Source organism: Peromyscus eremicus, chromosome X (genome assembly GCF_949786415.1).
Source record: "Peromyscus eremicus chromosome X, PerEre_H2_v1, whole genome shotgun sequence".
Classification (NCBI taxonomy): Eukaryota; Metazoa; Chordata; class Mammalia; order Rodentia; family Cricetidae; genus Peromyscus; species Peromyscus eremicus.
In genome coordinates this window covers 116,493,680-116,565,768 of record NC_081439.1, presented here as the reverse complement: position 1 = coordinate 116,565,768, position 72,089 = coordinate 116,493,680, and the positions used below count along the sequence as shown (strand labels likewise).

At 42.5% G+C, this 72,089-nt stretch overlaps 1 protein-coding gene across 2 annotated transcripts; it reads right to left on the bottom strand.

Annotated features, from left to right (window-relative positions):
* Positions 1-28,059: 28,059 nt before the first annotated feature.
* Positions 28,060-38,275, bottom strand: Zic3 (Zic family member 3). 2 transcript variants are annotated; one of them, XM_059251309.1, is made up of 3 exons: positions 37,219-38,275; positions 35,943-36,106; positions 28,060-28,209 (listed from the first exon to the last, which is right to left on the bottom strand). In XM_059251309.1, exons 1-3 carry the CDS (start codon positions 38,273-38,275, stop codon positions 28,060-28,062), a joined length of 1,371 nt encoding a protein of 456 aa, XP_059107292.1. The 2 variants fall into 2 exon arrangements, with proteins under 2 accessions (XP_059107292.1, XP_059107291.1); XM_059251308.1 differs by lacking the exon at positions 28,060-28,209 and adding an exon at positions 34,943-35,122.
* Positions 38,276-72,089: the final 33,814 nt, after the last annotated feature.

The following is a 72,089-nucleotide window of genomic DNA, read 5'->3' as shown; positions in this document are numbered from 1 at the left end:
TGTTTCTCAAGACCAAGTTAACCTCTTGAGTCTTAGAACTACTCTTCATTAAACTCTTAAAACATGGGCAGGTCCCATACTAAGCCCTATAGAGATGTAAAGTGAAGGTTCCTAATTTCAACACACTCTCCAAAGTAATTTAAGGAAAATTTTGGCCAGAGTCTCAGAATCATAAGAAAAGTATTTGGTACAAAACATCAAAGTAACTAAAGAGTTGCCTTAACCACCCACTGTCCGGTATATAAACAAGTGAGCTGCAGCTGAGATATGAGGTATGGAAGAAATGGAGTTCAAGAAAAGTAGCAATGCTGGGGAATTTCCTCTGCTGTGTATGTGAGATGCACCAAAGTCCAGGATCTGATATAAATGTTAAACATGCTTAGATCTCTCTCTCCCTCCCCCTTCTCTTTCTCTCTTGATCTCACCATTTAAGTCCAGATGGCCTGGAACTCACTATGTAGACCAGGCTAGCCTCAGCCTCACAGAGATCTGCCTGCCTCCACCTCCCAAGTACTGGGATTAAAGATCAATGCTACCACACCCAGGCTTTTAGATACTATCTATTAAAATTGTGGTGTGGGGAATGACCTACACAAATGATTAAAAATCTCTTCCAGAATTTTATTGTTCCAAGACTCCTAAGCAAAACAAAGACCAGCAAATACTGATTTAGAGCACCATCAGTGATTCATTAAACAACTTTGAAACTCTCTAATTGTGGAGAGGGGTGCCAGACTGTGCCTCTGAAAAAGCTGTGGAAATCCCTTGAAAATGCTGCAACATGATATGCCATGTTTTGTTGATACTCATGGGAGACCTGCCCTTTCCTAAACAGAAATTGACGGGAGTGGATTGGGGGATGAGGATAGAGGGAGGGTGGGGAAGAGGGATTGGGAGGAGAGAAGGGAAGGAAAACTGCGGCTGGGAAATAAATAAATAAATAAACAAACAAACAAATAAATAAATAAAGTAGCTCTTTTTCAAAATGATGTCCTTATAGTTATAAACATTAAGTAGTAATGTTGCTCTTTTTTTAAATTATATTTTATTTATTTTATGTGCATGGATGTTGTGTCTGCATGCATGTCTGTGTACCACGTGCATGGCTGGTGCCTCCAGAGGTAATAAGAGGGTATCAAATTCCCTGAAACTGGAGTTATAAATAGTTGAACTATTGTGTAGGTGCTGGGAATCGAACGTGGATCTTCTGGAAGAGCAACCAGAGTTGTTAACAGCTGAGTCATCTCTCCAGCCTCCCAAATACCATCACTCTTAAAGAAACAAGTATGGGCAAAAATCTCAACATAAAACCAGGCAAATATTGAGAGAGAAAAAAATTACAGTGGATATTGAAGTCTTTCTAGGTCATTTCCTTCTAGGGCAGTAATCCAATGATGTGAGCGACCTGCTTTCTGTTGTAAGTACTTCATTTCACTTTTATTTTATGGTCACATGCTTATATGTTCTAAAGACATATGATCAAATCCAAATCCTAATAGAAGCAGAGCTTATATTCTTCCTAAAACACCTCCAGAAACTCATTATACAGTGAGCTCAATTTGATATTCAAGCCCTGCACAATGTGGACACGTGAAGGAAATGAGAACACTTGATCCCTGGCAATGAAAGAAGAATTTTGAGAATGGGATGTGAAAAACCTGTGGCAGGAGAGAATAAGCCAAGTGTGTTAACTAGACCAGATTTTTGTGGCATCAACTATTTCTGGAAATAAATGGATCACTGGCTGAGTCATAGACATTTTTAACATACCTCATTAAATGAAGACTTTCAGAGGAGAAGCGTTTTTGTAAGAGAATTTAATGCCAAGACTCAAATGGGTACATGCCCGATCAAATACTAAAAGTTGACATATTTTTCACCATTTTTGTTAGTTGAGTCACTCGATAAGAATATCTTTGTTTCCATATGCCTGAATTATGTTAGAATTTTGTAGCTTAAGAAAACTGCTAATACATAGCAGCTGCCCAAAGTTAATTATAGTGGTGTTTCTTGAACCCAGTGAGGAATGCTATACAGCTTGTTTTCCAGGATTAAGATTTGGATGTATACAGTTGTTACAGTCTGAAACTTTTCACATAAAATCTGAGCTTTAGGGGACTTGTGTATATATATGTTAAATTTCTTTAAAATTGCTGCTTATAATTCTAGACTATAGCACCCTAAAAGTCAAAATTCTTTTTTAAATGACTCCAATTTATGGAAGAGTGGAGAAGAGCGTTTATACCATACTGATGAAGTACTGCATGTTGATAATCTTATGATCAGTCATTTTCCATTCTTATTTGTTGAGCTTTCTTCTGACTTTCTTTATTCTTTCTTTTTTTGTGAGATGGGATCTTGCTATGTAGCCCAGACTAGCCTAGTTTTGTAACTCAGAATGGTCTCAAACTCATGGCAATCCTATTGCTTCAGCCTCTGGTGTGCTGGGATTGCAGCTGGGATTGCAGCTGGGAGGTATTATGCCTGTGAGAAATTTATTTTCATTCGCCATTACGATATAATACGAAATTGAAGGGACTTTCCTAGGAATAATTTTAATCACTGGAGCTTTCCGGTAGCAGAAGTAGGAGGGTATTGAGTTCAAGACCAGCTTGGGTGACATAGCAAGTTCCAGGTCAACCTGGGCTATTCACATGCCTGAAAATACATACAAGATACAACAACAATAAATGATAATATTTTGTTTTATTTTTTCAAGACGGTTTCACTGTGTAGTCCTAGGTGTCCTGGAACTAACCTTGTAGACCAGGCTGGCCTCGAACTCAGGAGATCTGCCTGTCTCTGCCTCCTAGTGCTGGGATCAAAGGTGTATGCCACCACCACCCAGCAATAACAATTTTTTTAAGTGGATGTCATAAAATCTGTTCATAAAATATTTTAGGATGTTAACAGTGTGCTATTACAGTAACTCACAGTGTAAATATCATTTGGTCATTCACAATACAAACCACAGTATTTCTCAAAGAAATGCAATAAGCAAGCTGGTCACTGGTTCTGATTTTGTAACTCAGAATTTCTTCAAACAGCATTTCTAGGGTGTCTCTTTTTCAGTAACCACTCATAGCAATGACACTTAGCTTTCTAGTTTATTTCATGATGGAAGATTTATATAGGTTGCAAACTCTTTCTCTTGACTTCCACCCTGGAGCCGATACAGATGCTGTAATGTGATCTGGTTTTACAAAGAGTTCTGGGAGTCCAGAATGAGCATGATGAGGGATCCTTAGAAACAGAACAAGTGGGTGGATCCCCAAATCAAGATGAGGAGTAGAGTTGAATCTAGAGGCACCTAAGCTAAAGGAAGAATAGCTAGGAGTAAGGATTTGTAACACGAATTGCTAGACAGTATTATTAATAAAAACCCGGAGCCAGATATTGGGGTAAAAAACTGAGAGATCAAAGGAATAGGAAAAGCCACAGCAAGCCTCACCTTACACATGCCTCAGTCTCCAAAGAGACTTACTTCCTATATACCCACTCCTATATGCCTTTCTGTCCCTGCCATCTCATTTCCTTTCTCCACCCAGCTACATCACTTCCTGTCTGTCTGTACAGACCTCCAGACCTTTATGATTAGTGCTGGGATTAAAGGCATGTGTCACCATGCCTGGCTCTGTTCCCAGTGTGGTCTTAAACTCACAGAGATTTGGGTGGATCTCTGCCTCCCGAATGCTAGAATAAAGGCATGTGCTACCATTGCCTGACTTCTATGTTTAATATAGTGGCTCGCTTTTTCCTCTGATCCTCAGATAAGCCTTATTGGGGTACACAGATAAAATATCACCACGTTTCCACTTTTCTTTGTCTAATATTAAAAGAAGTTGCCAGGCAGTGGTGGTGCACACCTTTAATCCCAGCACTCAGGAAGCAGAGCCAGGTGGATCTCTGTGAGTTTGAGGCTAGCCTGGTCTATAGAGTGAGATCCAGGACAGGCACCAAAACTGCACAGAGAAACCCTGTCTTGGAAAAAAAAGTTATAACTAATATAAGAAAAACTATATACAATAAGCACAATAACTATATACAATATATACAAACAATAAATACATCAACAATGTCTAGTCCATTTGCATTTGACAAATTCAGAGAAAATATTCCATTATCTATCCTATTTTGGTGAGTACAAAATGTGCCTAATTCACTTTCTATCCTAACTTGTATTACCAACCGAAAACTTATCTTTTGATGTTTTTCAAACTTACATACTTTACAGCTCTTTAGTGAGTTTCTCTTCTGAATTTCTTAACAAGGAAAACTATAACTATGTAATCTTCAACTCCCTCAGAGACCCGAGAAGGAAATAATATTACCTAGTAAAACAGGAAGTGCAAACAGGCAACTTCCAAAAAATGTGAGTTATGACAGAAACAGCCAGCTGCCTGGACAGTCACCCAAGGTTTCTCTGCAATGTTGGGGCATCATCTTCGGCCTACAGGCTTAGCACATCTGACAGACTCATCTGTGAAGCAAGATTTTCTAAAAATATTCCCAGTTATACTTTTCATTCTCTCCGACATTTGCCAGGAAGATGTTATCTGATCCTGGCATCACCATAGGATGGCAAACAGTAAAAGCAGTACTAGTCAGAGGATGCACTCAAACTCAGTGGTCAAAGGAAAGCCATACCTATGGTAAATGGGCATCCCTTTGCATCTAAATCTCATTGTGATCACTAACAATTCAAGGAAAAAGCAGTTCCCAGTGTAGACTTATAGGGAGGTTTCCTGAAGGTCATTATCACTGGGAGGGATAGGCCCAGCAAACAAGAAAAGCTCAAATTACAAACCCAGCGGTCCTTTATTTTGAGATAAAGGCCTCAGAATGACTTCTGGGTAAGACAGAGCAGAATTTGCTCTGGTGAATTTGACCTGGTGAGGAAGAGTCAGTATAAGAAAGAGTAGACTCTAGGGTTGGGGATTTAGCTTAGTGGTAGAGTGCTTGCCTAGCAAGGCCTTGAGTTCAGTCCTCAGCTCTGGAAAAAAAAAAGAGAAAGAATAGACTCTATTCTTCGGTAAAGAATTGAAGCCCTTTGGAAATAAAAGGTGTCCAAACAAACAAACAAGCAAAAAGGACTAGTGATGCACCAAAAAGAAGCCAAGCCAAGATTAATCCTTTCTTTGAATTTTTATTGAGTATTATATTAATAATACAAATGTATAAGGTGCTACATGATCATGTAATACTTACATATATGTATATGTATATATATATATATACAGTATGTAGTAATCAAATTATATTAGGGTGGTTAATGTTTCCATATCCTTAAACATTATTTTGTAATATCCAGCTAGTGTACAATAATGATTTTATATATATATACATATATATATATATATATATATATATATATGAGCTACATTGCGATATTTCAACTTCTGTGGCAGATACAAATGAATCCCAAAATGAAATGCTGTGTGAGAAATCCTCTCACTGCCATTGTGCCTGTGGTCCCACAGGGCTGCAGTAGAGGTCTCTAGCACATCTGCAGTTGGGGAATATTTGTTACATGATAGGGAACAAATACCAATTATCTCCTCACTTCTTTTTGAAAACACATTTTATGTATTTATTGGACATGTGGGAGGGGTGCACACATGCCATAGCTCTAGTATGGGAGTCAGGGGTCAGTTCTTTTCTTCCACCATGCGTGTCCTGGGGATTAAACTTGGGTCCCCAGGCTTGTAAGTATCTTTACTGGCTAAGTCATCTCACCAGCCCAAAGGAAAGTTGGATTTGTTCAATTCATTTTTGTAATGCTGGGGCTTGAACCTTGGACTTCATACATACTAGGCAAGCACCCTGCCACTGAGGTACATCTTTACCTCCTCTCCCCACTTCTTGCATACAGTGATGATATTTAATTATTTTTATTTACTTTATTTATTTATTTACTTATTTATTTAGGACAGAGCCTCACTGCATAGCTCTGGCTGTCCTGAACTGGACATGTAGACCAGGCTGACCTCAAACTCACAGAGATCCATCTGCTCTGCCTCTTGAGTGTTGGGATTAAAGGCATGTGCCACCACCACAAACACTCATCTCTTTAGTTAAGTTCTATTAGTTGACTTCTAAAATACCTTCCTACCAACACGAGGCAGATTTTAAGCAATTCAGTATGGTTAGGAATGCAAAGAAAAGGGCTCATATCTTTCTTTGGACCCATAAAGGATGGGTTGAGACAGAATCTCTATTAGATATTGTTGAGAATGACCTTGACTCCTAATCCTCTTGCCTTTATGTTCCAAGTGCTGGTATCAGTCTATAGCACCATAACACATTCGAACCCAATATTTATTTGAATCCTTACTAATTTGAAGACCTTGTGCAAATTACTTAAGTTGCCTGAAGTGGCCTTTCTTCATAACCTACCTCCTGAAGCTATTGTTCATTTAAAAACTGTTTTATGATAATAATAGAATGTTAATTATAGCTAATAATGGGTTTCATTGTGATGTGTTTATACATGTATATGATGTATTTCAATTACATTGACATCTTCCTTACTGCATCTTGTCTCCCTTCCACTCCCTTCCTCTTTCTCACTAGCTCCCTTTACTTTCATTTCCTTCTGTGTGTAGGTGACCCAGTAACTTTTACTAGAATTAGTTATAGGAGCATGGATGAAGGTTTGTTCACAGGAGCATTGACACCTCACCAGTTGTTACTTACACTACTGAAGAAAATATATATTAATCATTAACTGTGTAAAAATACTCAGAGAGAGGTAGGGCTCCTTGAGCACCTCCAGTGACAGGATGTTGACAGAGTTTGTGGAGATGTCCTGTCGATAATCATAGCAGCATAAGATCAAGGGTACATCAGCTATTCCATGCCCAGAAGTTCGCTTTCCACACCACTCCCTGTTCTACCTCTGTCTTTTACATTCTTTCTACCCTCTCTTTCGTGATATTCCCTGAGCCACTGACAGGTGTCCTATTTATGACTAGATATTCAAAAGACATTTATTCTCATCATATTTTGACCAGCTATGAGTTTCTGCAGTCACCGTTGGCCACTTCAATGGCCAAAGCTAATGGAAACATTAATCTATAGGCATAAATATAGCTATTTATCAGGTAATTTGATAGCAACATCATGTCAACCTAGCAAAACAACGGCAGTGGCATCCTCATCATAGGTACCAAAAGTGAATTTACTCCTTAGCAAGCCTTAAATCTAATGAGAAAGCAGTTGTGTTGGCTATTACCATAACAGAATTGTCACTGTTAACATCAATGAGCACATTTTTTTCTGGCCCAACAGCAGTACTGTACCCAAGGTCCACAGCTGGCAAGACAGTTGATAACAATCTTCCCTAGCAGAATGTAAAGTACCTTCTGGCACTATGAGGGCTAGCCAGCAAGGAAGAAGATTTCAGCTAAGTGGAATAATGCAGTGCTGGGGGATTGAACCCAAGGTTTCAGCAATCAAGGGACTCTATCAAGTAAGCTACGCATTACATAAACTAGGTAAAATAAAGGAAATAGCTCACTTAAACTCAGAGGTGGTTTGAATATAACTTGTAATTTTTAAAAACTAAATGAATATTTATTAAAAGAATGATAGGCTAATATTTATTTATTTAATTTCTGAGGCAAGGTCTCCTTACACAGCCCAAACTGGCCTGGACCTCACCAGCTCTGCCCACTCAGCCTCCTTGGTGATGAGATTATAGGCATGCTCCTCCACTCATGATTACTTCTTTCATCATTATTATTAATTTAAAAGATGAATTGAAGGACAATGATAATGATAAATTTAAATTTTGTTGAACTTTTATGTTATAGTGAAAGAAGAAAATAATATATACTGCTTATTCATCCCAAGATTCCTAGCTGGCATATCTATATTAAAAAAAGACAGATTAACATGGGGAAAATATGACAGATTTATTTCAATTTCTTAAATACCCACCAGGGAGAAAAATGCCTTCATTTGACATGTAACATGTGTTTGGGGAATATCATGAGTTACATCAAACTATAATAACCATACAAGCCAGACTGCCATTTGGCAGTTGGCAGAGAGGAATTGGGTAACCACCGTGAAGTGGTTATTTCCAATCAGCCATGCATCCATGGATGGTTTGTGAACCATGGTTAATTTAATATCCACACATGCTTATTAGAAGTATTCAGCCTCTTGCTATAATCAACTTGTTTATATATTTACAAGTAATGACTTTCTGGTTATTTTAATTAAGAAACCCTTCATTCATTAGGATCTGCTGACTAATATAATCCTTTCCAATGATGCAAACTGGTATTTATTGCGGTTGTAGGAAGAGCAGGTTGACAAATTGCCACAGACATCCAGGAAGAGGTCTTGATTAATTTGTTCCTGGAAGAATTAAATCAGATAAACATGTTGGGGAAAATTTTTACAATATATGTTAAATGCTGCTAAACTCTATATATCCTTTGACCTAGCAATTTCTTTTCTAGGAATTTATTCTACAATAGTTGCCTAAGTATATTTTATTGAAGCATTGGTTGTAACAAGATATTTTTGGGAGCAACATAAAGAAATATGAGTTCAGCCGGGTAGTAGTGGGTCATGCCTTTAATCCTAGCACCCAGAAAGCAGAGGCAGGTGGATCTCTGTGACTTCAAGGCCAGCCTGGTCTACAGAGCAGGTTCCAGAACAACCAGGTCTGTACAGAAAAACCCTGTCTTAAAAAGAAAAGAAAAGTGCAGCATTGAAATGCTGATGATGAAATAAGCATTATAGCTATCTAATGGATGGCTACATAGCTGTGAAGAATAATGAGAAAAAAACTACACAGAATTGCACTGAAAGATATCTGGAGTATAATTTTTCAGGTAAATTATGAGCCCATGTATATCATACTTTCATTAGGATTAAAACAAAAACACCAACATCTTTATAACAAATTGCAGAAAGTTAATCTAGAACAGACACAGCCTCTTTTTTTGTTTGTTTGTTTGCTTGGTTGGAGTTTTTTTTTCCTGGTTTTTCGAGACAGGGTTTCTCTGTGTAGCTTTTGGAGTCTGTCCTGGCTCTCGCTCTGTAGACCAAGCTGGCCTCAAACTCACAGAGATCCGCCTGGCTCTGCCTCCCGAGTGCTGGGATTAAACGTGTGAGCCACCACCGCCTGCCTCAGACATGGCCTCTTGCAGAAAGGGCTGCAGGGGAGGGAGAGTCCCTTTGGGAATTGGCCATTGGTAGGTTGGCCATGCTTCAGTGGTTGGCCCCACCCCCATGTGCATATTGGCAGTATGGACTGGACTCAGTGGGTTATATTTTTTAAAAAGAAAGGGCATGAAGTTGAGAAGGAGATGTGTTGGGGAGACCTAGGGAGAATTAGAGGGGTAATGTGATAGATATAGGCAAGATATATTGTAACATGTATAAAGTTTTCTACAAATAAGTTTTTGAAAAGAAAGTAGAGTGGAAGTCTTGTCCCAGGTCCATAAGTAGTTTTTTGTTGTTGTTGTTGTTTATTTGTTTTGTTTGTTTGTTTTCAGAGACAGGGTCTCACCATGTAACTCTGGCTGTCCTGGAACTCAGTATGTAGACCAAGCTGGCCTACAACTACCAGAGATCTGCCTATCTCTGCCTCCGGAGTGCTGGGATTAAAGGCATGCAACACCACACCTGGTCTATACTCAGTTATTTTGACAACCAAATTTCTAGTCAATCTTAAAAATATCATTTCAGCAACAAGGAAGTTCCTTGGTTATGCTCAAAAATCTTCCTTTTCGCTTACTCACCTTGTTCCCCAGAACCTGTCAGCCAGTACTGTCGTTTCTCCCTCTCTCTACTGTTTTTCGTTGTTACACACACACACACACACACACACACACACACACACACACACACACACACACCTTTTCTTTTTTTTATTAAATATTTTTATTTTATAATTAATTTAATTTTACATATCAGCCACGAATTCCCCTGTCCTCCCTCCTCCTACCACCCAGCCTTCCCCCCCACCCCCACCCCCCCAATCCCACCTCCTCCAAAGCAAGGTCTCCCCTAGGGATTTAACCCAGCCTGGTAGATTCAGTTGAGGCTGGTCCAGTTCCCTCCTCCCTACACCCAGGCTGAGCAAAGTGTCCCTGCATAGGCCCCAGGTTCCAAAAAGCCAGCCCATGCACCAAGGACAGGTCCCGGTCCCACTGCCTGGGAGCCTCCTAAGTAGTTCAAGCTAGTCGACTGTCTCACTTATCCAGAGGGCCTGATCCAGTTCCATGGGGGCTCCTCAGCTATTGATTCACAGTTCATGTGTTTCCCCTAGTTTGACTATTTGAAAGAGAGCTTAGGGGAGTGGGAGGTCCCAGCTGGATCAGGAATAGAGTGGGAGAACAAGGAAAGACACACACACCTTTTCATTTCCATTTTTTGTGCAGTTCTAGGGTTGGAAGCCAGGGCACTGTGCACAGAAGACTAGTGCTCCAGGTCTGACTTGTGACTTAGTCAGTCCTGTGACTTTCTGTGCCTGCTATTACAGATGCTTTTGAGCTGCCTACCCTTCAGTTGCCTCCTACTTAACCTCTCATCCTTCAGTTTCTCTTCCTGGCCAGCCCCCTTCCTCTGTCCTGGGCGATCTTCCTAATCCTCAGCAGTCTGCATACACCAAGTATTCAGTACTTTGAGTATTGCACTCTGTGGAAGCCAGGCTGGTCAGGCGTCTTCCTTCTCATGGCCTGTGCCGGTCCACAGTTGCACACATAGATCGCTTCCAGGCCCCTACATGGTGAAAGCTGACTTTTTTTGCCATAAGAGTCCCCATCCTTGAGAACTCACTAAATTTTTACAGCTTTCAGTAACCTCTTCATCATCAAACTCCTCCAAATACTTATTTGTCAGTTTCTTTTTTGTCAGAGTCCTTTTAGAGCCATGCATGTGTGCTCCTTGGGATGTGTAGAAGCTCCCCAAGAATGGCCACCACACTTCTGATGCTGATGGCTTACACAGTGCGAATTGCCTTGGGCTTTGCCAGCCTGTGAATCCAACAGGGTGACATATCTATACTCTCTGACATCTGTCCTCATTTGCTATTGTGGGATCCTGTCATGCAAAGTACTCCTCAAGTATTTCTGGGAGGCACCAAGCAGCACCTCACCAATACCCAAGCTCTACGCTCCCCCTCCCCACAGCTCAGGTCTGCTACCATACACCATTTCTTTCCTCATTTCCTGCTCTCACCCCCTGCCAGGGACCAATGCCCCCCACTGGGCACCACTGCCGCTTCCACTGGATACCACCGTGTTCACTAGGCACTAGCCTCCTGCAGACACCACTACAATTATATTTCTCTGTGCTTGCCACACTGCTGTGAACCTAACAGTCTCTCACAGACATTAGCTGTTGAATGAAGGATGATATTCACTAGGCCATGCTTTGATTTGCTTTTTCAGTGATGGAGATAGGTTGCACTGATTTATCCTCACGCTCTCTCCAGCATCCTTGGGACTGACACAGACATGTGTGAAGTGGTTTTTCAGGACTCGGGGGTCCACTGTCTAGAGCTGTTGAGTAAAGTAATCCTAGCATCCTTAGTTGCCAGCCCAAATCAATGAGTCCTGCTCTGATGTGTTTTGATCCTTTTATGGAAACTTCCTACCTCTGGGTCTTCAAAGTTCAAATCCAAGTAGGAGCGGCTCTCAAATTTCACGGAAGTTCAACTCACACCTCTAACAAAGTTGCTTTGTGCCCATCTGCTAGGCCAAAGAGAGCGCTCCCCAACGCAGTTCTCACAAGAAGAGGACTGAGGACATAAAACAATCAGGGAACCGCTTTCCCGTGAGGAGTGGCAGGGAAATGCAGCTAGGAATGAATGGACAGATGAGCTGACAGAGAAGGCGGACAAAGCATGATCAGAAGGCACTTTATTAGTGTTTGTTTCCTATGCTGGCACTTCAGATTACCATTCAAATGGTCCCCAAAGGCTTTGAAGTTAACAGCCCCTAGGAAGGAGCAGTATTCACACTTGGGGTTCCAATCCACTAGACCCAAGGTCAAGTAAACCTGGTGGTGAGAAAGGCTTGCAGCAGGGGCTCAAATGGTAGGAAACCGATCCTGAGTTTCTTTTAATGTATCTGAAAGAACACTCTAATAAAGTAAAGGCAAAAAAAGGTAGTCCTGCATGATATTTGATAGCCTTAGTAAAAGAAACACTTCAAATCATACAAAGTAAGTTAGAAACTTACTGTGACATCTACACATTGATATAACGTGGTATATGTAAGAAAAAACTTGATAGGCTAAAATACTTGACACTTCAGTAGCAGATATAACTTAAGTTTCTAAACAATAGTGTCAAATTTTTTCAATCTGTACTTTCATATAAACTTTTTTTTTTTAGTTTCTAGAAAGGACATAGTCTATCATGTGTCTTACTCAAGAAAATGCCATAAATAATTCTGTATTCACACAAAGGGGAGATGTGGAGTGCTTGTTTATCTAATACTTTTATTCCCCATACAGCATAAAGCATGTGAATCCCACTTAGATGGAAGCAGTTTCATAGCACTATTTAGTCATATATACACTACAGTGTTGAAAATCAAGCCAAGGGCTAGCACATGTAGGGATATGATAGTTTTAAAAAGGTTTATATAGAACAAATACGTTTGTTAATTATATGTCAATCCACTGGAGTTGTTGATGGACAAGTATTACATAATGTGCAGAAACTGGACTCCCATATATGAATGGTGGGAGTGAAGGCCCCAGTTTTAAGCCAGGCATACTTTAATCCCAGCACTCTGGAGGCAGAGGGAGGTGGATCTCTGTGAGTTCAAGGCCAACTTAGTCTACGGAGAGAGTTCCAGGACAGCCAGGAGTACACAAAGAGACCCTGTCTTAGAAGAGAGAGAGAGAGAGAGAGAGAGAGAGAGAGAGAGAGAGAGAGAGAGAGAGAGAGTCCCAGTTCTCTCCTTCAGCCTTTATATGGGTGAGAAATCAGGTCATCAACCAAACCAAGCTAGTGGGAACTCATGAACTTTAGACCAACAGCTGTGGAGCCTCCTTGGGACTGGACTGGGCCCTCAGCATAAGCAAGATAGTTGTATAGCTTGATCTGCTTAAGCTCCCCCCAGGGGGGGCGGGCAGTAGGATCAGAATCCATCCCTGGTGCATGAACTGGCTTCTTAGAGCCCACTGTTGTGGGACACCTTGCAAGGCCTTGATGCAGGGGGAGGGGCTTGGACCTGCCTCTACTGAATGTACTAGGCTCTGCTGACTCCTCATGGGAGGCCATACCTTGTTGGAAGAGGGAATGGGGGATGAGTTAGCAGGGGAAGGTTGGAGGGGAGGGTGGATGACAGAGAGGGGGATCTGTGGTTGGTATGTAAAATGGATAAAGAATTTGTTAAGAATGAATAAATAGAATAGAATAGAAATCAGAAAAAAAAAACCTCAGGTCATCATGCTTCTACAAGAGCCTTGACCCACTGAGCCGTCATGTCAGCCTTCTTACTTATTTATTCACTTATTTATTGATTTATTTGGTTTTTTGAGACAGGGTTTTTCTGTATAACATTCCTGGATGTCCTGGAACTCGCTTTGTAGACCAGGCTGGCCTTGAACTCACAGAGAGTCGCCTGCCTCTGCCTCCCAAGTGCTGGGATAAAAGATGTATGCCACCACCGCACAGCTTCAGCCTTATTTCTATTTGTTTAAATCCCATTTGAGACCATGGAAGTATATAGAATGCATGGCTGCTCATTTTCTTGATTCCTTTTGGCTTATAAAATTAATGCTTGCCAAGCATGGTGGCACATACCTTTAATCCTAGCACTTGGAAGGCAGAGGCAGGTGGATCTCTATGAGTTCGAGGCCAGCCTGGTCTATAAAGTGAGTTCCAGGACAGCCAGGGCTACACAGTGAGACCATGTCTTGAAAAAAAATTTTTTAAAAACCATTTCCTTTAGTTCCTAGATCTTCATTTTGAAGACTCCCTGTCATATAGTACTTTGATTAAATAACTTCATTGAGCCAAGCATGGTGCCTCACACCTATAATTTCAACACTAGGAAAGTTGAGGCAGGAGGATCACTGACAGTTTAAGTCAGAATGGGCTACAGAGTGAGTTCCAGGCTAGCAGGTTACAGAGTGACATTCTGTCTCAAGGGGAGGTCAAAATCATTGTTCTCCTCTTGTCACTCATTCTAAGAGGGTCACCACCTATGATTCTTGTGATGGAGGAAGAAGAGATATTGTTTTTCTCTGTGACATAAAATTTGAGGAAGCTTACTTCTGATGGCACCCTTATTTCCTCTTAAAGAGAATGTAGTCTTCTCCCAGCTTCCTTCAGCGCAGTGCTGGGAATAGTACATAGATAGGGATAGTACTCTACCACTGAGTCATACTGGCCTAGGTCTACACATTTTGGGAGGCTACTACAGATTGAACTAGGGTAAGAACTCTGTCACTAAGCTACATCCTTAGGCCTCCAGTGTCTAATTTTATAAAATGCTCGGAGAGTACCATAATAGCAACTGAGGTAGTATCTTAGAACTTCATGTTCATAATTTGCAATCCACAATTTCCTGGCAGTATTCTCGTGGTAGGTACCAGTTTAAAAGCTATGACAAGAGTAATCTTTAGGAATCCCCATACTGAGATTGTAAATACAGTTCCCTGTGGCTTCAGAATAAGCAGAAAGTCCTCTCTTCCTGCCCATCAAAGGACAGTCGGCCTGCTTTCCCATCTGAAAGATTTACACTGTGATTCTCCACTTCCTTCTGAGGGAAATCCCCCTTTGAGTCTCCAGATAACATTGAGACAAACACAAAATCAAATCACAAGAGTCCACAGTCTGTTTCCCAAAAGCTGACTTATTTAATCTTCTACGATACCAAGCGAGACGATCTCTCATGGAGTCTAGCCAGCACCAAGCCAGACCCAGCTTAGTTCCTTGTCAGTCTTGCTTCCATCTTAAGGCTCACCTCTTCTTCTCTCAACAAGAAGGCTATTTGGAGAAAATCCATGCACCAAAAGGCACCATCATCTCCCAGATCCAAACTTCTGCTATCCATAGCAAAAGGAGGTACTGCGTGTAAACCGGTTTTTTGTTTTTGTTTTTGTTTTTTAATTTTTCGAGACAGGGTTTCTCTGTGTAAGTCTTAGCTGTCCTGGAACTTGATTTGTAGACCAGGCTGGACTTGAACTCACAGAGATCATCCTGCCTCTGCCTCCCAAGTGCTGGGATCAAAGGCATGCACCACCACCACTCGGCCTAAACCCATTTTGACATCACTAAACACATTGACTAGCTGTTTGCTTCTGAACAAAGACCAAGGAATTTTATTCCAAAAGAAACTCATTGAGGCAAATCCCCACCTCCTCTACCTCAAGCAGGACCTGCTTCTCTGAATATGTCCCTTTCAGAGCCTGTCTAATCCTATCCAGTTCATCTGGGCATAGTGCTATAGTCCTGTAAGGGATGCCAGCATTAGAAAGTTGAGTCAGGATGGTAAGTTCAAGGTCATGCCCTGCTATGAAGTGAGTTCAGGACTATATGAGAATTTGTAACTAAAACCAGAACTAAACAAACTACAAAAACTGCCCTCTTCAAGTCCCTCCTCCTAGAAGCTTTGGCCCACCACCCTTGACCACCAGACAGCTCCTTCCAGTGACACACAACAGATGTTCTCTACAGTGCTCAGACAGGGACAGCCTGGAAACTCCTTTTGTGTGACTGCCGTGAACTTTGATGAGCTTCTCTCGGGCCCTCCAGAACTAGCTCCTGCTGTGCTTGTCACCCAACAAGTCACCAATGAGTGATTGATAGAAATAATCTAAAATACCCTGCTGCTCCCAACAATGTGAAGTTTCTATCATTTGTTCCATCCTCACAACATCCCAGTAGGTGTCAGCATTATCTCCTTTACATGGATGAGGAGACTGAGATTCAGAAAGATAAATGACTTCTCTGAGGCCACAAGACTAGCTTATCCCAAAACAACACAATGACTCCCAAGGGACTGTTATTTCAGACCACTTCCGAAGGGTTTTTGACTGGAACATAGGATATGTGGAAAAGTATATGCTAAAAATATGGTGGGGCCTATATGAGAAAGACCTTACATAGCAAGCTCTGAAAGGCATACATAATTCAGTAAGCAACGGAGAGTTTCTGGAGGCTGTTGAGCACAAAAGTGACACGAACAGTGTTGGGTGTTAGAAAGAGTCATCTAACCTTGGGATGGAAAGCAGGAGTAGAGGTAACCTGAAGGGGAGAGCCCCAGAGCAAGCAAAGACAGTAATGATCGGTGAGAAACAGTGCTTGGAATTTGACAGAATGAGATGAAGATGCAGGAAGGAAACCCCGAGGAAGAATGCAAGCAATATGCTCCTAAATCAGCTTCCAGAGCCAAAGCGCAGGAAAGGGTGACCTTCTACTAAATGACCCCACTTTGGCTTGGCATCCCTTGCTCTCTTTCTCATTTCTTCAAAGTCTGTCTCTTTTCTCCCCTTGTGTTGTTAAGCTAGGGCCACCTTACACAGGACTTATCTGCTGAGTGTCCTGTTCTGTTTTCTTTTCTAAAAGTTAGACAGAGGATTGTTCCTGCTTGGAGCAGAATCACAATATTACATCTTCAGGACTGAAACAGAGTAAAGCATGGTTCTTCCTGGTTCAGGCTTCAGATTAAATAAAGCCTCTGGCAAAAATATTGAAATTTAAGGGCATAGGTGTACCTTAGTGGTCGAGTGCTTTCTTATCATGTGCATGGCCTTGGGTCTCATTCCCCTCTGTACTAAAAAAAAAAAAAAAAATGAAGCTACAAGTAGATACGACAAAGCATGAATCATGGATCACTCTGTGGGAGTCTAAGGAATGAATCAAGACCCAGTGCACCAACTAAGCACTCACTGTAGCACTGAGCCACAGCCTCAGCACCAGGAATCATTTTTTTTTTTAATTTAGCAAGTTACAGAGATGTCAGAAATATTTAACCTAGAAGTTCAAATGTAAAGAAAAGTAATTGTATTTTTTGAGGTCTCACTGTGTAGCCCCGGATGGGCTGAAACTTGCTACGCTATGCAGACCACTAGACTGACCTTAATCTCATGGAGATTCACCTATCTCTGCCTCCCAAGTGCTAGGATTAAAGGCATTTTTTTCTTAAGACCTCATCACTAATTTAAAACTGTCTACACACCTAAATTAATTTGTTTGAAACCTGGTTTTTGTTGTCTCCTATTTACTTACTCTTCACTCTCCTCCAGCTGGATTGCTCTAGAATTCTATTGATTATTTTTATTTTTATATCTACAGAAGTATGGTTAGATAATACTCATACAAATTTTATCCTGTGACTCCCCGCCCAATAACAAAGACTCACATCAAATGTCTCTCAATAGCTTCAGATATTTGGTCCCTTGAGATAATATTCCAATAAGACATTAAACACATTGTGAGGGTATGGAAACCACAAGAAAGCAGTAGGACTTTATTAATCCAGGATTGAATATGTGCTTTTCCACCGAGGGAAGGAAATGCAAGCATTTAAAAGAGCATGTGCTCTATTCACTTCTTTAATACTCAGAAATCCAAGGAAGCGTCTTCATTTATAATCATTATAGGTCTGACTCTCCACCCTGCCCCACCAACTCTCAAGACAGTCTTTCCTATTTCAGCAGTAGAAGGATTAAGACCCAAAATGTTTACATTGCAAGAAGTTTTCCTGTCTTAATGCATTCTGGAAGCCCTACTGTACTGTGCCTGTATTTGGTGTGCATATTATAATCAAAGCCATGTGTGAAGATTTGTATTTCAAACATGTTGTACTCCAATATGTTCTGAGTTATAGCCTTTGAAAATACAGTATAGCTTCAACACAAAGCTAACTGAAAGGCTAATCTCTCCGTTGTTACACATTAATTAGTGAAACCTGTCATTGAAACTTTTTTTGTGATAGAAAGTATCAGGTCTTTCATCTTACTTTTAAGCACCATTCTGAAAACAGCAGAGAAGGAACTGAAAAGACAAAAAGGAAATTGAATTTTATGGAACAATAAGGAGAGTCTTTAAAAATCTAGGGAAGTTCACAAACAACCAATGAAATCTACTGGGAGGCAGCTCCACTACAGGGGTCCCTTTACAGTATTAGCAATCACCTACCTTCCTCATAGTCTCTAGAATCCAAAGATCAAGACTTCCCTGCACACAGGAGGCAGAGGCAGAGGATGATGAGTTCGAAGCCAGTCTGGGCTCCATAATAAGCTCCAACCCAGCTGGTACTCTACAACAGGCTGTCTCAATATCAGCAACAAAGAGAATAAAAACAAGCTAAAACCTTTTTGTGAAATGTTTAGTTAAAAAAACAACAACAATGGATGTCTTAAAAATCAATATTAAACACGGGACAATGGGAAGATTTATAGAATTAGATTAAAACTCAGGAACAAGCTAAACTAAAACTAAACATGTTACCAGTCAAGCCGTTTCTATTAGATGTGCTGGATTTACCAAACTTGCCATTTAAGTAAATAATATACTCAAAGAGTTCTCCGGAAATGGCAACTTTTTTCAAGAGCTAAAAAACCAAAAGCCACAGACTAAAATAGGGCTTTCTGATTTTGTACAGTTCTTTTTTGCAAACAGTATTTGTGTAAGCATTATCGTACTTTGTCCTCAAGATAGAAGAGGCTTGATGGGAACTAACCCATTTAGAGGAAATCTGCCTGTTTTGAGAGCAGGAGGCAAAAATGCATACACAAAGTCAAGAACATGTTTTTTCTTTGGGGGAGTGAAAATGATTACTTAATGCTAAAACAAAACAAAATGGAAGCCAAGGATACTGTTTCTTTACAGTGAGGAGTCGAGAAATAATTGGTTGCTGCTAAAATGCTTTTCCTTGCTCTTTTATTAGACTCTAAGTTGGACAGGTTTGGTCTGTTTACTGGTTTATTTTGCATGTGCTTTGGAAACCCAAGCTTTAAACTAAGATAAGAGAGAGCTTTATTCCCCAGTACTGGGAAGTGTGCTTGTGTGGGAGCGGGGAGTTCACAAAGCAAAATAGGCAAAGGGGATAGGGGTACGGGTCTCAAAAAAGAAGATACTGCCTTACAAATACTCTGACTCTGTTTTCTGTGCTGGAAACCCCGAGCCTCTCACCTGCATACTCTACCAGTGAGCACAGTGCCAGCCACAAAAGCCCAGCTTTACAGACCAGTTAGAATACATGGAAATCCCTTCTTTATCTCCACCTGCACTTAAAAGCTACACCAGAAACCCAGTACCAAGCACAGTCTACTTTAACTGAGTTGATAGAGCTTTGGATAATCGCATTTATGATTTTTCTACACAAGTATATACTATATATTCAACATCGCCTCACCTCACCCCTGTTGATCTCTACTTTCTCTTTTTTCCTCCCATTTCCACCCTGATTTCTTTCTGTTTTGATGCTGGCAATTAAACTCAGGGCCTTATGTATGCTAAGCACACACGTTCTAGCACTAATAAATAGCACTGAGCCTCACAGACGAACCTCCCCATACCCCTCCCACGCCCTCTAATTTAAAATTCTCATTGGCCCCACCTAATCCAAGGAAATCTGGAAAGAGATCCACCTTTACCCCTTTGAGAGAGCCGAAGAGTATGTGCCTGTGACATGGACAGTTGATTTATCCAACATTGCAATTATTATGATATCATCATCTGATTACACCACAAGTCAACGTTAAAAGAAGAGAAAAATAGACTTTCTGAAGAGTTAATCCAGAAGCCCCAACTATCTCTGTTTTATGGAGAAATAAATGGTGGGTTTAAAATAAGCTAAAACTGTAGAAGGAAATTTTGGAACCTAACTGCTTATTAGACAGAACTGGCTGTATTGAAACGATTTAGTGGAATATACTTTATTGCTCAGCAAATGTGCATGAGCTAAGGGTTTCTTCTTGCTGAGTTCAAACAGGTTACCTCTTTAATATAATGGGAAAACAAACATTCAGGACCCATAATGCTAAACATTATTTTTAGAATTAGATTTTCCTTCCAGCTAACACTTTTGGAACGTCTATTTAACAGAACTACAGAGAAAGTGAAAGAATTACTGTTCCTTCTCTTTATAGGAAAGCAATGGCATTCTTTTCTGAACTGTTAGAAATCTTCTGACAGCACAGTATTTATAATGTAACCATTTTAATATGTCATGATCATTGATACAGAAACCTGAGAGGAGATGTTGGGCTTAAGGAATAGGAAAAGATCAGAAATACAAATAGGCTTGGGCTTTGCTTCTAAGTTAAATGTTAAATCAAACAAACAGCCGCTGAGGGATCTAGAATCTACTTCTTGTTTGTAGTTACCAATTTGTTCCTAAATCTATATCTATGTGTCTCCAACTGGTTGTCCAATCTTATTTGCAAAATTAAGAGAATTGAAACAGTTATACACGATAGAAAAAATCCACCTCAAACAAAAATTCAGGGTTTTCTTGATTGGCTATGTCATTTGGATGTACTGAATATTTTTCCAATTACTGAGGATGGAACCCAGATATGCTAAACAAACTCTCTACCACTGAGCTACATCTCCAACCCCAGATGTATTGAGTCTTTAAGCATCGATGATGAATAAGTAGATATGTTGGCAATAAATGGATTCATGAGTTTTGATGGCTGTTGTATCATTCCCTATAAAATGGTATTTTTAAAATGTACATATATAATAGATTCACCTGGGACAATTATATAAATGGAAGAATCTTAGGCCTTGTCACTGAGCAATTTAATTTCATTTATTTAAGTTCTATCTGAGAAAATTTGATATAGGTGACAAGAACTCACAAATAAGGCTAACCCAGAGTCATAATTCTGTGGAAATATCTAATAAAAAATAATTGCAACTAAGGTACACAATATATGCCATGGAAACAAACATTTCTGTTATTAACTCATTGAACTCATTTATTGGAGGGTTGTGCCAAGACAGTCACATAACAGTACAAACTTTAAATTTTCTTTAACATCTATCTATATCATTTCCCTGTCTCTTAGTCCATTTTGTCCATATGAACACAGTTGTCTCTCGATACAACATTACAACATCTAGTTAACCTAATGAATTAATCCAGTTTAAATACTCACGATAATTTCATGATTAATATTTTCTGATATGACTGACATTTTGGCTTTGATTAGCTACAACTATCTTGTGGGTTTTAACTGTCTAATGGACGTACTGGAAATGTTCTGGAAGACTTCCTTGAGAACTTTCCTCAAAGCTTAAAGCAGTTCCTGAGATGGTCCTTAGATTGTGCCTTGAATATAACCTTTTACAAGAAAAAAGCCCATGGCACACACAAGAATTAGGCTTACAGACTACAATAAGCTTGAGGCCAAAGCTCAAACTGAGAATCAATGAGACACCTCACTTTTTGCATTCTAGGTAATTTTTAAGTCAGCCATAGCCGGAGACAGTGACATGCTCCTGCAGTCAATCTTAGCACTCAGTCCACTAAGGTGGGAGGAAGACATGCCCCCAAGGATTTCAAGACCAAGTCTGAGCAATGCTGTAAGGCAAACACAAGGGTCAGATGTAGGCATTTGAATCCCTCAACATACTTGTACCACAGCAGTTTGATTTCTCCAGCACTAAGGAACTTAGTTTTGCCATCTGCCTTACTTAAGACATCCCCTTTCCTGATTCAACTACAACTCAGTTTTGAACAACAGACTATTCTTCAAACCTAAACCAATGTTCATGTGTGCATCTACAAAATACACAAAATATACAAAATATATAAATATACAAAAATATACAAAATGTTCATGTGTGCATTTACAAAATACCACAAGTAAGCTGGGTGGTGGTGGCACACACCTTTAATCCCAGCACTTGGGAGGCAGAGCCAGGCCCATCTCTGAGTTCGAGGCCAGCCTGGTCTACAGAGAGAGTTCCAGAACAGCCAGGGCTGCACAGAGAAGCCCTGTCTCAAAAACCAATAAAAATAATAATAGTAATAATAAAATCAAGTGTACAATTACATTTTCAGAATAGATTTAATAAAATACCTAGTATATATCAAGATTTGGCATTTTTCAATGATCATTTATTTTGTGACTTAATATTTGTTCAAAAGAAAATGATTTAGAATTACTTTCTAATTCAAAGATGTTTCCAGACTTTATTTTCTTTTTAAAAGATAGAAGTTGGCATCCAGATGGAAGTAGATTCAGAGACCCACAGCCAAGCACTGGGCTGAGCTCTGGGAGTCCTGTTGAAGAGAGGGAGGATGGATTGTACGTGTGTGTGTGTGTGTGTGTGTGTGTGTGTGTGTGTGTGTGTGTGTGTGAATGCCATGACAGAGGAACCCACAGAAACAGCTGACCTGAACTTGTGGGAGGGAGCTCATGGACTCTGGACCAACAGCTAGGGAGCCTGTATGGGACCAACCTAGGCCCTCTGCATGTGGGTGACAGTTGTGTAGTTTGGTCTGTTTGTAGGTCTCCTAGCAGTGGGATCAGGACCTGTACCTGGCACTTGAGTTGGCTTTGGGGAACCTATTCCCCTTGCTGGGTTGCCTCACCTAGCCTTGATGCAGGGGGAGGAGCTTGGTCCTGCCTCTACTTGGTGAGCCAAGCTTTGTTGATGCCCATGGGAGGTCTGCCCCTTTCTGAACAAAGAAGGAGGAGGAGTGGATGGGGGGGGGTAAAAAGGAGGTGGAGATAGAAGGAAAAGAAGGAAGGGAAACTGCTATTAGGATGTAAAATAAATGAAAAAATTTAATTAATTAAAAAAAGATGGAAGTTGGTTCTTGTCCCCAATTCTGATACTGAAATAATACCTTCCAACTATTTCCTAATGCAAAATGATTACACTTTTTTTTTTTTTTTTGGTTTTTTGAGATAGGGTTTCTCTGTGTTGTTTTGGTGTCTGTCCTGGATCTCGCTCTGTAGATCAGGCTGGCCTCGAACTCAGAGATTCGCCTGGCTCTGCCTCCCGAGTGCTGGGATTAAAGGCGTGTGCCACCACTGCCCGGCATGATTACACTTTTAATGGCAGCATTGGAGTTTAAATTTGACGTTCTGACAGCAATATTATGCAATTAGTCAATATGCAATTAAAGGGAATCACATACATGCAACCCAGATATATGCAAATCAGAGATTAAGACTTCCTTGTTTTTATTCCTATAAGGAAATTATGCAGTTAAAACATGGCACACTAAAGAATGAATTGCATCCATATTTACGAGATGGATCACGTAATTTTTCATTTCACCAGTTCAGAGACCAAAGCTTCAGGTCTGAAGCTTTACATCACCGTGAAAGCAATGTAGCTTCAAGAATCCACAGCAAGGACAACAAAAATGATGTCCTTAACATTTTTCCTAATTTAGCATTTCTTTTGTGTCATTCCCCCCATATACTAAACTTCTTTTACATCATTGTTTTATCAGAAAGTCTTATGAGAGTGTTTCTATAATATTAAATGTAGTGCCTTGGGCATAAAGATCATCCTTCAGTGTTGAACATCTTAACATTCAATGGAAGAGATTTCATTTCCTATCCCTGAGATAACATCAAATCAAGCTCAAAAATCATGGGGGCTCAGAAATGATCAAGGAATGGATGTCTGATAGATCGGATGAACAGATGCTGTGCCAGAATAAAAGACAAATGTTCAAGTGCATAATGGTTTTGAAAAGATTGCTTTATCAAACATGTCATTTGTTTGAAGGACCTGCATTGTTGGCATCAGATGTGGGATATCAGCTTGTTAGCAAAGTGAAACATGATGGCAGGCAGCTTGATACTGACAACTGATGAGTCCATCGAAATCACTAATGTTGCTCAACTGAGTGTTTTCATTTCGTATAGCATTGGTCCAAAGTTAACTAATCCCTTCTGGTTAGGGCTATCACCAAAGCCAACTGCATGTCAGGTGTCACTGTGGCAAAACAGTTTTTGTTAAAGATAGTGAGATCTCCAAAGAAACAATATCTTTTGGCCAGCAAATTACATTCTCTCTCGGTAATCTCTTACAGAGATATGAATGTGCGAGACAAGAGTGAGTAGCCTTTCCGTGTGAGTTCGCAGCGAATGACACCGGTGGCAGTTTGCAAACGAATTTTATGCTTGGGTTGATATCAGGGTGTCATAATGCACGTATTTATGTTTTGCTGCAAATAACCATCAATTATTTTTGCCTCAAATATTTACAGAGGTAACTATTACCAACAACATTTCACCATTTTACCAGTGAAGTTTCTAAAGACCTGACTTGTAAGAAAGGATTTAACTATTTTTTTCCTAAGAAAAGTACAACAAAAAACAACAGGAGTTAAAACCTTTTCAGGCTTTGAGGGCATGTTCTTCTGCCTTTCTCTTCTAATGGGGAAACACAGTGCTGACTGGCCAGATCTTCTCTCCTACCCAGCCATTGGAGACGCTACAGCAATGAAGAAAATACAGACATATTATTTTGAAATTAGGCATTTAACACCTTGCTGATACTCAATAACAACTAACCGTGACTCAAAATAAGTTCTATATGGCTGATGCCCCTGTTGAATAAATGGGGTAAATATGAGTCAGGAGGAAAGAGATGAAGAAAAGTGATAAAAGACATAATGAAGAAAGACACAGCCAGGTGTGGTGGCACAGGCTTGTGGTCTTAGCAGTTTGAGGCCAGCACAGTATATGAGAGACTCTCTTAAAACATGCAGTTCAGCCCTTCTGAGATCTCCAAGTCTTTAAAACACATGGAAGGGGAAAAAACACTTCCTAGTTTGAGAGTTCATCTGTAGAAAGCTATGTATTGGTGGTGGTGTTTGGTTTCATGACATGAAAAGATCTAACTGAAGAAATAGTAATCATACTGTAGCAGAGCATTTCTACACTTTTTAAAGTTAAGGCTTTCTTGTTTTGATTTGCTTTGTTTTCAGGCAGGGCAGTCAAGGCTGCCTCTCAAATTCGTGGTTTTTCTGCCTTAGACTCCTGAGTGCTAGGATTACAGACATAGGTCACCCTGTCATACCTGGATCAAGACTCCGTTTTTCCTATGGAGCTGGAGATGCCCCACCCCCACCCCACCTCCACCCCATAAATGAATGCATTATAACATAATGAAACCAGAAGAATAACTATAAAGTAATAAGACCAGAGGCTATTATTTGTTTTGTTTAGATTTTTTTCATCTCATATGAAACAACAGTCACCTCAGGAGTCCATAAAGTTATTCTAACAACACTGACATTGGTCAACACATTTCAGGACATCTTGAGAATTGCTTTCAGTGATAGCTTCCAAGCTCCACAGAAAAATAAGTCTCATTACCCTATAGTCACACTCGCATAATACTAACATAAATTTAGCAGGGGAAAACTGAATAATTTAAGACATAAGATCTAATCTTTTTTTACATGTGAGTGTAGACTACTATTGAATTTTAATGTCAGCATCAAGTTGTGGACGAGAGTAAAAATTTGATCCAATTTAAATATTATGTTTACAAGTTTGAAGTACTCAACTCTAGTTCTTAATCAAAGAATAAGTGTGTTCATTGGAACACAATGAACCAATAGGCATCTAATAACATAAACTTTGTGTTTAAATAGTCATGGCTATGTTCATAAACCTACATGCTTGATCTAGTGATTACATTTATGAAGTTTGGCATTTCTTAGATGTCCCCAGCCTCCATCTAAATATGTATTGATTTGTTCACCACTATAAACTCTGATTCATTTTTAATAAAATAGTTCATATTATTAATAACAGAAAACTGCCTCAAAGAAACAAAATAGTAACAACCTGCAAATGGAAAAGAAAAGAGCTAACATTTGCTCAGAGACAAGGTCTTTATAGACACTTGTTGTTTGTTTAGTCCTTAGAAGAATGCTGGGATATATTATTATTACCGTACAGCTGGCTCATACACAACCTTGTAGTTTACTTTTCCAAGAGTTTTTCAAGACTGGGTTTCTCTGTGTAGCCCTGGCTGTCCTGGAATTTGCCATGTAGACCAGGCTGGCCTCAAACTCAAGTGCTGGGATTAAAGGCGTGTGCCACCACCGCGTGGCTTCAAAAGTTTTTTTTTTTTCAACAACACCATTATAATTCTTTACTGCCTATTTCAAAATGTAGTTTTTGTTCTTAAAAACAAGCACAGAACAAAATTCTAACCAACATTGTTATAAACTTTATTATGTAAACTTTGTAATATAAAGGATAAAAAGCAAAAATCAAACTTCCTTGACTGGTTTCGTTCTTTCTTTCTCTCCTTCTTCAAAAAAGAGGTTTCATTTCTTCCAGGTTGGCCTCCAACTCTCTTTATGTAGTTGAGAACAACCTTGTAAATATGAAGGTTTGATTCTCTGGTTTCTACACCTCCAGTGCTAGAACTATAAGCATGCACTACCATGCCTAGTTCATGTGGTGTTTGGGATTAAATACAGTTTCCTGCAAGCACCCTACCAACTGAGCCGTATCCTCACCTCTTTCTCCTACTCTTTATTTATTTATTTATTTTTTGAGACAGAGTCTCTCTGTGTAACAGCTCTGGCTGTCCTGGAACTCATTCTATAGACCAGGCTGGCCTTGAATTCAGAAATCCACCTGCCTCCAGTATGCTGAGATTAAAGGTATGTGCTATTACCCACTACACTATTTCTTCTGCTCCTGATGTAATACACAACAGAACAGAAATCAGAGAGAGATGAGGTACTACGCAAAATTTACAATAGTATCAGTGAGATCCCAATAGCAGTATACTCATGTCGTAATTTTAGGTATTTCACCAAAGCATAATCATAACAAATATAAACAGATTACATTAGATTAAATTGGATTACAGATAGCAAATTGAAAAATAATGAATCAAGTATGTGGTGTTTGGAGAACCTTTCAAGTGTCTTCATCTTTCTAACAATTACTTAACAATAATTTACAACTAATTAATAATAAACCTGTTTTTTACACACTTGTGTCCCATGATTCTGTAACTGTCCTAATCAATAATTGCCAGATTGTCCCAAAGATCAGGATGAAGTCTTTAGGAAAATACACTTGTGCTATTAGAAAATGTCTCCTTTGTGTAATGGTATTTGCTCCGCCCATGACCTTGGGCTATAGGGCTTGAAGAAGGTATCCCTTAGGGAGGGAAAAGGGCTCAGCAGTTAAGCTCACTGACTTGAAGTTCCAGAGTACCCAGGTTCAGTTCCCAGCCCCTCTACCCCCTACAATACAACGGCAGGAAGCACCGCCCCCTTCAGGCCCCATAGCCCAAGGTCATGGGAGGAGCAAATACCACTACACCTCAGGACTGTCACAGATACCTTTTACCTTTGGTGGTTACCTTCAGCTATGTCTCCTTTTCTTCCTCACTCCAACAGTGTTATGTAGATGTTCTTCATTCCTCTGAACTCCTGTCTCTCTTTCTTCTACTAACTGCCGTTAATCCTTGCTTCTGAATTCCTCTCTGACCTCCCTCTACCCCCAGCAACTGGCCTTGAGCCCTGGAGTAGAGGGAACTGAGAGCTCAAAACACTTGGTTTGGGTTTGTTCCATGTTTCTCAAGTTGACTGGTTAGTGAAAAGCCAGTTATCACATGGAAATGTGAATAGAATATAAATTGCCCCTATTCAACAGGTTAATCAAAGTTATTTAGGGGTTATGGTTGTTACTGTAATAAAACAATAATCACAAAAATAATTGAAATGGTTTTATTAAGTTAAACAACAATTATAAGGATGCTGGATATTGGTTTTTGAACACGAACATTATGAAATTAACAAAACAAGTACTCACCGTTTCTAGTTAAACTTGGGCTCATACATTTGAAGGAGATTTGCAACAGTGCACGACATGGTGTCTACTGACTTCTGAACTTCACCACCATCTTCCCATGTCAAAATCCTAAATTGGAGAGGGAGCTCCTTTTGCTTTTTTCATTCCCAAATGATTGCTCAACACAGAACGCAATACACCAAAAGAAGAAAATAGTCTTTTTTTTTAAGACCTAGGGGAAGAGGCTACCACTCTTAAAATGATCACTTCAGGGTAACAGACATCCAAATTGATATGGTTTTCTTTGAAATATCATCAGTAAATCATTTCTTGCACAGTAGGTTTGGCATTAACCCTACATTTAGGATAGGTAGTTTTATGGGGGGCTGGCTGCTGCATACCAACGTCAGTATCAAATTCTTCGTCAGGAATAAGAGTCTGTCCCAGATACCAAGCAGGACAACACTGGCAAGAAAACAAAAAGTGAACTGCAGATAGGTCAAAACAGGCCACATTTTCTTACAGGAAAAAAAAATGTCATAAAATGTTACATGGACATATTGTTTTAAAAGGCTAGTTTATAGTAAAACAAGAAGGATTGTCTTATTTTTAGCATCTTATTTCCAAATGGTCTCTACATAGACTGCATTTTCAAAAAACAATTTAGACAATGTATATAGCCTATTAGAGGGCAAATATTATAAACTCCCATTTGTTGAAAGGTGTTTTGTAGCTGCTATAGAGGTTCTGCTGCTCTGTCTCTTTATCAGCTTAGAAAACAGGTTGAAGTGGTATCACATTAGAAATATGCAAAATTGCTTCGTCCATCAGATGCTTTTTAAAAGAATCCTCTTCTCTAGTTTTAACAGGTGTTTTGAAACAAGTCTCTCTAATTTTCAAAGAGGTTGTGCTCCCTAGTTAAGTTACCATTAGTCCAGGTAGTAAGAACAGTCCTCCCTGCCAATGGTTCCTGCAAACTTGAGGGTTTTCAAGCTGTACATCTGCAGTTACGATAGAAACAAAAAAGAGGGCCCTTGGAATCAACAAATATAACTTGTCCTGTTTTCCAGAAATTCCATTCACATAACTCATATATATATATAATTAACCAGTTCATCTATGGACGTGACCCAAGGACATCTCAGGTGTCCCAAGGAAACCATTCACCAAAGCATTTTAGCTTGATTTTTTAAAGTCAACTAAAGAAATTTCAGGTTCTGTAGTACCTGAAGAGACTAACCTCTAACTGTCTAACCCGTGGCTAACTCGTTTCCAATTTAAATAACTTTTTATTTTGCCGATTTGATAAGATATTTAACCAGGAAAAAGCTCACATTTCAGGGTTCAGACGACAGCACAGAAAAATAAAGTATAAAGCAAGCCCGGTTTACTTCATTTGATCTCTCAAAGCCACCCCACATGCCCACAGTGGAATAATCTACTAATGTCTAAGCCTGGGAAGGAAACTTCACCCACAGGAAAGAGGAAAAAAATCAGTTTGGTGGCAATTTCAAAACCAAGTTTTCAAACTGCAGAAGAGGCTCCAGCTCCATTGACATGCAGAAATCACACATAATAAAAGCACAGAAAATACTACGGAGCATGCTAATTTTAATTGCCCAGAGGTTTTCAATGCAGAACACCACAACTTAAATGCATAGTCCAAATTCTTGCTCCAAAGCCGCTGTCTTTGTGCATTGAAAAGGAGGAAAGACAACCCCATCAATTGTTCTCTGCAGATAAAGGCAGTGTTTTGCAGATTTCCCCCAGATCAGTGCCAGACTTGCTAATGACCTGCCCACCCACCTGGGGCCCTTCCCAAGGTGGCCCTCAGGAACTGCCCCACATCTTCAGTAGCTGGAGTGCTTGATAGTGGACAACCCTCTCCTTTTGCTTGGACGCCGGTCTCTAGGAACACCTAGAAGAGTTCCTGCAGCTTATTTGCCTAGAGGAGAGGGGAGTCGATAAAGTACACTTTTAAAATGTCATTTTCCTTACTAAGGACACATATAAATATGAACCCGTAGCGTTTTTATTTTCCTGTGTAGCAAACAGGAGCTCGAGACCCCAGAGAGTTTCACAGTTCGGCATGAAGGCAGTTAAGCAAAATGTGAATGGAAGTTTTGGGTATTTCGGCCCCCCTTTCCCTTTTAACCTAAGACTACCAGCTGTGGGTACACACACAAAAGCGTTAACAGTGCTGGGTTTTAGTTGGATCATTTAAATGGGTTATGCGGAAAACGAGGCCTGGGGAAAGGGTAGCTTTCGAACTCTCAAAGGTACAAGCGAGTTGACAAGCCCTAGTCCCCATCCTAATCGGCTTGACCATTGTCCTGAGAAGACTATCTACTGTTGTTCATTTTGAAGGACTTGAAGGTGCTGTGGCATCTCAACAGGGACACGGCTAACTGGAAAACACACACACACACACACACACACACACACACACACACACACGCTCACACACGCTCACACACGCTCGTTAGGGAGGGGCGGGAGAGAGGAATGTTTTTGTACCAGGAGCTTCTTCTGGTGGGTTTTGTGCCCCAAATCCTGTGAGAACCCGAACCCCCTAAAGGGCACATCAGTATCCCACCAGCGTGCCCAGGAAGAACTTCTTGGCTTCCGTTTTTGTCTGTTTGTTTTTAAACTGCTTTCAACTGCCACGACCTACATTGTCCCGCGAGGCGCCGGCGCTGAGGAATAACCAGGGAATTTCAACGACACCACAGTGCGGCAGCCCATAGTCTGCGTTGTGCGGCGCTCCACGGGGGTTCGCATCCGGCCGCCATGTTCCTGACTCAAGAGCCGCCCCCAAGCCACCCTTCTTCCCACATCCCTCTCCTTTCCTCCCGCCCTACCCCCGGCTTAGCCGAGGCCGCCCTCCCCGCGAGGCTGCTTTCAACCTCCCCCCACCCCCGACCCACCCCCTGGCTGCAAAATCCTACTCGACGGCTGCAAGGCTACGCGCCTGCGCGTCGCGCCCGCGGTGGTGGGGGTTGGGGGAGCCCTATGGTCCCCGGTCTGGGCTTGAAAAGGCCGAAGCCACGGGGAGCAGGGGAGGGGTTGAGGCCCGGATCCGAGCCTCCTCTTTCCTCCCTGCGAATCCCCGCTAAGGCCCCGGCCGAGCTCTCACACGTGCGCGCTAAAAACCCACTTCAAAGTGTGTCCCCAGTGCGGAGGCCCCCTTTTGGGTCAGCCTCATACTCAGAGCCCGCTGGAGCCTCACCGCCTCCATCCCGGGCACCGTAAATGAGCTTGGAGGGCCGAACAAGAGGGCGTTTGCGGACTGATGAGGATGTTGTAAGCGCCCTTCGGGTACCAACATCCTTACCCCCACCCCCACTGCCACCGCCAGTGGAAAAGGAATTGAACACAAAGTTTGCCGGTAGCGCGATGCTGTAGTCTTCGGAGCTCGCCATTGTTTGGGCTCGTATTGACCCCAGGTCGGGATTAGGCAGAGGCTGATTTCTGCTTTACAGCCCCGCCAGCCTAATGAGGCCGAGAGGCGATGGGGCGCGAAGCGTCCGTGGAGCCCAAGGCGATCCCCAAGCTTATGGCCGCCAAGGGCCCTGTTGGTGGAGGTCAAAGGGTCAGCGGGCAGAAACCGCGAGAGAATTGACCCTAGGAAATGAGGTCCCCTCCTCCCTGCCCAAACCTCAAGCGGAGATTTCGAAGAATTTTGTGTGTGGACAGGGCCCCTGGGCTCCCCAAGGGCTTTTGAAACCCTCAGAGGTACCCTCCCAGCCTTCCTCTCAGCTAGTGCCCAACGGGAGCATTGGACTTCAGGGCTCGTGACAGAAAATAAGCTTAGGTACTAGTAGGGAACACTCCGTTCAGATGGTGGCAGAGTCTTTCAAATGTTTACAAGTTAGTATTTCTTTGGACTTCTGCTTTGGTTGTGTTTTCTTAGGAGGAAAGGGGGATGTGGAAGGCAGGGGCAAAAAAGGCAAGGAGAAGTCAAGCAGAAATGGGGACAGGAAGAGAGTGTAGTGTTGTAGTGTAAACCAACTTTGCTGGAAGGCTTTGTGAACACTAGGTCACCCTTCAGACTATCTTCCTTTGCCTGGATGCTGATCTTTGAACCTTTCAAACTGGATGAAGGCCAGAGTTCATCTGTCATGCGTGGAAACAGCTCCCCCACTTTCCCCCACACCTAACAATTGAGACTTTTATGCTAACCCACTAACTCATTTTAAAGGAGTGGATTACTAAACACCTAGCTTGGACTTTGAGCTTTAGCATTTGTGACTTGGGGCGTATGTGTGCTTATTCTTAGATTGCTTACTTAAAATTCAAGAATATGCATTCCCAATGCCACAGTATGAACAAGAAAATCAAAGGATTAAGAAAAACCAAATCAATAGTTTTCTTTGTAGAAAAAAATTCATAAAGCATAATTTTGAGAAATTTGTTTTATCCAAATCAAGAGGGAATCATGAGAAGCATTTTTTATAGTTATTGGGTTATCAACATTGTTATTTGTCAGCTTCTTCTCATAGGACACTCACAGTGCTTCTGTAAAAATCTAGGGTACAATATTTTCAAGCCACTAAAAACACAGAACTATTCGTGTCTCCTAATCAGGTATTTCTTGTGTTTAATGAATGTAAGCAAGTGTTTTAACCAGTGTACTCCACCTATCTCTACTTAAAGTTACATTAGGATTGGGATCTGCAAGGACTCATGGAGAAAACAGTAAATTGGAGGCTCGCTGAATATGTAGAAGAAAGGCCAGTCATTTCCATTTCAGGATGACACAAATTTAGAATCTTATGAATAAAAAGCTTTCTGAAAAATTGCTGAGCATTTAAAATGGTTTGAATGAAGCAGAAAGCCTGAAATATGGATCTGTTTCAAAACCTTCAATGTCAAGGTCAAGACTAGAATGCCTGGGTAGGGTGTGGTAAACTGACCATTACCTGCTCATCATGTATAATCATCCAAATTTCTGTTCGTGGCATTCAGATGGATACTAGTAAAGTGAGGTGCAAAAGATACCATTTCACTAACAAAGTATTGCCTCCAAAGCAATTTGCAATTAAAAATTGTCAATAATTAATTGTTGACAAAAATCAGTAGATAACAAAACATTGTTTTAATGTATCCTGGAAATCAAAATTTGTTTTAAATCACCAGAAATTCTCTAAGCATTTCAATTTTAAATTGATTTATTTGAACATGGAAAAATATTGGGCACCAAATACAAAAATGTTATAACATAAATACGATGTGCCAAGACTTTATTTCTTCCAAAAGAACAATCAACAAAATTCTATAATTGAAAATGATTATATAATACCAAATTGACTGCCACCAAAAACTGAGATCATTGCCCCTTAAAGAGAAAGAGGTACTTAAGCCTATTCATTACATTTCTAAATACTTTACACAATTCCTCATCTCCACTTTTCTGTTATTTATGAAGAGATTGGGCTCTCAATAACCAACAGCACCCTAAAAAAGGTCTCCAAACTCTACCCACTTCAGCCCCCCAAAATAGTAATCAGTTCTTTTCCATAGACTATTATAAAAAGAACTGTTTGTTCAAATGAGTTGCTTCACTGAAGATTAAATGGATTGTTAACATTTTATCACAAAACAAACAACCGTTTTTCATTGTTACTGATTTTAATGGAAACAATGCTCTTAACATCTTTGTCTACAAGTAATGAACTTTAAAAATAACATATTTTGCTAATGTTTTTTCTTTCCACAGTATCATTTAGGAACTGCTGCAGTTATTACACCGCTATATAAATGTTATGAATAATTGTGATAATCATGAATGGAACTATATACAGCAAACAAATCAGCCTTTGCCATCCAAAATTTAAAGACTATGGTTCTTTTAAGAAGAAGCACTTTAATCAGGAGAAGCACTGCTCAAGTGGCCTTGCTCAGGGCCATTATTTCAGGTGTGCTATCTTTTGAAAATATAGAGCTAAATAGATTTGATAGGCAGATTAGATAAGTCATAGATACAAACATATAGGTATATGAGTGATCTCAATAGACATGCATCCTGCCATAATTTTCATTTTTATGTAAGGTAATAAAGAACTAAGGGACATAAAACTAATTAGGTTACCTTATGTTTATATATGTAGGGCAGGGATGATTAAATCCAGCTTCTCAGTCTTTGAAGTACAAGATTGAGATGTCATGGCCACTAAGTGAATTGATCAGTATTATTTGATTTGCATGCCGAAAATCCAGGACAAACACATTTAAACTCGCAGTTAAACAACCATCTGAGCTAGAGATAAAGAAAGGAGGGTCCTTCCCAGATGGAAACTGACATTGTAAGGAATCTATACTGCAATAGAAAAATAATTTAACAATTAAAAAATGGATCTGAGCGAGTTATAAATACCAACAAATAAGATTCAGTTTTCTCACATCTCCTATTTGTAGGAGGCTGTTACAAAACAAAAAAGTCAGTGTGGTTCAAAAATTGTAAATTGTGTTCCTTTTTTCAAAACAATAATTGTTTAATGCTAAAGCAGTTATAATCAAAAGCTGTACAGAATGTTAGAAAACATTTATCCATAAATATTGTTCAGTTCCCGGCACTTGCAGCAATAATTAAATTACAAACGATAAATATGGCATCAACGGATATGTATTTACAAAAAAAAAAGTTATTACAAAGGCAACTGTATACTAAACATCACAATCTGTGTAGAGTAACATCATATCCTCAGCCTGAAAAAATACTGAACAACAGTTTCGACCCCATTAGACAAAGATACATTCACAAGTGTAATGCTTTGAAGAAAAGTTCAAGACATAACAGGACTTTGGCATGGTTTAAGACTGTGAGAGTTTAAACAATCACCACTAAGGCGAAGACGAATTTTCATCAGTTTAACATCAGCACCACCAAGCCTTCCATAACTTCCTCAAGAAACAGGACAAGTGTTAACGTGATTTGAAGGAGTTTCACAACGGGGTGTACAGAGAGCAAGAGGAAGGGGCAGGACAACCAGTGAAAAGATTTTGTAAAAAAAATCCTTCAAATGCCAAAACGTATTTTCTAATCCTGAGAAAAGGGCATGGCTACTTTTGGATTTGCCCAAAACCTTCCTGAACAATTGCAATTACCAAGATGTAGACCTGTATATGGCCTCTTGCTTTAAAACTCCATTTCCATCTGATTGGTCTGTTTTCTTTTTTAAATGCATTTTGGTTGTCCTCAGACGTACCATTCGTTAAAATTGGGAGGAAGTCCAGGGTTGTGGCTGGTGCTAGTTTGAACTGCAGAAGGGGTTTTAGTGGTATCTTTACTGTTTGCAGAAGCTATGGCGGGTGGAGTGGAAGATTCATAGCCTGAACTGGCAGCAGGGGAGGATTCTGACCCTTGAGATTCATGAACCTAAAATTAACATGTATATATTATAATGAATATAATTCCAAATGGCAATATGAAAGCAAAAAAAATAAATAAATAAAAACCACAAACAACTACAACAAACAAGAGCAGATTTGAATACTGTAAGTGCAAGACCCCGCTTAAAAGAGAAACGTGATTTAATTTTTTTCATTATTACTGATGCCTAAGACACCCCTAGCATTTCCATCAAAAATCAGGCCGGAAAAGGAATAAAGAATTCCGTTTTAGTCGTGCCACTTCAAAAATGCTTTCTCCGCGGATGGAGTGGGCAAGCAGTTATTCTGCGGGCCCTATGAAATGGTCACTCCAGATTTCACTTCCAGATTTCGGCCTGGGAAAGCAGGTATAGAAATGAGAGGCACAGGGGTAAGGGTGGGGACTGGGTGCTGTGGCTTCCTACACAAAAGTGTTGGAATCAGACTGCGCTCCTCGGCCCTATTGTTTTATCGGAAGCCGAGGAGCAAACGAATGATCCTCCCCGGGTACAGCGCGTCCACTTCGGGTTCCCACAGTGGGCTGAGATAGGATGAGGTGGCCACTGATGCCTCAAGCCCTGGCGAGCTCGGTTAGAGCTTCCCAGTAAACAACTGATTGTTCCCTCCACTCTCTCCCCCTCCCAACTATACTCTCTTTCTGGCTCCCCTCCACCCCCATCCTCAAAATGGGTTCAAGGTGTCAGTGCTGGAGCAAATCGGATTTAAAGTGGAGGATAGAGGGTTGGCAGCGCCGGAGCTTCCGTTCTGCCTCCCGGTGTCGGGCAGAATGTTTACAAACCGCCGACCGCTAATAAAGAGGTAATTACCTTCATGTGTTTGCGCAGAGAGCTCGGGTGCGTGTAGGACTTGTCACATACTTTGCAGATATAGGGCTTATCCGAGGTGTGCACATGCATGTGCTTCTTGCGGTCGCTGCTGTTGGCAAACCGTCTGTCACAGCCTTCGAATTCACATTTGAAAGGTTTCTCACCTACAAAACGGCAAAAATACAAAAGGGGGAGGGCGAGAATACAGTTAGACCCAGAAACTTCTCAGAGTGGTAGAGCGGGAGACTCAGCGTCCGGCGGTCTTTCGGTGAAGGGAAGCGCAGACTGTGGAAAGATGTGGCATCTGTTTTCCGCTCAGAAAAACCCAGAGCGTTGATTGAACTCGCTGGGTTGGGGAGTGCTAATCTGAGGCAGGGGCAGAGTAGGGCCGGCCCAGAACCTGATCATCCTTTTGTTCTCCCGGGACAAGAAACCTCAGGGATTCTCCCAAGTTTGCCCTAAGTTGTGGTTCCACTCCAAAATAACCAGGGCTCCCAATGTGCGGGTACATTACGCCACCACCTCGGTGATGTAACCAAGCTGGGGAGGACAATGGGCCGGGGATGCGACAGTTCTATTCGTCCCCTTCTTTGTGCCTTTTAATTTACCGCTTTCAAATATAGAGATTTTGCTAAGCCTGGTAGTTTTACTAATTTTCGGAAAGAGAACAACACTGTATAAATCCAGGGGCTACATACAATTTTACAAGAGGTTCTGAGCAAGCTACGGAAACTGTAGTGCCTTTTCTACTTTAGCTTTCCTCCAGAGGACTGAACTGAACCTGGAACTCCAAATAAAAATAGTTTGACAAAAGTATCAGTCATTTAATTAGGAGATATGCCAATCAAGTGTAAAAAAGAACGGAAGTAACCGAAGTTAGTTTTCATTAGCATTTCTATGGTTGCCTTCCTCGAATGTGTTCAGAGAGCTAAGTCGCTTGTAAGCAATATACTCCCAACACTTTCGGAGTCTCTTCCTAGTAACCCAGAAAAGAACACAAAAAGAGGTGGCGCCAGTTGGTTCCTCGGCGCGAGAAGGTCCCAATTAGTTCCTAAGACCACAGCAATCTCCTCGGGAAGTTAGAACTCGGCAAAAGCGCCGCAGGTTCCCGGAGGGTGAGGGGTGGAGAAGCAGTGACAGCGCTTCTTTACTGAATGGCCTCAGCGGGGCGCCGCCCCTCTGCTTGGCCTCCACCCCTCTCTCTCCCTCTGTTCAAGTCCGCTCGGTGGCAGGGTGCCCCTGGGGAGTCCCGCGCCCACCTGTCTGCTCCCCTTACCTGTGTGGGTTCTCTTGTGGATCTTGAGGTTCTCAGAGCGGGCAAAAATCTTCCCGCAGCCCGGGAAGGGACACGGAAAGGGCTTCTCACCCGTGTGCACTCGGATATGGTTGACCAGTTTGTACTTCGCCTTGAAGGACTTGCCCTCGCGGGGACATTCCTCCCAATAGCAGACGTGGTTGTTCTGCTCCGGGCCCCCCACATGCTCCATGGTGACATGTGTAACCAACTCGTGCATGGTGCTGAAGGTCCGGTCGCAGCTCTTCTTGGGCCGGCTCAGCTGAGCCTCCTCGATCCACTTACAGGACAGCTCCTGCTTGATGGGCTGCCGCATATAACGGAAGAAGGCGCCCGGCCCGTGGTGGGCCGCCACGTTCACGCCCATGTTCATGTTCATGGGGCTATAGTTGGGGAACTGCGCACTGGCCGCGTACGGGTCCGTGCGCGGGCTAGCCACGGGGCGGTACGGGTCTGCACGGCCGAATAGCTCCCCGCGCAGCCCCAGGTGGACCTGGTTGTTGTCCACGTGCCCTGTGGGCGACGGGTGCCCAGCGCCCTGCTCATGAAGCCCAGGAAAGAGCAAGTAGCCAGGAGGCTCAGGAATACCAGCTGGAGCGTGAAGACTGCTCGCCGAGCCGGCGAAAAGACCGTGTTGCCCGCCACCGGAGGCTGCCTCGCTGAGCCCAGAACCACGCTGACGGAACAGAAAGTCGCGCGTGGAGTTGAAGGCGGCAGAGGCAGCACCGCCGTAGGTGGGCACCTGGCTGGCGTGATGGTGGTGATGGTGATGGTGATGGTGGCCCAGGGCGTTGGCATAGCCTGAGCCCTGTGGTGTGAAAGCTGAGCTCTGTCCCGAAGACAGATCGTGAGCGGTGGCTGGGCTCAGCTTGAAGGCGGCAGCGGCAGCGGCGGCGGCAGCAGCGTGGGTTGAGTCCCCGAAGGGATTCAATCCCATGCCCGCCGGCTCGCGGTTGGGCATCTCGTGGTGGCGCGGCGCACCGAAGCTGCCCACTCCCAGCCCAGGGAACTGCGGGCCTCCATCCAGGAGCATCGTCATAGGTGGGGCGCTCTGGACACAGAAGATCCGGCTGAAGTGAGCGAGGGTGCAGGCGAAGGAGGAGATCCCCGAAGGACTGTAGTCAGAGAGGGATGGCGGCGGTTGAACACTGCCTGGAGACCCCCTAGGCGCTACCCGGAGCTGCAACTTTCCTTGGCTGCGAGAGTCTCCTGCAGAGGGACAGGAGGGAGGAGGGGAAGAAAAAGGATTGGGGGGAGGGTGATGGGAGAGGAGGAGGGAGGAAAAGGGAGGAGAAAAGACTCTAGGACTAAATCTGCTTTAACAAACTAACAGGAGCGCACAAAGAAAAATAAGCAAAATAATAAGTGGAGGGCGGGGTTTGTCAATCCTGTCCCGGGCACCCCTCCTCTACTCAAGAGCGCAGAACCACGGGGCCAGAAGGCTCCTTGGGTACCGGCTTCCCGGCGCGACTGCACCAAGTAGCGGAGGTGGATCGTGGCCAGCGGGAAGGCAGCCGGCAGTAAGCAGGCTCGAACCTCGCCGCTCGCCTCCGAGTCCAAGCCTCCTCACCTCCAGAGTAATGTCCTTGGACTGATAAAGTCAATCACTCACTCCTCGCACATAAACCGAGCGGGAGGCTGGGCATCGCGCACCAATGGGGAGCCAGCTGGCCTGCGATCACCTGACCTCCGGCCCTGCCGCCCATTGGCCATCGCCACACTGATTGGCAGCGCGAAGCGGAGAACATGGCAGCCGCTACCGGGCGACCACAGCTGATTGGGTAGCTGCGGAGCGCCTGGCAGGTGAGGCGGCGGCTGCTCAGAGTCCCTGTGTGGGTTCCGCCGGGCTTGCGAGGCTGTGGCGAACTGGGGCCAGGCTTCGGCAAGCGGCGGGACAGAGCTGGGCCTCTCCCAGGGTTGGCCCGGCTCCAAGCCGGTCCAAGCACGCCTCGCGCGCTCTGTACCCGCTTAGGCTAAAGAAACTCTTTGACTGGAGAAGATTTTTCTCGCTGCCGTTCCTTCTCGGTCCAGGAGACACTCTAGTGCCCACATGGGACCCTGTCGCCTGACCACCTTGAAAACATTCCCCCTCCGAAGATGCTGGGAACAAATTCCTGCATGAATGGGGGCAGATCAGTGTTCCTGACCCTGCTGCGCTTCCACCCCACACCCCATTAGGAGATCCCCCGAACCAGGCCGGGTCAGCTTCCTCCCTGCCTGTGCCCCAAACTAAAAGCAGTCCTCTGATGCTCAAACTAGAAGGAAAGATTGCTCATAGAGCGGTCCTCCGGTACTTCGGAGTCAGGATGTGACCTTGTGGTCTGTGATTAGCGGCTGTACTCGGTGCTACTCAGCAACACCCCCCCCCCCGTGCCCTGAGATACAACAGGCACAATATAACAATCGTATATAACACAACCTAAGCAAACCGCAGGAAACTCAAACGAAACACAGAAAATAAGCACACCTCATGAAACACGTATAACATACCAAAGTAATCACACACAACACGGTATCAACACTAAATAAAGCACAGCGAACATCCTAGACACATCAGAAAACATGCATAAGTGCTAAATATGCAAGAACACAGCCTGTGTACACAAAACACACAGTAAACACACCAGACAATGGTTTCCGTGTGACTGAACCAACAAGCTTTGAATCTTCAGCGTTTTGAAACGCAAAAGTGGAAAGGAAAACTGGGGTGTGGAATTGTCTCCCCTCTTAACATCCCGGACTTTACTCTCTATTACGCTTCTCAGAGAAGCACCTAGAGACCCGGGGAAGCAATTACTCCCTAAGGAATGACTTTCCAGGGGATTGTTGGAGTGCCTTCTTACCCCACCACTCTACCCCGGGTGCCAGGTTTTTTTCTGAACAAAATGACCATAAACAGGGTTATAAATTCACCCATGATTTGTCCGGCAAAGCACTAGCAGAGGATGGAGGAGAGTAGGAGGGAAGAAAAGGCTGAGAGATGGCTGTAATTGTCACATCCCGAGCAGGGTAGAGCCCCCAAAGTCTGTGCCTTGCTTGAGGCAGCCTGGCCGCCATCTCTCTGTAGGAAACAACATCTGATCAAGTTCAGAGGCGCCAGGAGAGACGCCTCAAGCAGCGCTTTATAACTGCAGTTTTTTGCTTTCTGCCCCCCTATCTGCCTGATCTGGCCAACCACTTCACCGTCTATTCTAGTTTGCTGGAGAAAATGCTCCTGGTACCATATCTTATAGTAGTCACCCCTACACATCAAATTCACCCCATCTCCCTCCACATCCAGAGCCCTCTCCCCAAATTGGAAGGTGAATTCACAACTGACTTAAATTATTGCATCTACCGAAAATAAGCTCTCCAAAAAAAAAAAAAAAAATGGCTTCACTCTTCCTCTAGAGTTTTTTTGCGGGGAGTGGGGGTAGGGAGTTTTTGAGAATAACAAATATGCTTAAATCATGCAAATGAATTCCGTGGATTCAGGCTTGCAAAAAAGAAAGACTTCTTCCCTTCCTTCCTCTCTTCCTTTATTTTCCTTAATTTCCTCCTGAGTATTCCTCTACCTCTTCTCACTCCTACCATCCCTGGAGGAGTAACTGCTTGGGAAAAAGTTTGGATCCCCTTGATGAGCGGATCCTGGAGAAAGCGATTCTGGAAGCTTGGAGATCGAGGGAAGGCGGCTGTCCCGCCACCAGAGCTGCAAGTGTTTCCCGGCAGTCCCTGCAGATACCCGGATAAGCGGGGGTCTTGTACGATTGGAAATCTGGGCAAGCCACCCGGCAAGGGACTGTAGAAGAGGGTTGGCAGCTGGGGACTAGCATGCCTCTTTTTGGGGAGGAGTCTCGAACGCAGGGCAAGGGGTTGTTGCCGCCGCTGACCTACCCGGTACCCAGTGTCCGTTGTGATGCGGCCACATTCCGATAATTAATTGCCTCCAGCACGTGCTCTGCAGTCCCTGGAACAAAAAGGCATAATTCAATTAGATCATCAACCGAGAAGTGGGAAGGTGGGAAAGGGGGAGGGGGGGAGTCCTAGTTAAGGGGCAGACCTGAGGCGATTCAGCTAGGCCAAAACCGGGGCGGAAGAGCTCTTCCCGGGGCAGCCAGGCCCCTTACGAGTGCAGTTGCTCAGTGAGTCTCAGAGGTTCCAGATACACCCCAGAGGATGAGACTGGGGACTCTGTGAGCAGCATGGCACAGGCAGGTCATTTCCAGTTCTGTTGTGGTTGGTATGGGTGGGAGTTTCCATATTTGGGGAGGAGAAGCCTTGACTCTTAATCGCCATGGAAAGCATTATCTCTCCAGCTGTAGCTAGTCACTGCATGACAAAATAAAGCTCCCTAAGCCTCACAAAACAAATCAGTGTTGTTGGGCAAGAGAAAAGTTAACTTTTTCTTATGACTTGCAGCTTTTCTCCCAACTTGCATTTCTGAAGGAGACTCTGGGACGACTTGCGGGGCGCCGAGGTGGGGGTGGGGGTGGGGTGGATAGAGCGCTTTGGGGAGCTCAGTCAGAGAGCCAGCCCAGTGGTGACTTGAAAGAGCAAATTTTTCCCTACACAGAAGCAAGGGCCAGAGGTGGAAAGCGTTCCCATTCGTGCTCCCCTCCCCCTCCCCCAGGTGCAGAAAGGAATCTTAGCGTCAGGCAGGACCACTCGAACCCGGGTCGTGGTTCTTATTTTCCGCTATAACCGAGGCTCCCTCAGCAACTTTGGCTTACTGGGGTTTACATGTGTATTAGGCAGCCTAAATTAACCAATAAATCTCTTTTATGTGTCCCCCAGTTGTATGTGGTCTGGTCTAAATATCCACATGTCTGCATGGATAGGAAATATAATAGGATCCTTTCCCTCACACTGAGTTCAAACAGTAAAGGGGGAAAAGATTTATTTTTTATACCCAAATCTAAAGCAATAAATAAAATCAGAGCAGCTGATCATTGCCAAACGAGCAAAGCTTTTGAGTCTGATTCTTTGTAGGATCTATCTTGGAGGAGGAGGAGGAGGAGGAGGAGGAGGAGGAGGAGGAGGAGGAGGAGGAGGAAAAAAGACCCCTGTGAGGGGTAACAGGGTAGAACTGGTTTCTCCATAGAATCCAGAGCCTCAGTCCGCAGCATTTTGCCCTTCTTTCCAGTCGCCTCAAAAACAAAATATGTGCCGTACATTGTGTTATCATGCAGTATTTTTAAAAATTCTGTAGCGGACACGAAATGATCCTAAGTCAGAGACCCAGCAATTTTCTTTAAGTCCAAGGGAAACACTGCGGTCTTTTCTTCTGTTTTATATTTAGAAAAGACTTGCAATCTAACACGCACAACATTTTAAAGACCCTTTAAACCCAGCAAGCGGATTTCCGTTCTGCCAATGCTTCCTGATTTATTTCAATAAATGAATCTTTGAATCCAGGAAGAGAATTATTCCAAGACGCTGAATTTGGTGCCCCTGCCTCTCCTTAGTGGAGTACAAAGTATTCCTCGTTGAAACACGTCCTTCAAACTCACCATTATTCGCAGGGTTTTTTTTTTTTTCCTGGTAAACGACAATTTCTTTACATAAATCTCCACCCTCTCTTCAGAGTCCCAGATCTTCTAAAAAGAAAAAAAAAACTGCAAATGGCAATAAAAAAATGAAGGGGGAAGAAAAGAGGGGGAAAGAATGCATTTTTGACCCGGCTTTATTTTTATGCTAAGATAAAGCTCTTAATTGGCTTCAGCGGCAGAGCTGAACGACTCTGGGACCTGCGGACACACTCTCTTCAGCTCCAGATTTTACTGGCTCCATCAGTTTTCACTATGGTCTGGCCATTTGGCAGATATTTTATAAGCCCTAAATACTTTTAAAAATTAATAGAGAATTAACAGATAGATATTATTAATCACCCTTTTTTCCCTTTAAAACAAATTTGTTTTGTCTTTGTCCTGTGCAGTTTCAAGGCATACTGTTGCCCAATGTAATGAAATGCAAACCAGACAAGAATGAGACATTTTCATTGCACTTGTCAATCAGGGCTGTGAGGACAGATAGATACACTTGAACTTCGGAGACGCAGGCTGAAGTAAATGGGGCTAAACTTGGAGACAGAAGGCAGGGAGTTAAACTAAGGCTATCACAACCCAGTTGGGGATTAAGAAGGTAGCTCCTGGTGTACAGGAAATTGAGTGACACTGTAAGTGGTGGGCAGCACTTATCAGCCGAGCCCTGGGAAAGGGTCCAGATAAACGGTGATTCTGTCTCTTCAGGTACTGTCATCAAAGAGTTCCTCTATGACTCCAAGGGTACTCAGTTGTTTTTTTCCAGTAGCCATGTGGCTTGGATGCCGGAAGGACAAGTCACATTGAAAAAGGACCCCCCCCCCTTTTTGAGACAAGAATACCTTGTCAGGAAAGGAGTGGCCCTTCTAGGAGATAGGCAGAGAGAGACTACCAGAAGAGATACACAATGGTACAGTTTTAAATTAACTATTTTAGTCACACAATGGTACATTTACAAGTTCTCCAGAGACTCAATGAGATGAGATAAGGAGAAAAGATTTTGGATGTCAAGCTTGCCTAGCATTATAGAATACACATTAATGTGCAGTTACTCGGCACACCAAGGTGATCTCTAAGCTCCTAAATGCTCAGTTCATTCTGAAATGTAGATTATCTCAGTTCTCAGACAAATAAAGAAGCCTTAGACTACTGTGCCATATTTGTTCATTCATTTCTCGATTTTGTGACTAAATCTTGCTCTTTAAGTGACAGGAATCCGATTTCTGGACCGCAGTAGGGTTTCTGGCAGTGACTCTCATCCTGGTGCTTAGTTCTAGAACACCTATTTCCCCCAATTTTGGCCTGTTCCAATACTTTCAACTTCCTCCTCACTATGGGGTAGAGGTTGCTGTTCCCTTGGTTATCTTTTCTTCTCTAGAAGTTGAGAGAACAGATGTCAGAGGGACTTTACACAGTTCAGGAGTGATATTTTGTCATTTATCTAGTCCTTTCCTAGTGAAGGGATAGGAGGTAGCCACTTTGATATTAAAACAAAGCACAGCGCCCCCCCCCCCTTTCCTCTCTCTCCCCTACCTCTAAACCAGAGTTGAGAATTAGACACATGTCTGGTTTGGACTTCAATGGCAAACTGTGACCTGTGATGCCTAGCTGACTCTGGCTCCATAGCCTGTTGTGTTCGATAGTCCAGGAGTCAAGAATGTTCTTAAATCACCTTTAAAGGGTCAGAAGTAGAAAAGAGAAGAGGAGTGAGAGGGGATTATGCTACAGAGACTGCAGGTGGCCTGGAGGCTTAAAACATCTTCTATTGGGCCTTTTACAGGAAAGGTCTGCTGACCTGTGCTAGGGAATGACTGTAGTCTCAGAGAATAGTAGATATTCTCTTAGGTTTTACACACACCCCTCATTTTCAAGATACATTTCGTATTAGATATAATTTCCCCCACTGCTAAACACCTCAATTACTTGTGAGGATCACTCTGGCTTTGGGAAAAGGTGAAAAGTAGTCACAGGAAGGGGAACTGTGGAGAGGAAAGAGGGGATGAAATGAGTGAGAGAAATGAGGAAAAAGAGTTGTGAATATCTCAATCAGTGACTAGGTGACCTCTGACCCTGAGGGTGGTTTTATTGTCTCTCTTCTTTGGCTAGAGATACATAGTTTATTGACCCTTTCTGCGTGACTGAACCCTGAGGGGCAACCACAGCCACCACCCAAACCAAGGCATGTGAATCCAGGCTGAGGCTGCTGAACAGCTTGCCTTCAGGAAGCCAGAGGGAAGTGACCTCAATCCCCTAGGCCCAAAGGGCCTTCAGGAACACAGAGGTCAGTGCCTTGCTCCTGCTCAACTCAACTCTGCCCTAATAGGTCAGGGCTTGGAGTTCACACACACCCCATTAGCAGAACCGCTCCCTCCCTACCTTTCTGCCCTAGACAAATGCCTTTAGCCAGTAGACTTTTAGGTCTCCTTGCACTTCCTGTCTTCAGGCTGTGAAGATGGGATGGGCTAGCGTATAGCTTACTGGTAGGCTGAAAGTTTTGCATACTTTAGACCCTGGGTTCTACCCACCAACTCTGAAAACAATGAGGTAAATAATCCAATAGGTTATTATAATGATTTCAGGACATTTCTAACAATCTGGTTTACGAACTACTGCCCCATCATGTTTCTCTTCTGTTGATCACTCTTGCTCCCTCCTTTTTTTCATTGTCTCTGACCCTATCAGGGATTTTTCTTTATGTATGCATCTCTCCTCCTCCCCTAAGACTTGTCCTTTTAACTTGGCTTTGGTAGACTACACTTAACTTTTCAAGAGTGGACTAACCTGACAAAGAGTTCCTCCTGACCCAGCTAGCAACTCAACTGGTGTAGAGCCACCAAATTGAATGTGTGTGTGTGTGTGTGTGTGTGTGTGTGTGTGTGTGTGTATAAAATGAAAAATGAACAATTTTATTTTCTCCCTATATACACTGTAAGAAGTATATATACTAAAATCTTATTCATTCTTTAGGTATATATTCCTGGATCTTCTTTGAAAATCCTACTTTCAGGAGAATGGTGTGGATGGGATAAGCTGTCACAGTAAGGAACTTACTTAAATGTAGCTTTTCCCATGTGTGACATGGGAAAGTAGGTGGAGAAAACTTCCTGCACCTAAGATCTTTCCCACAGTGATAATTGTGGAAAAGTCAACTTGAAGAAAAAGTAGCTCGAAGATCTAAAAAGAGAGGGTACGAAATTCCTAATATGGCTCAGCGTGTTCTCTTTCTTCTAAAAGCAAGGGAGTTATCAGGCTTTCAGATGGGCAGGAGGTCTGATCACTCTCTCTTGCCCACCCGTGCCTTATCCCTACCCACCAGATACACTGCCAATATAGAGGGCCCTTGAGATTCAGTGTAGAGCATTGCCTTGATCCTTCTGCCAGCATGTCATGTATACCTGAACCTCTTTCCCTATTCGCTCTGGCTGTGTGTGTTCAAGCGTTCTTTCCCTCTGTCTTTCAGGATCGGAGTGCGATGCCCACCCAGGCCTTTGCATTCTCTGTGTCACACTTTTCCCCTGTTTATCTCAAATTTATGGGGAAGACTTCAAGAAAAGAAAGGTCTGGTCTCAGTGAGAAAGTCTCAGAAACCTCCAAAATGAGTGATAAAATGAAATTCCTGAGTCCAAGCTCTCTATCCTGTCTTCCCTACCCCCATGTATACACTTCAGTGTAAACTAGTTGATCAGGGGTAAAGGTCAAGTTCTTCTGAGGCCCAAGGGCAGCTTAAAGGCCTTAAAATGTTCTGGAAAATCCTTCTTCATCTTATCACTTAAATATCCCTTCTCTACTTTAGAAAAGATCGCCATTTTTCCTCTCTTCCATCTTCCTGAAGTGGTTTTAATGACTAAGGTCTTTGGAGCCAAGAGACTCTCCACTGCCTACTGAAATAAACTGAGTTCTTGGTGGCTTATCTACAGCTTATAAGCAGTGTGACTCGTATACACAGAAGTTTGGAATTTGCCCCGTAGGAGGGGAGGAGTATCCATGGCCTTAATGGACCCACTTAAACACTAGCTCCCACATTATCTGTTAGTTGTATGGGTCTCAATTAGGGAGTAATATTGAGTATCTAGTTTTACTTTCTGAATTTCACACTCCTTTTTCCCTCATCACCAACCTGAGAAGGGAAGGGATTCTGTGTTTCTGCTCTAAAAGCAAAAGGTTGGATCCAGGTTGAAAGCCCTGGCTTCAGGCTGGAATAACCTTAGAATTTTTTAAATGAAGAGATACCTAGACCCACCCTCCACTGTCTTACTCACTGTCTAGGGAGGGGTGCCAGGGAACTCTTTTTCAAGCACTTTGCTAATTGGAATGTGAGATCATTCTACCCATTCTACCGTAGGCAGCTATCTGGAGTCTCTTTGCTCCTGCAGGTGTTCCAGGCCTGTCTTCTTGGCCCTGGCATTATCAGCCAGGTTTCAGTTGCTCCAAGTAGGGGTACTCTGCCCATAAACCTGAAGTTCCCCACTCTAGACTTTTTCCCTATCTGTTGGCCCACCAGAAGTTCCCATGTAGAAAAAGCTTCAACTTCTGTCTCACTCTTGCTACTCTTCAGAAATATTCCCTTGCTCTCATCAAAAGAAAATGAAATCAAGGAATTCTGACAGGAATTGTTTGCTGCTGGGTCTGGGTACAGCTATTTTGAAAGGATTATGCTTTAGCTGTGTAAACAAAATTTCTACTGGAAGATAGTGAAGGAGGAAGCTACCTGAAGGACAAGGCTGTTTTCTTCATCCCAGCAGCTTCACTCCAGGCTTAGAAGAAAAGAGAAGGGGACAGGGGTGTTACTTGCAATTGCTCCCTAGTGACATTTACTTTCTGTCCTAGCAACTACATACATACACCTTATGTTTTGGGGAAGGCAACTTTATGCCACTCAGTTTCTAGACAATTTAAAGAAACAGAGCTGTCTAGGTATTGCAGCTTTGTTTCAGTTCCAAGGACATCTCTTTGAGATAGGAGGAGTCAAGGGGTAATAGGGACACTTGGGTTTCATAGAAAGACTTCCTTTTGCATGGTGGCCCACGCCTGTAATCCTAGTACTCGGAAGGCAGAGGCAGGTGTATCTCTGTGAGTTTGAGGCCAGCCTGGTCTACAGAGCAAGTTCCAAGATAGTCTCCAAAAGCTACACAGAGAAACCCTGTCTCAAAAAACAAAACAATAACAACAACAACAACCCCCCAAAAGAAAGAAAGAAAGACTTCCTTTATTGATATAAGCAATAATTGGCTCATCAAAAAACATAACTTTTATGCTACGTTTAAGACATTCTGGAGTACTATGAGAGAGTAAGATTAAATGACGCTCCCAGTCACTAATGCACATAATTCAGCAAAACTGTTTAGCACCCTGAAAACAAATGCTAGGGTTTGAAGTTTTAGAACAAATATTTTTGTGTGTTAATTGCTGTGTTGATCACTTACAAGTTTGAGAGTAAATGTTAGAACAAAGATACTTCATTTTCTTCTATGCCCTATTCAATCCAGATATGTTTTCATGCTTGTTGGGACAAACATTCAAATGGGAAGACTCTGCATTTTAGGAATCAAAAAGAATCAGCTAGAGTTCATGCTCTGTTTTTTTTTTTAAACTTGGAGAGAAACTTCTTTCATTAATATATTTCTTTTGTCTATTTCTGCAGCACATAGTCTCTAAGATTAAGGATTGAATTTAGTATTCCTTACATTCTGGGTCTTTTGAAACAAATTTAAAGATAACCTGGTGGCAATTTGAGGCTTATTGTTATTCTTTTAAGTCCTTCAATTCCAGAACTACACACATCGCACAAGGGTAGTCGTGGAAGAGGCTTTGTAGCTCCATCGACCCATATATCAACTATACTGTCATTCTGCAGCTCTGTTGGACTCAAGTTATTATTATTTTGAATGTAATACACAGATGACTTGGGAAGCAAACTGCTCTGGGAGGTTCCTTGGTTCTACTTTGTTCATCACACATAGCATTTCATTTCCATTCATTGTTATTATAATTTAGTTAGACCGCAAATAACTTAGTGACAGGAAGAGTCCCCTGAGGATAACACAACGGAGGAAATTTAGTATGCATATAGTCTGTAACATGGAATTTTCTGATTCATAGAAGTCACACATTAAATGAATACTTTGGGCTATCACCAAGTGATCTTTGCAGTTGTTTTAAAAGGTCCATTCAACAATACTATTACTTAAATGTGCTGTTCCATGGAAAGGATGCACAAGTAGAAACAGTGTCCTCCATCTTAAGGAACAGAAATTTCAGACATTTACACAACTTCAAATATTAAGAAAATATGTGATGGAAAACCTGATGAATCTTTCCCTTTCCCAAGAGAAGCAACATTACAGACCTCACTGGTAGTCACAGGCTCACAGTGCTTTCTGTACATGTCTGAGGAGAAACACATCTGAAGGAATGTCTCTGAGGAAAAGATGAAGAGAAGCACTCCACCCATGGGATAGCTGTCCTCACCCCCAATTGCAGTCTCCTCACCTCCATGCTGGAAGCCTTGGGCAGTCCCTTCCATTCCCATTCCATTTGGGCTGGAGAGGAGGGCTTATTGTTAAGTCACTGATTTACTAGCTTGTGCCCTAGGATTTGTTTAGGAAGCCGCATCTGTGCCACTCAACTTCCTCCCTGTCTTACCAGACTTCTTGGGGTATTTTGAGTTTTTAGATATCAGCAACAAAATTGACAAGCCAACACATTACTTTTACGCCTACAAGCACCCAGAACAAGCATATCCAGGTCCGAGCCACAAGGATTATAGAGAGAAGGCTCTATTGAGAGCACTTTGAGGTTTGGCATCAGGCTGAGACTGAAGCCAGGATGCCAGGATCTGTGTGTGGAAGGCGGAAGGCGGGGCGGGATTTTTATTAGTAAAACTGAAATCTGAGGCGCGACTTCAGAAGCATGCTTGTAAAACCGAGTGATTGCTCACACCTGTAATCATAGCACTCAAGAACGCTGAGACAGGAGGAGACTGGTGAGGTGGAGTCCAATCTAGTTCAAATACACTAAGCTACAGAGTAAGGACCAGCCAGAAACAAAAACAAGCCAACACCACCCCCCTCTTCAAAAGCAAAACAAACAAAACTCCAAAACAACAACGAAAGGAAAGAGCGTAGTGTATGTGCATGTAAGGACAGGCCTTGTTAGGTCCACGGTGCTTCCTCCCACCAGTAGCTTCTGCGGAGCCTTTCTGGGGGCACCACTTAGGACAGCGCTTGGGGCTCCCGCGCTTTCGGTGGGCTGGTGTTTGCCGGGTCTCGTCTTCCGGTTGGACAGGAATCAGAAGATCAGCTACTTTGGGATCCAGGGAGGGTGAAGTAGTGGCAGATCCGAGTGCAAAAAACTAGAGAGAAGTTAGGAGCCCCCGGAGCTCAGCCTGATCTCTGCCGCGACATCGCACCCAAGAGAGAAGAGAGGGACTGGAGAGGAGAGTCGGCTGATGGCCAGGGGTAGGAGGAAAGGGGTTGGAGGCTGGCGCCAAGCCCAAACTACTTGGACAGCTTTCCTTCCATTTGGTTCCCTGTGGGGCACCTCCTCCTCTTTTTCTCCCCTTCCCCTCCCTCTTTTCCGCCTCTGTGGGGCGCTCCGGTCCTAGAGCTTCTCGAAGCCTAAAGCCGCAGTCGGCCTGTCTCTGTCCAGAGGGCTCAGGGGCCTGTGAGCTGGGCTCTGAGGCCATCTAGCCCTTCCGTTTTTCCCAAAGGGGACGAAGGGGCGCAGTGCCTCTCCTCCCTCCCTAGCCCGCCGCCGCTCAAGAGGGGCTGTTTAATTAAAAGGGGGAACCCGCAATGTATACGTCAGATAAAAGCAACGCGCAGAATAAACTAATTAAAACATTGTGTTTGCAACACATTTTATTTCTCTCTCTCTCTTTTTTGATCTTCTCTGTGTTTTAAAGAAATGTCATCGCACCATAAAGCGAGCCGTGAAACGCTATTTCCTTATAGTGTGCGGCGCTTTTCAAAGGCTAGTGTGATATATTTTAGAAAAGAGATCCCGCTGTGAAAGCTTGCGTGTCTTCCCTTTACCAAACTAAGCTCTTGTCAATCACGCCGAGCTCGGTCCAATCACCGAGATCCTTTTTGGAAAGCAGCTCATCCCGCTGTGCTTTTATACCGCGATCCGCAGCCTGTTTTGATGCATTTTTACCAGCACGTCCAGGGAAATGAATGATGGGGCCGCGGATGGTGCAGGCCTAGCTCCCCGAGTGCCCGCCTGGCCCTAACGAGGTGCCGCGCATTATGCGCCTCACAGACTTTCTCACGTGGCAATCACTTTGCGTGGTAACCCAGACGTAAACCAGGGTCAGTGCTGCGGACCTGGCTTGGCAAAGCTTCGAGATCGCCTTCATCTGGCCCTTGCGGGCTTTTGAGGGCTAGACTCAATAGCCATCCTCTTGGCCAGTGTGCCTGGAAGGCAAGATCCCAAGTAACCCTCAACCACTGGAATCATGGGGCCGGCCCCTAAGGCACGTTTAAAGATGCATGTTTCCAGAGCTGTGGGATGGACCAGAAGGTCGTCCAGAGGTATCACTCACTTTTTCTGGGCATATGTTAGGGCTTTGGTTGCAAGCAAGCAACCATGTCTCTTCTCTCTGTACCTCTCTTCCTGCTCCATCGTGCCCAGAGTTTAGATGGACACTCCTATACTTCCTTAAAGTCATCTCAGCCCTGGTGGGACTACAAAATGACCTAGACCCCTGGCAGTTTTCAGCGTGTACTGAGCAAGAATCCTCACCAGAGTCCCACAGATAGGACCGCACTTAGATAACAATTCCCCAGCAGTGACTCTTGTCAGCTGAGTGGACCACAGAGCCAAAGGGCTGCTGCAGCTGGTTTTGTGTGGCCAAGAATAAGCCAGTAATAGATTGCAGTGAAGAACCTATGAGAGAAAGGGTCTATTCCTGCCTTTTCCAGGGCACTAGGCTATAGGTGAAGGCCATCCCTCAGACCCAGAATTCCATGGATTCCTTCCTTTGCCACACTTTAGTTGGCCTGGGGGTGGGGAAAGAATCCTGCTGAGGAATTGTGGAAGCTTTTGATCCTCACAAGGGCTTTCTGACTCAGAAGGAAAGAACTTGAACGAAGAGAGTGCAAATCTTCATGGTCTCAGGAAATGGTCTGGTAAAAGCTGTGTGAGGTTTATGCATAGACCAAACTTTGCATTTGAAAATCACCCAGTGCAAATTATCCATCCATCCTGCCTCTGTATTAGTTTTTGAACTTGTTCTGTCTCATACACACAAACACACATCCCTTATTCAGATTATTAATACCCTCTGGACACGCAAACCACATTTTCATCCTCATTTTCACCCCCAACACCAGTGTATGCATTCCCAGAAGGATTTATTTACTGCCTGGGACTCTGGTACTTCCTGGAACAGAAAGCAAAGAGAGAGGAGTGCTCAGCCCTCCTCCCCTGAATTTCTGTTCATCCCCAGGATGTCATTCATTGGAAGAGATCTTGATTCTCTTTCCTATTACTTCCCAAGAAATAGTCTCCGTGAGAGCTACATGAAACATTCTCTGTCTGGGTCCACAAGGTAGTTGGGAAGTGGACTACCAGGAATTGTAGCCCAACCCTTATGTGCACTCCTTGGTTCCAGGGTAACTCTGCTCCTGTTCTGCCCACCATCTACCAGTGAAGAGCAGGCCTGGTTGATTGGTAGCTGAGGTCCTTGCGCAGAGCAGGGGTGGAGGTGGGGAATGGGGAGTGGAGGGTGGGGGTGGGGCGGGTTTCTCCACTCCTAAGAAAGTTGTTCTCACCTGTTGCAGCTGAGACTTGCTGCTATCTCTCCGGAAGCCTGAAGGAGTATTCTAGGACACTGGTTTCACAGCTTTGTGGGACAAACTATGTTTTGCTGGTTTTGTTCTTGTTTTGTTGCATAGCTTTTTGTCAACTCTGTAAGCTGACAGAGGCCCCAGAGCAAGCAAAAGGGAAGACCAGGATCCTGTGCACCACTGTAGCAGATAGGCAGGAAGGGATTTCTTCTGCCTCGGTTTAGCAAATTGACAGGAGCTGGGATTTTGCAGTAACTATTTGTGAGTGACAGAACATAAGGAAATTTCTGAAGTCTTGGATGCAGTGGAGGAGCCAGTGAATTTGTGACATATGTAAAGTAACAACACTCCCAACACACACACACACACACACACACACACACGAATTCCTAAAAATACTTGATTCTTTTGATATGAGAATTACTTGTCTGTAGCAAACTCATTATTATCCTTCTTAGAACAAAGACACTCAGGTCAGGTTTGAGCATTGTGGTTTCTCTTCCCAGGAGTAAAGCAGTTCAAGTGAAGTCCAAAGCTTTAGTAGGGGGGTTGCCTACACACACACACACACACACACACACACACACACACACACACACACACACGTCACAGGTAGTTCTGGGTTCTGGGAAGCCTGTGGTGGCACAAACTGTCAGCACAACACAAAGAAACATCAGCGCTGGACTTGAGCTCAGCGGCAGCCACTACCAGTGACTGACTAAGCTTGAGTGCACTCCGTTGCCCAGCTCTTGGTACAGTTTGGTAGTCTGTCTGTCCTTTAGAGGATTCCAGAGCCAAGCCAGAAAGCCCAGAGGAAATCTAGAATTCAGAATGGCTGCCGTCAGCATTTTGGCCAGGCAGTCACACTCCCGAGTTTGCAGTCTGCCTGTGCCACCGCTGCCTGGGAGCCCGTGGCTCTCAGACCAATTCTGGAGGAAAGTTTGGCAATGAAGGCTGGAGGTCAGGCAGACTCAGTATTTACTGCTGCCTGGACAAACGAAGTGACTATGGCTCTCTTGATCTAGCTCTTCACTGGGAGTTGGTGAATGTTATGGGGTGTATGCTATCTTTGAAAAATGAGGCTTTATCATTTATCATTTAAATGGGAAACTAGGTACTACCTTCTAGTCTTAGCTCTGCTCTGACTTTCTATGTTAGGCCAATGTTGACCCCCTTTCAGGTTTGTTTCCTCTTTGTGAAACAAGAGGTCCTTCTAGTGCATTAGCACAGTACTTGGTCTGTTGCCATAGACACAGGCTCCTCCTATGTTTCCTGGACAAACGAATGGACTCCTGCCTTTCTCTCTAGTACATCTTTCACCCTTTCCTCTAAAAACTTCCTTTGGGCCTGTTTTCTAAACAGACATTTTCTCCGAAGTCTCCAGAGTCCTGCTTACGAGGGAAGTTTTACACAGCCTCGACGGGAGATGGACAGCGTCTCATGGAGTAGACTCCGGCCCAAGCCCCCACTTAATCCTCCAATTCCTGAGCTTAGTGATTCCTATAAGGTCAGGAGTGGCCTCACCGCAGCAGCAGGGGTGGAAGGCAAGGTGTAGGGGCTTAATTGCCCCTTTGCCTGGCCTTCTTAGGGCTTTAACTTAAAAGGAGTGGTCCGTGCCCCTCTCCCCATCCCGGAGGCACAAAAGCTGCTTTGTTATCAGATTGTCTCTTCAAAAAAAACGAGGGTGTTAAGTGTTTGGGAATCATCATTAAAAATTCCGGTGATCCAAACACCTTCCAAGAGGCTGAACCCAGGTAGCTAGCAGCTGGATATTTAAGGGAGAGCAGCAGATGCTGTGCTCCGGCTCCACTTTCCCTCTCTCGTGTGGCTGAGACTGCTGAGTAGTTGTGAAACTGCATGGCCGAAGATCACCAGACACAAATAGCTTCTTTCGCACCGGGGAAATCACGACTTTAGTGCAGTCTCTTTGCTCCGCCCGCCAGAGCAAGGCGAAAGGTGAGGATTCCAGAGCTCCGCTAAGCCCCTCCTGGAGCACCTCGCGCCTGATTCAGGGCTTGAGCTTGCTTTGCTGCTTGGCAGCTACTTTGTCGCTTGTGCCTTCGTGGTTCGCTCTCTTCTCCTTGGAGCTGCCCGCCACATCCAAGACCAAAAGGAAAGTGAGAGGAACGTGGCCCTTGCCCTCCCTGGGGGTCGAGGATCCGGGACTAGCACGCTTGGGATAAACAGCGCTGTGCACAGAAGACTATCTGACCCCGAAGGGCCCCTGGCACGCCCCTTTCCCGCCCCCAATCTAGATCTTCAAAGTCGGGCCCTCAAAAAGCCATGCGTTCAGTTAGTTCTGTTTGTCCAATGTAGGGACTGACCCCTTGGCCCTTTGTGCTTGTAACTTTTGAAAACGTCCGTGTTCGACTAGTTGTCCTTTATTATTATCTGCTTCCAGTCCCCTCTCCACCTGGCTTTCCTCACCACATCCAGGTAAGCAAAGAACTCACGGGAAACAAGAATACAGATATTTATTTAACATCGATTGTCAGGCGCTGAATGTAAATCATCTCAAGAAACTCCCTCCATAATAATTTACACTGAGGGAAACTGAGGCACTGGCCTAAAGTGACGCGTTTCAGAGTTCAGAATTGTTTCCCACCGAACTTGGTCGCGGTATGATGTCTCTATTCCTTGGCTGGTTTTCCTATCCGGAGGCTAGAATAGAAGCCCTAAAATTAAAGAGGCTTTGAGTGGACAACACAGGGCGCAATGAATCTGGCTTCCGCAAATATTTGTTATGAGGTAGGTGATCTAGAGTAATATCTAGACTGCCACTGTCCAGCAGTAACACTTGAGTACAAAAAAAAGTCACCTCTCTGTGTTTTCTCCTCCTTATTATTGTCATTATTTTAAACAAGGTCTCACTTTGTAGCCTAGTCTGGCCTGGAACTCAAAATACAGCTCAAGCTCCCTGGCCTGTAGCTATGCTAGCCAACACTTGCCTTTCCTCCTGTTTATGACCGGAGTAATGAGAATCGATTACCTCCTCATTTGCAAAACATCAGTATCAGGGGCTAAAATATTTTCACTGCTGTTAAGGACAGCTCACTGTTAAAATTAGCTGATTCTGACGCCCTAAGGAAGAATTTGAGGGATCCTTTCTTGGACCAAGGTGGTGGGTATGAGCTTGGTAGTCTGTGGTGGAAAACTTCTCTGGGAAATTCCCAGAACTCCCAGGGGCCGCCTTTGAAATGCCACGCCTGTGGCACTCCAGGAGGCCTCAGGGGCCGGGCAGTACATGAGAGAGTTAGCGCTAGCTCTGGGCACCTTGTAATTCAAATCTACCTCTTTGGGTCCTGGCAGTTGGTAAATGGTTCTGCATTCCAGAGCAACAGGGCCACACTGGGTAGCATTTGGCGATTGCTGGGTTCACACCTAGCATCTTTACAAAACAGGAGTCCATCACAGCATGATGGCTCACGTCTGTAATTCCAACACTTGGGAAATAGAGACTGGAAGATCAGGTGTTCAAGGTCACCTTCTACTACATCTCTTGCTCCAGGCCAGAGGGGGAAAAAACCCACAAAATAAAACAAAAAACCCAAAGACACAGTTGTATAAACAGGGTTGTTCCTACAAGAGGTAGTCAATCGGGAAGTCTCTCCACAGGGAGATTTGTTGGAAAAATAAGGGATGTGTGTGTGTGTGTACCTGCACCACTGGGGCCTAGTCCTTTCAAGGAAAAGCCTTCACTCAGCCTGCTCCTAGCTTCACCTGGGACAGTTTATTTTTTTATTTTTTATTTTTTACTTTTTTTGTCTTTATTTATTTTTTTTTCAGACCTGAGGACCGAACCCAGGGCCTTGCGCTTGCTAGACAAGCGCTCTACCACTGAGCTAAATCCCCAAACACTTGTTTTATTTTTTTGGAGAAACAAATGAAGCACGTTGTCTGTCCCTTGAGGTTCCAGGGCAAAGTGTTCAGGAGCAATCTAGTGAATAATTACTGCTCTCAACAGGTCTACCTTGTGCTGCTAGGGCATGGCCCGAGGGGCTTTGCAACAAAAACTCAATTGGCTCTGCAGGAAACCACACTAGCAGTCAAACAGGATAAGCAGGACAGTGACCCATTCTGCCCTCACCTCAAACCATACCAGTTCTTACCACGTTTGAATAGACTCTCATCCTTTATGCTGCCTTAGATTATGGGGAATCCAGTCTGACCCCCATCACAAATACCTCTCTAGGCACCTCTGCTCTACCACTAAAGTACATCCCTAGTTCCAACATCTCTCCCCATTTTTTCTCTCATCTGTCTCTGTCATACACACTTCATTCATGCTTATACTCATTCATTCTTTCATCTTCTCAAAAATCCTGTGGTCAGTGCATGGCCTTTGGCCTCTAACCAATTAGGTTTAAGTCCCATACATTTTGCTACTAACTGACTTCTGACCTAGGACAAATGATTTAGGAATTCAACACCTCAGCTTCCACATTTTTGAAAGGTGAATAGTAATGCCTATCTTTAGAGTTTTCAGATAAATTAAATGAAATAAAATAAGAGTTCAGAGGCACAAAACAGTGGCCACTTGGAGGCAGCTATGAAGAAGAATGAAGGAACCTCTTGTAAAGGAGGCAGAGTAGAGAGTGGTTCCTGCACTCCATTGTGTTTGTGGAGTCTTGGAGAGAAATGGATGAATCTGCTTTGATAGTTTCACAAACATGGCACTTCACTCTACCTCACATCATGTAAACTGATAACATTTTGTGTGTGTGCTGTTAGGTCCCCCCAAAACAATTCCATTCCACTTGGAAACACAGTCGGTCCAGTCTTACCAGATTAAAGCTTCTCATCTCCCAGAATAAGGTAACCCTTCCCTTTTCCTGTAGCCTTTCATTATAAGGACTCAAAAAAGCAGCCTAAGACCCAGACACCAGGGAGTATAGTCCAATAGAAGGACTCCTTCATTTTTAGTCCAGTGTATTCTCACCTCTGTGAAGTGCATTGTCAACAGCAGTCCTGCATGTGCTGGAGGGGTCAGAAGACAACCTAGGCAATCCGAAGTAGAAGGCAGCCAGAGAGGACTCACTTTTCGATACTTGTATGGTGGGAGTTAGGGAAATGTCTGACCTCTTGCAACACTAGGGGCTTTTCTTTCCTTCAACAGAGCTCTACCTTAGATAAGTCACGTAAGCATTTCTATTCAATTCAGATGATGCCTTCTGTTCCTGGGAATCCAGACTAATACCACTGAGAGGTTTTTGGGGTACAGCTGGAGTGGAATGGGGACATGTGGGTAAAGGAGGCTTTTTTGCATTATTTCTGGAAAGAGCATATTTCCTAAGAGAAGAATAAGCGATAAAATTCCACAATTCATTACTTCAACAATTCAGATCAGAAGGTAGTACAACGTAACAGAGAAAATTGAGGAGAGTAGTGGCCTGGTGATGATCACTTGATCTTTTTCCCAGTTGACCTTCAATCATGTATACCTTAACTATACCTGTATTGGAGAGTGTTCCAAGTCAGGGTAATTCTTCTAAACTCCTGTGGTATTTTTTATGTAACCTTGGCTAGCCTTATTGCATTCTGTGTTTTTGGTTCTCTGGTAGTTGACTGGTGGAAAGTCAGAGGGTGGAGATCTGGGAGATTACATGTTTCCCAGCTTTTCCAGGGTCATCCGTAGCTATCAGTAGGCAACCCTAGCCAACTGACCTCTCTGGCAGCATCATATGTATCTCAACTTATATGTTACATATGAAATAGGCCCCAAGGGTTACCATATGCCCATCCACAAAAACAGATGTATTGACCCAAGGAATCTTTTCATGATGAAGAATAACTTCCCAACATACGAGAAACGAATTTATAAAATATTCCTCAATGAAGTAAAATATTTCAGTGTGCTCCTTTGGTTTGTACCATGTAAGTGTTTATCAAGTCTCTAGAATAGTCACTTCAAATACATCATTCTGGAATCAGCAGCTTTTTAATTTTAAGGGATCCTTATGTGACTCACAGCATATTTTTAGTTGGGTTTTCAATGAGTGTTACTTTTTCTCTGCGTGTCAAAACTTCTGAGCTTATATGCAGAGAAAGCAAAGAGAATTCTAAACTGTTCTGACATTATGTGATGGGAGTTTGGCCCATGATTCTTACTCAACCAGATATTTGAGTATTTACATAGGTATGTCACTGGATTTAGGGGCATAACTACACTTGGCTTCTCTGCTGCTTTGGGTTGCTGGATAAAAGATACAGGGTAGTTAGGGTAAATGCCTCTAAAAATAGTGTGGCTTTTCTCTGCTTAGCAAGTAGAATTATGCGGTTTGGGCCCTGTGGGTTGAGTGTCCCTGGCTTTCTGTGTTGTAGTCTCAATTGCTGTGAATATAATTTTGGAGAAATGACACTTTGTTGTTAACAGTCTTTTTCTGTCTGGGTCAGGGAGGCAAGAAATATCTTTAAGCTCCCGGGATCTGTTCTTATGTAAGTGCTGGTCTACAGTCCCCTGTTCTCTGGATCTGTATTATAATTGATACCTGTGACAATGTATCTGTTTTAGAAGAAATGAATCACCTTTTGATAAGTGTGGATACCGTAGCATCTTTCCCATTGGTCAGTAATTTCTGGCATGGCTTTTTGTCTCTAACTTGATTATTTTCTATTTCATTTCAGAAACACATAAATACCATTTATAGTTCATATCCTTTAGTAAAAATGCATTTCAATTTCAGAACCTAATATGGGATGCCCTACCTCAGTGACAGGATGAGAAAAAAAAGACAGTTTATAACTAGGTAACGTGTATGTATGAGTTAGACATCTTCAGGAGAAAAGAAGAGTCTGCACACAAATCTCAAAGCTGGACCTTACTGATTGTGTGGTCATCATGAGTTACTTCCATTTCCTGGTACTTGGTCTGTTAAGTATTGACACTGTTGATTGAAGAGTTAATACAAGAAAATATCTAGAAACATCCAATAGAACACAAGGCCTGGTGGCACACACCTTTAATCCTGGCACTCAAGAGGCAGAGGCAGGTGGATCTCTGATTTCGAGGCCAGCCTGGTCTACAGAGTGAGTTCCAGGACAGCCAGGGCTACAATGAGAAACCCTGTCTTGAAAAACCAACCAACCGACCAAACAAAGAAAAACAAAAACAAAAAACCCAAACAAACAAACAAAAACAAAAAGAAAGAAAAAAAGGAAACATTTAACATAGTACCCAGAGCAATGTTCAAAATATTTTCCTCATCCTCCTTCTCTTTCTCCTAAGTTTTTCTAAATTGTAGTCTGGCTAGGCTGGAACATGCCATGTAGCTCAGGCTAGCTTGAACTGGTGATCTCTCTGACTCTACTTTCCAAGTGCTGGGATTGCCTGTGTGTCCCACCATGCCCAGCTACAGTTCTTCTTCAAAACCTGTTTGTGAATCAGGTCTGGAAGTGTATACTTGTGATCTCAGCATTCGGAAAGCCGAGACAAGAGGATCTTGAATTAGAGGCTCCTTTAGGCTACAGAGCAAGTTCTGGGCCATACTGAACTATACAGTGAGACTCAGTTTCAAAGACAAAAGCCAAACATAAACACAAAAATAACAACACTGAGCAAGTCTCTGTGTCTGTAAGAGAGCTCCTTTCAAATTTTAAGTTGGGAACTAAAACACAAGGGAAGCTTTTGTCTACCTATATGCTATCCTGTCTATTTTTGTTCTTTGCAGTTGAACTCAGGACTTAAGAAATAGTAGCAAGTACCCTACCACTGAGGTAAGTAGACCTCAAGGTCCTAGCCCTGCTACACACTTTCAAGAAACAGTGCAAAGTAGATACATGAGGGGTGGGGGGAGGAAAATGAAAGAGAGAAAAGGTTGTGATTTGGATTGACTCCTTGCTCTTGGCCTGGTGATGCATCTGAAAGTGAATCAATTAGCAGCTTCAAGGAGGTGCTGTGTGCCCCTATTTGCACACAAAATAGAATATAGCAATTTGGCTCTCTTCCTGTGAGCTCCTCAAAGAAAGAAAAGAATTATGTCTTCCTTATTTCCTCATAACGTGGCCTGCTATATGCCTAGTACTCATGATGTAAGGAGGTATTATTATTGGGGCAATAGATTGTTTGGGATGCCAAATGGCCTAGTGAAGATGAGATCTAATATAATATGGAAATTCCAAGCAGAGTGACAATAGGCTTAAGCAGTTGTGAAAGAGTGTGAATGGGCACACCTGGATATATGTGGAGGGTTTTCAAACTGCTTTTCCTCAGAAATGCAAAGGGAATTAGAAAGACGAGATTAGGCTACATAATGAGACATAAAGGTTTGCCATATGTACAGTTGCTTTGTAAATCCACAGAAGCTTTGAGCATCATTGTCTTCTCTTTGACATTTTTCACAAATTGAAGCCTACCCAGCCTTTTGTAATTAGAAATACTTAACTCTTCTTTGTGAAAATGGAGACGTGACATTTTTGTGTTCCTTAATCCTGCCTTTGCCTCCAAATATTTTAAAACAGAAAGATCAGTTCAAAGCAGTAGCCTCAGTAACTGGCCATCTTCAAATATTCATGTTTGGGAAGAAAGCAAGGCAGGACCCCAGGTCAACTTGTGCTACAAGAAATTCTCTGTGTATCTGTGTGTCTGTGTCTGTGTCTGTGTGCCTGTCTGTCTCTCTGTCTCTTCTCTCTCTCTCTCTCTCTCTCTCTCTCTCTCTCTCTCTCTCTCTCTCTCTCTCTCTCTCTCCAAATGTCAGGAAGTCCCATTGATGACCGGATTCCAAGCACTATTTGCCATAGCTGAGCTCCTTTATCGCCCACAGTTTGTTCTAACAGGATTCGTTACTGGAGCTAAATCCTAGGTCTCTCTAGGGCCTGAGTGAAGTACAGATGGGGTGCAGCACTGATCATGAAGGATTGATTCTACATAGTACTGTTTGCAGGACAGTTGACAGCCTCATGGAAACAAATGCAACAGATTGTTACCCATAGTTAATACTGCTGGCTGAAACCATCCCCTGGCCAACCTAAACATTTGTACATTTATTGGTGATGGTGAAGGACATCACTGAAACCCATTCCAGAATAGTGGCTTATTAGCAAAGAGTATTTTAAGATGGCAAAACTTATTCAAGGAGAAGCATATGCTCCAGATAATCTTAAAATGATGTTTTTAATCTCTCTCTCTCTCTCTCTCTCTCTCTCTCTCTCTCTCTCTCTCTGTATGTATGTATGTATGAAGGTGACAATTAACATCTGGAGGTCAGAAAAAAACCTTCGAATTTTTTTTCTTCTCTCTTTTTCCCTTGTGGGTCCAGGGAGGATCAAACTCAGGTCCCTAGGCTTGGCAACAAATGCTTTTATCCACTGAACTATCTCAGTGGGTCTTAAAATGACATTTTTGTTCATTTGTTTTGTTTTTTTTCTTTCCGTTTTTGCTTTTTCAAGACAGAGTTTCTCTGTGTATCTCTGGCTGTCCTGGAACTTTCTCTGTAGACCAGGCTGGCCTCAACCTCAGAGATCCACTTACCTGCCTGTGCAGTTCTGGGATTAAAGATGTCAGCCACTATGCCAGGGCTAAAATGGTGTTTTAAAAGGAAGTCACATGATCTCAGAAAACAGGGGAAACTGTATAGAAGAGAGTCAAGTCAATGAACTTTTAACACAAATTGAAAACAATGAGAAAACATAAACTATGAAGTAAACAAAAAAAAAGCAATCAGTTTCTAAGAGCTTATAGTAGAAAGAGTAGAGTGGAAGAAGTGAGCTGTCTCATAATAAGAATACTGTCATTCTGAATAAAAAACAATGCTGTTCATTTCTGTCCTTCAGATTGTATGGGACAGATATCCATGAATGTTTTTTCTCATATATTCCTTATTTTTTGTCTTCCTTCTTATCTCTCATTTTTTGAAACTATTAATTCATTGACTAATTTTTGGTTTTCTTGAGACAAGGTTTCAATATGCATCCTTGGCTGTCCCCAGAGTTTGCTATGTAGCCCAGGTTGGCCTTAAACATTCAGAATTCCTCCTGCCTCATGGCTGGGGTTTCAGGTATATAATACTGTGTGGCCTGTTTATCTGCCATTTTGCTGTTTTATTTTATTTTATTTTTTTTGGTTTTTCAAGACAGAGTTTCCCTGTGCAGCTTTGGAGCCTGTTCTGGAACTTGCTCTGTAGACCAGCCTGGCTTTAAACTCACAGAGATCCACCTGCCTCAGCCTCCTGAGTGCTGGGATTGCACCACCACCCCCCAGGTGCTGTTTTAATTCTTGATGGTTTAACTATTACTTCATGTAGTTGAAGTTTTCCTGGTCCCACCTGGCTCCCATGGCCCTGGCCTACAGCTGCTCAGACCCAAATGAACACACAGGGGTTATATTAATTATGAACTGTGTGGCCTAATGACTCAGGCTCTTACTAGCTAGCTCTTACATCTTAAATTAACCCATTTCTATAAATCTATACTTTGCCACATGGCTCGTGGCTTACTGGTATCTTTACATCTTGATTCTTCTGGCAGTGGCTAGCAGCGTCTCCTCTGCTCTCTTATCTTCTCTCCTATCTCTCTAGTTAGAATGTCCTGCCTAATGTTATTCTGCCTCACCATTGGCCAAACAGCTTTATTTATCAACCAATCAGAGCAACACATTTTCACAGCATACAGAATGATATCTCCCATCAACCTCATATGTACCTCTTACTCTCTCATCTTTCCTACTTCCCACTGTAATACTTTCAAAGAATAGACATTCTAATTGGTTTGTATGTCAAAGATCATAATAATCACCCCATTTAACACACATTTAAAAGATATGGAATAAGGAATATTCTGCTGCACTGTTCTCAAGAAAACCTCAGGCCTAACACTGACCATGTAAATAAGGACTCAGTGGTCTGGAATTGTGGCATGTGCCTATTATCCAAGTTTTTGGGAGGCTGAGATGGGGAGATGGGAGCTCAAGTTCCATAGCAGTCTAGGTTACACAGTAAAAGTCTGTTTCCAAAATCAATCAATAAATAAGGAACAAGATGCAATCATTTATTTAAGACTGTTCACTGAATTTCCTTTGTTAAGAAAGTACCAGGCCCAGACTTCATGGCAGTCTCCTATCATAAAGTAAAATGCACACGTCAGATCCACTTCTATTCCACATTCTTCCAGGAGTCATTAAACATGCACTGAGCACCTGGGACTATCTGCCAGGCACTGCTTTAAATGGCTGGCATACAAAGATGAATGAAAGATAGTCTTCCCTCCAGGAGCTTGCAGTCTAAAGGAGAGAGGTAAATAAATAAACAGGCAAATCTAAGGCAACTAAGCCTGGAGCATGGAAAAGGAAATACCATTCCTTATTAAAAATAAATCAAGAAGTCTTAAGCAGAAGTGTAGGGAAAGTGTAGAGGATTGAGGTTTCTCCTTTTGGGGGTTTTCTCATGTGGGTTCCCAATACTACTAGTTACGTTTGCATCATATCACTGTAGAACAACAACAAACCCAACCAAATCTACCCGATGGAAGAACTTTAAAGGAGGATGAATTGATTTCGCTCACTGTTTCAGAACTCAAGGACAGAACTCATAGTGACAGGAGCATGTGGCAGGGCTAGTCACATCATGGGTAGAGCACAATGAAGTAACAGTAAAACAGGCTAGTTGTAGTCTTCAGCCAACTGCCCATGGTGCCTTCCTTTGGACAGTTGAGACCACCTCCAGTTTCCATAGCCTCGCAAAACAGTACTACCAGGTGAGAAGCAAGTGTTCCAAACATAGGCTTTGGGAGATAGTTCAGCTTTCAAAAAATAGAACTCATTAATTCATGGGTTCATTCATCTGGCATGTATTGAGTTTCTACTCTGATCCATGTACTGGCTGAGATAAGGCACTGTTTCAGTGACCTTCCAATGTAGTAGAGGAGACAGTTAAGAATTATTAGAGTTGGCAGTTAGTGGATGGTAAATGCAAGTCCTCTACCACCCACCAGCACATTTGCAGTTATGTGTTAGGTGTTGAGTGTACTAGTTAACATAGGGCTGGAGAGGTGGCTCAACAGTTAAGAAAGTTTGCTGCTCTTGAGTTCTAGTCCTTGCACTCACAAACAGGCAGCCTCAACTATCTGTAACTTTCATTTCAGTGGATCTGTCACCCTCTTCTGGATTCCTCAGGGACCACACAAACAGACACAGACACATGCATGAATAAAAAAAAAACCCTTTAAATAATACAAATAGTTGTACTATAAGTCATTATGTTTACTGAATTTGCTATTTTTATACTAGGGTCTTTTAATATGTATAATTAAAATTATTATTGTTATTGCAACTAGTTTTTGAATAGTTATATTTCCTGGCACATTACATGTATCATCTCATTTATGTATTTTTAGAATGTATTTATTTTTCTTAATATGTATGAATGTTTTTCCTGCATGCCTGTATGTGCACCACATGCATGCCTGTTGGCTCCCCTGGAACTGGGGTTACAGATGGTTGTAAGTCACTATACAGGTGCTGGGAATCAAACCTGGGTCCTCTACAAGAGAAATAATAAATGCTCTTAACTGTTGAGCCATTTCTTCAACCCCCATGTCATCTTTGTCACCTCATTTAAAACGGAGCCTAGTTTCTGGCAGAAAACAGTCACAGAGATATTCAATCACTTGTTTAAGGTCCCCTGGCTAGTCAAGTGGAAGATTTGGAGTTGGGCTCAGAAGACCTAACTGCATTCAAAGCCTGTAATCATAACAAAAGAGAGCCTCTGTTCTGTAGTCAACATGCTCATAGCAGTGGGGATCATAGAGAAGGATGCAGACAATTACACCACCATGGGACGCTAGAATGAAAGTGGAGAAATAGGTTTTTTTCTGAGGGCATTAATTAGAAAAGGACATGATAGCAGATTTCTGGACGAGTTTCTTTTTAATCAAGAAATCTCTCAGGTTTTAGTTTTTACTATTATAAAAGACATAAAACATAATATTTACTAGTATAACCATTTTAAAGTGTACAATTTAGTATCATGAAATACATTCTTATTGCTTTGCATGGTTGCAAAGCATCCCACCATCCATTTTCACCAAGTTTCCATTGTTTCCTGCACTCTATTGTTAACTACTACCCTCCGTTTACCACTCCCCTCAGCCCTTGCTAACTACTTTCCCTTTGTCTCCACTCAAAGCAGAATTCCAACCACTCTAGGTGTTTCCAGTAAGTAGAATCAGCTTATTTCTGTTAACATTTAAATTTTACACTTGAAATTTCATCCATGTTGTTGTGTTTATCAAATTCCCTTTATTTTTAAAGCCAAGTGATGTTTCCCTGTGTGTGTGTACATGTGTGTTAAAATTTGCTTTCTGTATTTATTGACTGGTAGACCCTTGTGCTGTTCCCACCTTGTGGCTGTTGTGAATAATGTTGTTATGTATCTGAGCCCTTGCTTTCAGTTCTTTCGGTTCTAACCTGGAGTGCAAATGATGGGCCAGCTGATCACTGTAGGTTTAATCTTCTGAGAAACTGCATGCCTTCCCCAGTGGCTGTACCATTTAACATTCTCACTGGCAGTGCAGGGGTGTTACAATTTTATCACAGCCTTGCAACTGCTTGCTTATTCTTTTTTATTATGGCCAGCTGAGTGGGTATGAAGTGGCATCTCATCGTTTGTAATTTGCATTTCTGCAGGAGGAATGATGCTTAGTATCTTTTCATGTGCTGATTGACTATTTGTAAATCCTTGTAGAAATAGTCTTAGCCCGTTCTTAAATGGGGTTCTTCTCATTGTTAAATGGAAGGAATTCTTTTCCTCCTCCCTTCCTTCCTTCATCCCTCCCTCTTTTCCTCTCCATTTCATTTGAACAAGGTCTCCATGTAACCAGGATGGCCTTGAACTTCAATTCAGATTGTAGAGATCCAGGCACATGCCATTGTACCCAGCTGAGTTTCTTCTCTTATATTTTGAGCAGTAACATCTTCTCAGATATACAGTTTGCAAACATTTGTTCCTGCTTGGTAGATTGCCTGCTTTGCTTTCTTGAGAGTGTCATTTGATGCACATGCTATTACTTTTGGTGAATTCCAATTTACCTATTTCTTTTTTTGCCTGTGGTTTTGAAATCACACTGATGAAATTATCATCAAATCAGAAATTTGAAGATTCGATCCAATATTCTAATAACTGCATTCATCTATTTCTATTTGTTTTGTTTTATTTTAGAGACAGAGTCTTACTATGCGGCCAGGCTGACCTGGAAGTCCAGATCCTCCTGCCTCAACTTCTTTTTTAATTTTTATTTTTTGAGATCATAATATAATCAAAGCATTTCTTCTTTTATTTCCTCTTTCCAAACCCTCCCATACACCCCTCTTTGCTCCCTTTCAAATTCATGTTCTCATTGTTACTACACACACACACACATACACACACACCCCATACACACACACCCCATACACACACACACACATACACACACACACACACACACACACACACACACACACACACACACACATACACACACATTCCCAAATATAGCCTGCTCAGTTTGTATAATGTTATTTGTACATATGATTTCAGGGTTGATCATTTGGTATTGGAAAACCAACTGGGGTGATACTCACTAGGGAAGAAAATTTCTCCTCCTCTTGACATTCCTTAGTTGCCCATAGTTCTTTGTGTAGGGTTGAAGCCTTGTGGGTTTCTTGGTAAGAATTTATGGATATAGCTTCTGACATTACTAGGAAACATAGTCTCACAGCAAAGTTCCTGATCCTCTGGCTGTTACGATCTTTCTGCCCCTGCTTCCACAATGTACCCTGAGTCTTAGGTACAAGAGTGTTTTCTAGATGTATCCATTGGGACTGAGCCCCACAGCTCTGCATTTTGATTGGTTGTGGTTTTCTGTAGTTGCCTCTGTTGCAAAGAGAAATTTCCTTGATGAGGGGTTGTCTTAACATCGAATGTTAGCATGCATCCCTACACATACACACACACACACACACACACACACACACACACACACACACACACATATATCAGATGTTAATGTATAATGTTGTATTATAGTGATAATGATATTTAAATGCTTAAAATGTATTATCAAATGGAAAAAGTGGGTTGGGAAGATGACTTAGTGATAGAGGGCTTGCTTGTAAGCAGAAAGACCTGAGCTTGATTCCCAGATCCATGTAAAAAAAGATGGGCATGGTGGCATGTGCTTGTAACCCCATCACTGGGGAGACAAGAGCAGGCAACTCCCTGGGGTTTACTAGCCAGCCAGCCTAGCCTCCTTGGAGCTCTAGGAAAGTGAGCAATCTTATCTCAAAAACCAAGGCTAGAGAGATGGCTCAGCAGTTAAGTGCACTTACTGCTCTAGAGGACCCAGGTTCCGCTCCAGTTCCTGGGGATCTTCTCCTGGCCTCTCTTGGTACCAGGCCTACACACAGCATGCTTACATATGTGCAGGCAAAACACTCATGCACATACATGAACCTAAAACAAAACAGCAACAACAACAAAAGCAAGGTTAGGGCGGGTAAGACAGCTTGGCACATAACTCCACAATGTTGTCCTCTGACTTCCACACATGTGCTGTGGTGTGTGTGTCCACTCTGCAACACGCACACACACACACACACACACACACACTAATATATATTCACACATACAATAAATGGAAAAATTTATAAAAGAGTATAAAATTTCCAACTTTTTTATGTATATATATTTTTAAATGTATGTTTATATATTATATTATTAAGAAATAGGGAATAGATAGGGGCGAGAGAGATGACTCAGCAGTTAAGAGTACTAGGTGCTCTTCCAGAGAACCCAGCCAGATTCAGTTCTCAGCACCGACATGGTAGTTGACAACCATCCTTAACTCCGTTTCCAGGGGATCTGATACGCTCATGGGCACCAGGTATGCATGTGGTGCACATGCAAGCATGTAAGCAAAACACCCATGTACATAAATTAAAATAAATATTTAAAAAAGAAATAGAGAATAGAATAGGGAGCTGAGAGAGGAGAGGAATGGGGAAATAAAGATCAAAAGGTACAGATTTGGAGTGATATAAAATGAATATGTCTAGAGATATAATAAAATTATGAGAAATATAGTTCAATTATACCATTACATTTACATCATATAATTTAATATGATTTTATTGTATTATTAATAATTAATGTAATATAACTATGTAATTGATAATTAATTATACCCTTATAATTGACAATATTATATTCTGTACTGAAAACTTTCTGATTGAGTGAAGTTCACAAATTCTTACTATAAAGAAAAGAAAGTGACTGCATAATGAGGTCTACTATCTGCTTCAGTGGTAGAGTACCTACCAACCATGTGAGAGAGACCATTTTGATGCCCAGCACTAGGGGAAAAAGTAACTGTGTGGTGATGAATATATTCATTTACTGGACTGTAGTAATCATTTCACTAGGCATATGTGTATCAAAACATAATATTGAGCCGGACAGTGGTGACCCAAACCCTTAATCTCAGCACTTAGGAGGCAGAGGCAGGTGGATCTCTGAGTTCAAGGCCAGCCTGGTCTAGAAAGTGAGTTCTAGGACAGTCAGGGCTACATAGAGAAACCCTGTCTCAAAAAAAAAAATCCCCAAATGAAACCAACCAACCAAATGAAAAACCATAATACTGTATTCTTTTGATCTCACATTTGTGTACAGAATCAACCACTCATTTACAAATGGGTGCATAATTTTTTGTGTACCATTTATTTATAAGATTGTCCTTTCCCCGTTGAATGGTTTGGGCACCTTTGTCAAAAATTAGTCAAAGCAGGATGAAGTGTCACATGCTTGCAATCCAAGCATTTGGTAGATGGAAGCAAGAAGATCATGACTTTGAGGTTGGCCTGTGTTACATAACAAGACCTTGGTTCAAATAACGACAATAAAAAACTCACAGACCCAACATAGACTGGCTGGTTCTATTTTGAGTGTGGTGCTCATTACAACCTATTTCTTTTTTTCCATCTTCCTTTTCCTTCTGTTTTCCTTTCCTACTTCCTTCATTCCTTTTTCCCTCTTCCTTCCTTCCTTCCTTTCTTTCTTTCTTTTTCTTTCTTTCTTTCTTTCTTTCTTTCTTTCTTTCTTTCTTTCTTTCTTGACACAGGGTATCACTGACTTAGAACTTATTATGCAGACAAGGCTGGCCTCAAACTCACAGATATCTGCTTGCTGCCTGTGTAAGTTGCCACAGCCAGCATGACCTATTTCTTGAATCTAGTAGATTGAGAAGCAAAGGATCATGTCCAAAGGACTTGCAGTTTACTGTTGACTAGAAACAGAAAGACTTCACTTCTCTATCATGAGGCAGCATGGCTCAAAGTAGCATATTCTGCATGTAGCAGAATCTACGAGTTCCTCTATCCACGTTGTGAATGCTCAAATAAGTATTCGTTTAACAAACAGTAGAGCACTTTATTCACCTGCTAACAATGTAGAAAAATGAATTTTCTGTGTTGAAAGTTATCTCAGTTCTAATAAAAGCAACTGGAATTCCTCAAATTAGAATCTGTGACATTTTAAAATATTCTGATAACTTCCTAACTTTAAAGGAGTTTTCTGAGTTTCAAAAGCTCAAAGAGTTCTTTGATTACTATTCTCTCCCCCCACCTCTCCGCTTCTTCCTTTGGCCTTTATGTTATACAACTCAGTGCAGCTCCAGATCTCTCTTTGATAAAGCTGCTATTAATCTTTCTCACACCTAGGAAGCGTGTACATAATGACACAGAGTAAACAGATTTTTTTCCGAATTTACACTTCATAAACATAACGTGGTAATAGATTAAACTGCTCATTCTTTCTCTGCGGCTTTAAGATGTTAAGGAATGCACAAGCGGAAAGCAGGGCTGCACAAGCCCCTGGACTAGTGCTGTGTGCCCTATCTAGCTATGCGACAAGATTCTCAGGTGTTCAATGGAACGATCACAACACACAGTCTTTCCACAAGCTGGCACAGCCCAGTTCTCTCCTGAAGCCATTTTTTGGCAAATCATTTAATAAGCGACCTGGTGATTTCCTATGGGCAGATCGTAGGGCCTGCCTAACAGGACCCATTTTGCAACTGGCTGCCGAGCCTCCATCTGAGAAGATCGATAGTTGGCATGGCAACGAACTCATTTCTCCAGAAATGAGTTCCTTTTATTAAATTTTGCCAGCTATTGATCAATTTCTGATCCACATATCAAAACATGACAGGTGATTAATGAATCCTAGATCCGGTAGAATTAAACAACAATGAAAGTATTCAAGAAAGTTAAGATTGAATCCTTCTTTATGAATTTCATTCAAAAATTGTAACAGAAATAGTAACAGTATAGCATAAATCCATGTGTAAGGATGTAGATGCATCAAGACAGGAAAATGGAATGAATAAAACACACTTTCACAGTAAGTTTAAAATTGTAATTTGCTCTCCCCCTTTTTCGATACTTTCTAAGTAAAGCTATTTTTTCTGCTCTATGCATGCCCTTATTTTTCAAGTTTTATGCTGACAGACATAGTACTTGGCTGATCTGGGGCAGGCATGGGCAGTTTTTTCCCCTTTAGCTGTTAATGGTACCACTACTCTTCTGCCTGCAATTTTAGGCTCTCAGGCTCTGTGCATGAAAGAAGGAGCTTGGAGAAAAGAAAGGATCCCATTGTGAAGAAGAATGGTGAAGACCATGGAGATGGCTTTGACTCATTCTTTCCCCATTTTTCTTTCTTCAGATTCCTTGCCATTTCCTGGCCACTCAGCACCCCTCTTCAGCTGATTTTCTCCACCCCAAATAGAAGACTGATTTCTCCTATAAGTAATGCTTTTAGTTAGGGAGCCTCAGGGGTTCATCTTCTTCCTTCCATTAACCAAGCTGTGTCATTTTAAAGACAGAAAATAGCTTAACACTATCCAGTGTCCAAACTACAGATTAAAACCAGACAAAGGGACTTAATGATGTCAGGCAAGCCATATAGCCCATTACGAAAACTCAGGGCTTTGAAAAAAAAAAGGTAGGTGTATTTCAACTCCCGTTTACCTGAGAGGTAATAATAGTTCTGCCCACAGTTCCAGCATATCAGATTTAGTAAGATTCCATTTAATGGGAAGTCCTAGGGGTTATAGTTGGCGCTCAGTGATAGAGTATGAGTTCAGCATTTGGGGCCCTGGGTTTGATTCCCCCATGCCATGATTAAACAACTAAGTTCTTACTGCAAGGACAGAAGTCACTTTCTTAGGCCCATGAGAAAACCTGGTGTAGTTAACAGTAACACTTTGTGATGATGGCAGGAAAAGACTAGTTAGCTCTGTGGTATTTTTAAAAATAATTTATTTATTTTTCTTTTGTGTGCATTGGTATTTTGCCTGTATGTATGTTTGTGTGAGGGTGTTAAATCCTGGAGTTAAATCCTGCTGCCATGTGGGTGCTGAGAATTGAACCCAGGTCCTCTAGAAGAGCAGTCACTGCTCTTAACCACTGAGCGATCTCTCCAGTCCCATAGCTCTGTGTTATTGTGTGAGATCTTTTATATAAGAATTTAGCAGGTATGTGTGTTGTGTGTGTGTGTGTGTGTGTGTGTGTGTGTGTGTGTGT

Coding starts and splice junctions, on each gene's coding strand:
- Zic3 (XM_059251308.1), bottom strand. CDS start 38,275: ATGACGATGCTCCTGGATGGAGGCCCGCAGTTCCCTGGGCTGGGAGTG. Junction 36,107..37,218: donor CCACAAGAGAACCCACACAG/GTAAGGGGAGCA, acceptor GCCGTTTTGTAG/GTGAGAAACCTTTCAAATGT. Junction 35,123..35,942: donor CTCTGCGCAAACACATGAAG/GTAATTACCTCT, acceptor TGTTAATTTTAG/GTTCATGAATCTCAAGGGTC.